General features: G+C 46.8%; 2 protein-coding genes across 4 annotated transcripts; one reads left to right on the forward strand and one right to left on the reverse strand.

The window, feature by feature from the left end:
- Nucleotides 1–11439: 11439 nt before the first annotated feature.
- On the reverse strand, nt 11440–37474 carry LOC147014656 (microfibrillar-associated protein 3-like). 2 transcript variants are annotated; one of them, XM_085852805.1, is made up of 3 exons: nt 37003–37474; nt 35488–35541; nt 11440–15762 (listed from the first exon to the last, which is right to left on the reverse strand). In XM_085852805.1, the coding sequence occupies exons 1-3, from the start codon at nt 37286–37288 to the stop codon at nt 14924–14926; spliced, it is 1179 nt and encodes a 392-aa protein (XP_085708931.1). In that variant the 5' UTR covers nt 37289–37474; the 3' UTR covers nt 11440–14923. The 2 variants fall into 2 exon arrangements, with proteins under 2 accessions (XP_085708931.1, XP_085708932.1); XM_085852806.1 differs by lacking the exon at nt 35488–35541 and having other exon boundaries at nt 37003–37472.
- Nucleotides 37475–38155: 681 nt separating this feature from the next.
- LOC147014657 (trafficking protein particle complex subunit 2B-like) lies at nt 38156–55027 on the forward strand. Of its 2 annotated transcripts, XM_085852807.1 has the most exons (5): nt 38156–38437; nt 43225–43368; nt 44035–44121; nt 54274–54384; nt 54767–55027. In XM_085852807.1, exons 1-5 carry the CDS (start codon nt 38348–38350, stop codon nt 54863–54865), a joined length of 531 nt encoding a protein of 176 aa, XP_085708933.1. In that variant the 5' UTR covers nt 38156–38347; the 3' UTR covers nt 54866–55027. The 2 variants fall into 2 exon arrangements, with proteins under 2 accessions (XP_085708933.1, XP_085708934.1); XM_085852808.1 differs by lacking the exon at nt 54274–54384 and having other exon boundaries at nt 38160–38437.
- The last annotated feature ends 16714 nt before the right edge of the window (nt 55028–71741 follow it).

Raw genomic sequence — 71741 nt, forward strand, 5'->3', positions numbered from 1 at the left:
GAGGGAGGGTGAGGGGGAGGGTGAGGGTGAGGGGAGAGGGTGAGGGGAGAGGGTGAGGGGAGAGGGTGAGGGGAGAGGGAGGAGGGTGAGGGGAGAGGGGAAGGGAGGGTGAGTGGAGAGGGGGGAGGGTGAGGGGAGAGGGGGGAGGGTGAGTGGAGAGGGGAAGGCAGCATGAGGGGAGAGCAATGTGAGGAGAGGGGAAGGGAAGGCAGCGTGAGAAGAGGTGAGGAGAGGGGAAGGGAAGGCAGCATGAGCGGAGGGGCGGGAAGGCAAACTGAGGGGAGGGGACGGGAAGGCAGCATGACGGGACGGGAAGGCAGCATGAGGGGAGGGGACGGGAAGGCAGCATGCGGGGAGAGGAGAAGGCAGCGTGAGAGGAGGGGAAGGGAAGGCAAGGCAGCATGAGGGGAGGGGGGGAGAAGGCAGTGTGAGGGGAAGGGAAGGCAGAATGCATGAGGGGAGAGGAGGGGAAGGCAGAATGCGTGAGGGAAGGGAAGGGGGAGGGAAGGCAGCGTGAGGGAAGGGAAGGGGGAGGGAAGGCAGCATGAGGGGAGGGGACGGGAAGGCAGCATGCGGGGAGAGGAGAAGGCAGCGTGAGAGGAGGGGAAGGGAAGGCAGCATGAGGGGAGGGGAGGAGAAGGCAGTGTGAGGGGAAGGGAAGGCAGAATGCATGAGGGGAGAGGAGGGGAAGGCAGAATGCGTGAGGGAAGGGAAGGGGAGGGAAGGCAGCGTGAGGGAAGGGAAGGGGAGGGAAGGCAGCATGAGGGGAGGAAAGGGGAAGGCCGCATGAGGGGAAGGGAAGGCAGAATGCGGGAGGCAAGGGGAAGGCAGCATGAGGGGAAGGAAAGGCAGAATACGGGAGAGGAGGGGAAGGCAGCGTGAGGGGAGGGGAGGAAAGGCAGTGTGAGGGGAGGGCAGGGGAAGGCAGCATGCGGGAGGGGAAGGGAAGGCAGCATGAGGGGAGGGGAAGGGAAGGCAGTATGAGGGGAGTGGAAGGGAAGGGCGATAAAACGCACCAAAACAGCAGCGTTTTCTTTTTCACCACCAGATTTGAGAAAAAACCAGTTGGGAGCATTTGAAACCCAAGCTACCGACCTGACAAAGGTGTGCCTGCATGCATGCTCACACATGCAGTGACATTTGCAGCCAACTCTCTGGTCAGCTTACTCCAAATCAGATTTGTGCATGGAACATTTTAAAACCAAAATAAAATCGTCAGCCCTGAACAGTCCACTTAACAGAGAGGGGTGGGGGAAGGTGAGTGGAGAGGGGTGGGGGAAGGTGAGTGGAGAGGGGTGGGGGAAGGTGCGTGGAGAGGGGGGAGTGAGTGGAGGGGGGAGTGAGTGGAGAGGGGTGGGGGAAGGTGCGTGGAGAGGGGGGAAGGTGCGTGGAGGGGAGGAGGGTGAGTGGGGAGGGGGGAGGATGAGTGGGGAGGGGGGAGGATGAGTGGGGAGGGGGGAGGATGAGTGGGGAGGGGGAGGATGAGTGGGGAGGGGGTGGAAGGGCGAGTGGGGAGGGGGGTGGAAGGGCGAGTGGAGAGGGGGTGGAAGGGCGAGTGGAGAGGGGGGTGGAAGGGCGAGTGGAGAGGGGGGTGGAAGGGCGAGTGGAAGGGCGGGTGGAAGGGCGAGTGGAGAGGGGGGGTGGAAGGGCGAGTGGAGAGGGGGTGGAAGGGCGAGTGGAGAGGGGGTGGAAGGGCGAGTGGAGAGGGGGTGGAAGGGCGAGTGGAGAGGGGGGGTGGAAGGGCGAGTGGAGAGGGGGGGTGGAAGGGCGAGTGGAGAGGGGGGTGGAAGGGCGAGTGGAGAGGGGGGTGGAAGGGCGAGTGGAGAGGGGGGTGGAAGGGCGAGTGGAGAGGGGGTGGAAGGGCGAGTGGAGAGGGGGGTGGAAGGGGCGAGTGGAGAGGGGGTGGAAGGGCGAGTGGAGAGGGGGGTGGAAGGGCGAGTGGAGAGGGGGTGGAAGGAGGCGAGTGGAGAGGGGGGTGGAAGGGCGAGTGGAGAGGGGGGTGGAAGGGCGAGTGGAGAGGGGGGTGGAAGGGCGAGTGGAGAGGGGGGTGGAAGGGCGAGTGGAGAGGGGGGGTGGAAGGGCGAGTGGAGAGGGGGGGTGGAAGGGCGAGTGGAGAGGGGGTGGAAGGGCGAGTGGAGAGAGAGGGGGTGGAAGGGCGAGTGGAGAGGGGGGTGGAAGGGCGAGTGGAGAGGGGGTGGAAGGGCGAGTGGAGAGGGGGGGGGGGGGGTGGAAGGGCGAGTGGAGAGGGGGTGGAAGGGCGAGTGGAGAGGGGGGTGGAAGGGCGAGTGGAGAGGGGGGTGGAAGGGCGAGTGGAGAGGGGGGTGGAAGGGCGAGTGGAGAGGGGGGGGGTGGAAGGGCGAGTGGAGAGGGGGGTGGGGAAGGGCGAGTGGAGAGGGGGGTGGAAGGGCGAGTGGAGAGGGGGTGGAAGGGCGAGTGGAGAGGGGGGTGGAAGGGCGAGTGGAGAGGGGGTGGAAGGGCGAGTGGAGAGGGGGTGGAAGGGCGAGTGGAGAGGGGGTGGAAGGGCGAGTGGAGAGGGGGGTGGAAGGGCGAGTGGAGAGGGGGGTGGAAGGGCGAGTGGAGAGGGGGTGGAAGGGCGAGTGGGGAGGGGGTGGAAGGGCGAGAGTGGAGAGGGGGGTGGAAGGGCGAGTGGAGAGGGGGGTGGAAGGGGCGAGTGGAGAGGGGGGTGGAAGGGGGCGAGTGGAGAGGGGGGTGGAAGGGCGAGTGGAGAGGGGGGTGGAAGGGCGAGTGGAGAGGGGGTGGAAGGGCGAGTGGAGAGGGGGTGGAAGGGCGAGTGGAGAGGGGGGTGGAAGGGCGAGTGGAGAGGGGGGTGGAAGGGCGAGTGGAGAGGGGGGTGGAAGGGCGAGTGGAGAGGGGGTGGAAGGGCGAGTGGAGAGGGGGGGTGGAAGGGCGAGTGGAGAGGGGGGTGGAAGGGGCGAGTGGAGAGGGGGGGTGGAAGGGCGAGTGGAGAGGGGGGTGGAAGGGGGCGAGTGGAGAGGGGGGTGGAAGGGCGAGTGGAGAGGGGGGTGGAAGGGCGAGTGGAGAGGGGGTGGAAGGGCGAGTGGAGAGGGGGTGGAAGGGCGAGTGGAGAGGGGGGTGGAAGGGCGAGTGGAGAGGGGGTGGAAGGGCGAGTGGAGAGGGGGTGGAAGGGCGAGTGGAGAGGGGGGTGGAAGGGCGAGAGTGGAGAGGGGGGTGGAAGGGCGAGTGGAGAGGGGGGTGGAAGGGCGAGTGGAGAGGGGGTGGAAGGGCGAGTGGAGAGGGGGGGGGGGGTGGAAGGGCGAGTGGAGAGGGGGTGGAAGGGCGAGTGGAGAGGGGGGTGGAAGGGCGAGTGGAGAGGGGGTGGAAGGGCGAGTGGAGAGGGGGGGTGGAAGGGCGAGTGGAGAGGGGGGTGGAAGGGCGAGTGGAGAGGGGGTGGAAGGGCGAGTGGAGAGGGGGGTGGAAGGGCGAGTGGAGAGGGGGTGGAAGGGCGAGTGGAGTGGAGAGGGGGTGGAAGGGGCGAGTGGAGAGGGGGGTGGAAGGCGCGAGTGGAGAGGGGGGTGGAAGGGCGAGTGGAGAGGGGGGTGGAAGGGCGAGTGGAGAGGGGGTGGAAGGGCGAGTGGAGAGGGGGGTGGAAGGGCGAGTGGAGGGGGGGGGTGGAAGGGCGAGTGGAGAGGGGGTGGAAGGGCGAGTGGAGAGGGGGGTGGAAGGCGGCGAGTGGAGAGGGGGGTGGAAGGGCGGGTGGAGAGGGGGGGTGGAAGGGCGGGTGGAGAGGGGGGTGGAAGGGCGGGTGGAGAGGGGGGTGGAAGGGCGGGTGGAGAGGGGGGGTGGAAGGGCGGGTGGAGAGGGGGGTGGAAGGGGCGGGTGGAGAGGGGGGTGGAAGGGCGAGTGGAGAGGGGGTGGAAGGGGCGAGTGGAGAGGGGGTGGAAGGGCGAGTGGAGAGGGGGGGGCAGGAAGGGGCGAGTGGAGAGGGGGTGGGAAGGGCGAGTGGAGAGGGGGGTGGAAGGGCGAGTGGAGAGGGGGGGGGTGGAAGGGCGAGTGGAGAGGGGGGGTGGAAGGGGGGTGGAAGGGCGAGTGGAGAGGGGGTGGAAGGGCGAGTGGAGAGGGGGGTGGAAGGGGGGGGTGGAGAGGGGGTGGAGAGGGGGGGGGGGTGGAAGGGCGGGTGGAGAGGGGGGTGGAAGGGCGGGTGGAGAGGGGGTGGAAGGGCGGGTGGAGAGGGGGGTGGAAGGGCGGGTGGAGAGGGGGGTGGAAGGGCGGGTGGAGAGGGGGGTGGAAGGGGGCGGGCGGGTGGAGAGGGGGTGGAAGGGCGGGTGGAGAGGGGGTGGAAGGGCGGGTGGAGAGGGGGGTGGAAGGGCGGGTGGAGAGGGGGTGGAAGGGCGGGTGGAGAGGGGGGTGGAAGGGCGGGTGGAGAGGGGGGGTGGAAGGGCGGGTGGAGAGGGGGGTGGAAGGGCGAGTGGAGAGGGGGGGGTGGAAGGGCGAGTGGAGAGGGGGGGGTGGAAGGGCGAGTGGAGGGGGGTGGAAGAAGGGCGAGTGGAGGGGGGGGGGGGGGGGTGGAAGGGGCGAGTGGAGGGGGTGGAAGAAGGGCGAGTGGAGGGGGGTGGAAGGGCGAGTGTAGGGGGGTGGAAGGGCGAGTGTAGAGGGGGGTGGAAGGGGCGAGTGGAGAGGGGGGTGGAAGGGCGAGTGGAGAGGGGGGGGGGTGGAAGGGCGAGTGGAGAGGGGGGTGGAAGGGGCGAGTGGAGAGGGGGGTGGAAGGGCGAGGAGTGGAGAGGGGGGTGGAAGGGCGAGTGGAGAGGGGGGTGGAAGGGCGAGTGGAGAGGGGGGTGGAAGGGCGAGTGGAGAGGGGGGTGGAAGGGCGAGTGGAGAGGGGGGTGGAAGGGCGAGTGGAGAGGGGGGGTGGAAGGGCGAGGTGGAGAGGGGGTGGAAGGGCGAGTGGAGAGGGGGGTGGAAGGGCGAGAGGGAGAGGGGGGTGGAAGGGCGAGTGGAGAGGGGGTGGAAGGGGCGAGTGGAGAGGGGGTGGAAGGGCGAGTGGAGAGGGGGGTGGAAGGGCGAGTGGAGAGGGGGTGGAAGAGGCGAGTGGAGAGGGGGGGTGGAAGGGCGAGTGGAGAGGGGGGTGGAAGGGCGAGTGGAGAGGGGGGTGGAAGGGCGAGTGGAGAGGGGGTGGAAGGGCGGAAAGTGGAGAGGGGGGTGGAAGGGCGAGTGGAGAGGGGGGTGGAAGGGCGAGTGGAGAGGGGGGGGGTGGAAGGGCGAGTGGAGAGGGGGGTGGAAGGGCGAGTGGAGAGGGGGTGGAAGGGCGAGTGGAGAGGGGGGTGGAAGGGCGAGTGGAGAGGGGGGTGGAAGGGCGAGTGGAGAGGGGGGTGGAAGGGCGAGTGGAGAGGGGGGTGGAAGGGCGAGTGGAGAGGGGGTGGAAGGGCGAGTGGAGAGGGGGTGGAAGGGCGAGTGGAGAGGGGGGTGGAAGGCGAGTGGAGAGGGGGGGTGGAAGGGCGAGTGGAGAGGGGGGTGGAAGGGCGAGTGGAGAGGGGGGTGGAAGGGGCGAGTGGAGAGGGGGGTGGAAGGGCGAGTGGAGAGGGGGGTGGAAGGGCGAGTGGAGAGGGGGGTGGAAGGGCGAGTGGAGAGGGGGGGGGGGGTGGAAGGGCGAGTGGAGAGGGGGTGGAAGGGCGAGTGGAGAGGGGGGTGGAAGGGCGGCGAGTGGAGAGGGGGGGTGGAAGGGCGAGTGGAGAGGGGGGTGGAAGGGCGAGTGGAGAGGGGGTGGAAGGGCGAGTGGAGAGGGGGGGTGGAAGGGCGAGTGGAGAGGGGGGTGGAAGGGCGAGTGGAGAGGGGGGGTGGAAGGGCGAGTGGAGAGGGGGGTGGAAGGGCGAGTGGAGAGGGGGGTGGAAGGGCGAGTGGAGAGGGGGGTGGAAGGGCGAGTGGAGAGGGGGGTGGAAGGGCGAGTGGAGAGGGGGTGGAAGGGGCGAGTGGAGAGGGGGGTGGAAGGGCGAGTGGAGAGGGGGGGGGGGTGGAAGGGGGCGAGTGGAGAGGGGGGTGGAAGGGCGAGTGGAGAGGGGGGTGGAAGGGCGAGTGGAGAGGGGGGTGGAAGGGCGAGTGGAGAGGGGGTGGAAGGGCGAGTGGAGAGGGGGTGGAAGGGCGAGTGGAGAGGGGGGTGGAAGGGCGAGTGGAGAGGGGGTGGAAGGGCGAGTGGAGAGGGGGGTGGAAGGGCGAGTGGAGAGGGGGGTGGAAGGGCGAGTGGAGAGGGGGGGTGGAAGGGCGAGTGGAGAGGGGGGGTGGAAGGGCGAGTGGAGAGGGGTGGAAGGGCGAGTGGAGAGGGGGGGTGGAAGGGCGAGTGGAGAGGGGGGTGGAAGGGCGAGTGGAGAGGGGGGGTGGAAGGGGCGAGTGGAGAGGGGGGGTGGAAGGGTGAGTGGAGAGGGGGGTGGAAGGGTGAGTGGAGAGGGAGTGGAAGGGTGAGTGGAGAGGGGGGAGTGGAAGGGTGAGTGGAGAGGGGGAGTGGAAGGGTGAGTGGAGAGGGGGAGTGGAGAGGGGGGTGGAAGGGTGAGTGGAGAGGGGGGTGGAAGGGGTGAGTGGAGAGGGGGGTGGAAGGGTGAGTGGAGAGGGGGGTGGAAGGGTGAGTGGAGAGGGGGGTGGAAGGGTGAGTGAGAGGGGGGTGGAAGGCTGAGTGGAGAGGGGGGTGGAAGGCTGAGTGGAGAGGGGGGTGGAAGGGTGAGTGGAGAGGGGGGTGGAAGGGTGAGTGGAGAGGGGGTGGAAGGGTGAGTGGAGAGGGGGGTGGAAGGGTGAGTGGAGAGGGGGGTGGAAGGGTGAGTGGAGAGGGGGGTGGAAGGGGGTGAGTGGAGAGGGGGGTGGAAGGGTGAGTGGAGAGGGGGTGGAAGGGGTGAGTGGAGAGGGGGTGGAAGGGTGAGTGGAGAGGGGGGTGGAAGGGTGAGTGGAGAGGGGGGTGGAAGGGTGAGTGGAGAGGGGGGTGGAAGGGTGAGTGGAGAGGGGGTGGAAGGGTGAGTGGAGAGGGGGGTGGAAGGGTGAGTGGAGAGGGGGGTGGAAGGGTGAGTGGAGAGGGGGGTGGAAGGGTGAGTGGAGAGGGGGGTGGAAGGGTGAGTGGAGAGGGGGGTGGAAGGGTGAGTGGAGAGGGGGTGGAAGGGTGAGTGGAGAGGGGGGTGGAAGGGTGAGTGGAGAGGGGGGTGGAAGGGTGAGTGGAGAGGGGGTGGAAGGGTGAGTGGAGAGGGGGGTGGAAGGGTGAGTGGAGAGGGGGTGGAAGGGTGAGTGGAGAGGGGGGTGGAAGGGTGAGTGGAGAGGGGGGTGGAAGGGTGAGTGGAGAGGGGGTGGAAGGGTGAGTGGAGAGGGGGGTGGAAGGGTGAGTGGAGAGGGGGTGGAAGGGTGAGTGGAGAGGGGGTGGAAGGGTGAGTGGAGAGGGGGTGGAAGGGTGAGTGGAAGGGTGAGTGGAAGGGTGAGTGGAAGGGTGAGTGGAAGGGTGAGTGGAGAGGGGGTGGAAGGGGTGAGTGGAGAGGGGGGTGGAAGGGTGAGTGGAGAGGGGGGTGGAAGGGTGAGTGGAGAGGGGGGTGGAAGGGTGAGTGGTGGAGAGGGGGGGTGGAGAGGGGGTGGAAGGGTGAGTGGAGAGGGGGGTGGAAGGGTGAGTGGAAGGGTGAGTGGAGAGGGGGTGGAAGGGTGAGTGGAGAGGGGGTGGAAGGGTGAGTGGAGAGGGGGGTGGAAGGGTGAGTGGAGAGGGGGTGGAAGGGTGAGTGGAGAGGGGGGTGGAAGGGTGAGTGGAGAGGGGGGTGGAGAGGGGGGTGGAAGGGTGAGTGGAGAGGGGGGTGGAAGGGTGAGTGGAGAGGGGGTGGAAGGGTGAGTGGAGAGGGGGGTGGAAGGGTGAGTGGAGAGGGGGTGGAAGGGGTGAGTGGAGAGGGGGTGGAAGGGTGAGTGGAGAGGGGGGTGGAAGGGGGTGAGTGGAGAGGGGGGTGGAAGGGTGAGTGGAGAGGGGGGTGGAAGGGTGAGTGGAGAGGGGGGTGGAAGGGTGAGTGGAGAGGGGGGTGGAAGGGTGAGTGGAGAGGGGGGTGGAAGGGTGAGTGGAGAGGGGGGTGGAAGAAGGGTGAGTGGAGAGGGGGTGGAAGGGTGAGTGGAGAGGGGGGTGGAAGGGTGAGTGGAGAGGGGGTGGAAGGGTGAGTGGAGAGGGGGGTGGAAGGGTGAGTGGAGAGGGGGGTGGAAGGGTGAGTGGAGAGGGGGGTGGAAGGGTGAGTGGAGAGGGGTGGAAGGGTGAGTGGAGAGGGGGGTGGAAGGGTGAGTGGAGAGGGGGGTGGAAGGGTGAGTGGAGAGGGGGGTGGAAGGGTGAGTGGAGAGGGGGTGGAAGGGTGAGTGGAGAGGGGGGTGGAAGGGTGAGTGGAGAGGGGGGTGGAAGGGTGAGTGGAGAGGGGGTGGAAGGGTGAGTGGAGAGGGGGGTGGAAGGGTGAGTGGAGAGGGGGGTGGAAGGGTGAGTGGAGAGGGGGGTGGAAGGGTGAGTGGAGAGGGGGGTGGAAGGGTGAGTGGAGAGGGGGTGGAAGGGTGAGTGGAGAGGGGGTGGAAGGGTGAGTGGAGAGGGGGTGGAAGGGTGAGTGGAGAGGGGGGTGGAAGGGTGAGTGGAGAGGGGGGTGGAAGGGTGAGTGGAGAGGGGGGTGGAAGGGTGAGTGGAGAGGGGGGTGGAAGGGTGAGTGGAGAGGGGGTGGAAGGGTGAGTGGAGAGGGGGTGGAAGGGTGAGTGGAGAGGGGGGTGGAAGGGTGAGTGGAGAGGGGGTGGAAGGGTGAGTGGAGAGGGGGGTGGAAGGGTGAGTGGAGAGGGGGTGGAAGGGTGAGTGGAGAGGGGGGTGGAAGGGTGAGTGGAGAGGGGGTGGAAGGGTGAGTGGAGAGGGGGTGGAAGGGTGAGTGGAGAGGGGGGTGGAAGGGTGAGTGGAGAGGGGGTGGAAGGGTGAGTGGAGAGGGGGTGGAAGGGTGAGTGGAGAGGGGGTGGAAGGGTGAGTGGAGAGGGGGTGGAAGGGTGAGTGGAGAGGGGGGTGGAAGGGTGAGTGGAGAGGGGGTGGAAGGGTGAGTGGAGAGGGGGGTGGAAGGGTGAGTGGAGAGGGGGGTGGAAGGGTGAGTGGAGAGGGGGGTGGAAGGGTGAGTGGAGAGGGGGTGGAAGGGTGAGTGGAGAGGGGGGTGGAAGGGTGAGTGGAGAGGGGGGTGGAAGGGTGAGTGGAGAGGGGGTGGAAGGGTGAGTGGAGAGGGGGTGGAAGGGTGAGTGGAGAGGGGGGTGGAAGGGTGAGTGGAGAGGGGGGTGGAAGGGTGAGTGGAGAGGGGGGTGGAAGGGTGAGTGGAGAGGGGGTGGAAGGGTGAGTGGAGAGGGGGTGGAAGGGTGAGTGGAGAGGGGGGTGGAAGGGTGAGTGGAGAGGGGGTGGAAGGGTGAGTGGAAGGGTGAGTGGAGAGGGGGGTGGAAGGGTGAGTGGAGAGGGGGGTGGAAGGGTGAGTGGAGAGGGGGGTGGAAGGGTGAGTGGGAGAGGGGGTGGAAGGGTGAGTGGAGAGGGGGGTGGAAGGGTGAGTGGAGAGGGGGTGGAAGGGTGAGTGGAGAGGGGGTGGAAGGGTGAGTGGAGAGGGGGGTGGAAGGGTGAGTGGAGAGGGGGTGGAAGGGTGAGTGGAGAGGGGGGTGGAAAGGTGAGTGGAGAGGGGGTGGAAGGGTGAGTGGAGAGGGGGTGGAAGGGTGAGTGGAGAGGGGGTGGAAGGGTGAGTGGAGAGGGGGGTGGAAGGGTGAGTGGAGAGGGGGTGGAAGGGTGAGTGGAGAGGGGGGTGGAAGGGTGAGTGGAGAGGGGGAGTGGAAGGGTGAGTGGAGAGGGGGGTGGAAGGGTGAGTGGAGAGGGGGGGGTTGAAGGGAGAGGAGGGGGTGGAAGAGAGAGGGGAGCCTGGTGTTGGCGTAGCGGTTATGGTCGCGGCTTGGGATCCAAAAGGTCCTCAGTTCAAGCCCCGTTGGCCGCTTGAATTAATAGACACCAGGAGGTTGACTCAGCCCGTCATCCTTCCGAGGTCGGCGAAGTGAGTACCAGTGTACTGGGCCCGGTGTATGCCCCGGTTACAATAGGTGAACCGTATCCCTGTGTCGTAAGAGGCGACCAGGGTTGTGTCAGGAAAGGCATCCGGCGTAAAACCTGTGCCAAATCATTATGTGGATCATAACGGATGATCCGCTCTGGCGACCCCTAACGGGAGCAGCCGAAAGAAGAAGAAGAAGGAAGGGAGAGAGGGGGTAGAAGGGTGAGAGGGGGTGAAAGGGAGAGAGGAGGAGATAGGGGAGGGGGAAAGGTGGGGGGGGTTCCAGCAGATGTGATGCCCAGTTTATAGGGTTACCTAAATGCAAAATTTTGTTTTTGGAAAACCATTGAGAATAATTAATCACGGTCTAATTTGAATGGAATTTTTTTTTTGAAATTCGTTTTGCCAATCACAAGATGTAGAAAAATCCTGAGTCAATTTTCGATTTGGTCAGTGATGTCACATCTGGAAGCCACCTTGATCCAAAAAACTGCAGTTTTACATTTAGAAAGTGCATGTCGTACTCAGATTAATATACCGATTCGACCCTCATCAGCAACTCTCATGGTTCTCAGAATGTTGAAAGTGATTGGTGGGATTTTGAAGAAACTAATGGAGACAAAATTAGTGATGGAATCACTTCCGGGGGAATTGTGGATTCGTATAGTTTCGAGCCTTGTGCGAGCGATTCAGAGGAAGAAGGTGGAAGTGTAATTAAAGATTAAAACGCTGGTTGGATGTTTTCTTCAGTTCGGTGGGGTTCGATTTTCCATTCTTTGTACAGTTAATAAGGGATGGATTTTGTCTTAATTAATCAATCAGTTTATATTGTGACAGTTTTGGAAATGTACTCCAGGAGGAGTGCATACATGGAGACGTAGGTGACCAGAGGATTTGCCCTCATCAATATGGCACACCGTAAAAATATCTAACCAATGATGACCACAGTCGTCGTCTAAATGTTAGTGCTAGATCTGCGCAATGCTAACGTTACAGTATAGCTGGGAAGTTCTGCTCCACGTAATTTGCTCTGATTAGCCGGTGTGTCCTCTTGGCTCTGCTCATCTGCACCTGATCCGGTGAGTAATTCGAGTATGCATCAAGTGCACGAGACCCCCCCCCCCCCCCTTGGTGTGGCTGTCCATACGTAAGGTATCACGTGAGGTAGTGTAACCCTGCAGGATTGGCAGTACCAATCAGCACTCAGCCCACCGAAGCACAAACTTATTTGTGATCGGTGGCCTCAGGACCGAGTGTTTGGGAGGAACCCGAGCATTTCCCCTCGTGGTCAAACACGAACGCTGGATCTGTAACAGTATGAAGTATGGAGGAGGACAGACTGTGAGAGCCTGGACAAATGTATGGGATTTGAACCTCGTAACCCAGGATCATGACCTGAGTGCTCAGAAGGGGACAGCAAACAAGCCAAGCCAGCATGCTTGATGTAAAAATGACAATCAAAAATGTTTAAACATTCTTTTATTTGCAAAAATAAAATCAATTATTTGGTACAATGGGAAAGAACACCAGTGAGTGGCATTACACCATTTGATAATGTGCAATGAAGAAAATAATTAACGAGTTAGCCTAGTTAGTGCAAGTTGTGAGAAATTACTCTGCTTTATTTTTTGTTTTTGCCATGAGCACAGCATTCTTGGTAAATTAACCACCCTGAATCGGTCATTTGTTTGGCATTGTTCTTGAGACTGATGAAATGAGTCACCTGGAAGCTGCTGAAATAAAACAACATTCTGATTGAACGAAATGATTTATTATGCTAAAACTAATTTCCTTTGCATAAGAGGAAGAGATTTAAACTCAATGTTGTGTCAAACCAATCCTGATCCTCCAATTGTAAAGCATCGAGACAACTTTTACAACTGATAGCCAAACAAGAACTAACCTTATAAACCAAAAGTTTCATAAAGAAATCAGAGCAAGCAGCAGTTTGATTATTTGACCTTTTTGACTGAACCCAGACTACAGTACCCCTTTTGCCGTCAGTATTGGTCGAATCAAAATCCTTATTCAAAAATCTGAAACTTCACATTTATGATCTACGACCTGATGCGAGTGAAGAATTAAATGTCATAAGTCACATGGTCTGGCGGCCATATTGGATTGGAAATAATAATGTTTTAAAAAATAATCTCCAGAACCACTTCACAAATCTATGCGAAACTTCATATGTATGATCGACGAGCCATAGGGAATGCAATTTGATTTTTTTTCTTTTCTTTCAGATCTGTCTTCGTTGATGCAATTTAGCCTTAATATGCACAAAGGTGGTCATTAAATATCCTCATAATCAATAAAATTACAGATAATAGCAATGTTTGTGACATAATAGGGTGCATGGATGATACGGGTATATGGGCCATAATAATAGCGTGTTCAGGTAATGATGGTGTTTTTGTTCAGAATGAGTGCGCGAGGCGAGACTATGCGCTCTTCCAAGTGCTGTTCCAGTTGGCTTTGTTATATGCTCTGGTAACATACATGGTCATCCAAAATAAACCAAGACAGAGAAAATTGTTTTTTAAAAAAAAGAAGAACAATTATAACACTCACATTCAATTCTCTTATTTTAGAAGTAAACTTGATTAATCAGTAACAAGATAAAATATCAAGCCTCAAAAAGGCTCATAACATTTATACTAATCTTAAATTAAAAAGTTAAATTCATGACCGATCGCATAGACGATTGTTCCGTAACTTTTGGGACACCTGTCGAAAGAATGGCTTTGTATGGTAGTTCAGAGTTAAGATAAAGGATTTCTGTTAATCTATTGTTTTGGGAGTTATGATCGGTGAGACTCGTGTTCGTCTTGGGTAAACTGAAGAACCATGGAAAAGGAGGGGAGCAATTGGAACAGGACAGTCCTAATGTAAACATAAAGGTGCACTTCCTCACACAAATCTCCCAACTTACTGCTGCGTGGGGTCTGGACTAACACGTGCTTCTTCATGGCTCCTTATTCACCAGAATGGACTTTTATTGAGGTTTGATGCAAAATATTAGAAGAATCAAATGAATTGCAAATTACAGTGGCACCTTTCAGTTTGAAATGTTTTATCATGAAATATGGAAATAGACTCAAGGTTGAGTTAACCTTTTGTTATGGCCATACTTGTTCTACGAACAGGGTGGTCCACATGGCTTGTTACCCCATTTAGCAAATAATATTCTCTGGTTTGTGATATCCACTGACAGCTATGTTCATGAGGTTCGTTTATCTTGTGAATGAAACCAGTTATACATACATTTTACAACATACTGTATGTCAATGTAATCAATTTTAAAATAATAAATACAGGGTAACAAGACATTAAGGACCCCCCAGTTGCAGATCACAAATGTATCCAAGTTGGCTGTTTTTTTTTTCATTATATAAACAATGCCAGTGAAAATATCTGTCCTCTATGTACTTTTTCATGTTCATGAGATTATTAAGTGTGTTAGTAAGAACTTATTTTAAGAGATGTGGAATGTATGATGACCAATACGTGAATCAAACTTCCACGTATCTTCACATACGGAACCCCAAAAAGTATTTTCATAAGATATTTCAGGGCAAAATACAACTGATCCCCTGATCACAGCGAAACATAGCAGTGTGGATGCTTCATAGTAACTGAGGATCCAGATTATGTATGTATGTATGTATGTATGTATGTATATATATATATATATATATATATATATATATATATATATATATATATATATACACACACACACACACACACACACACACACACACACACACACACACACACACACACACACACACACACACACACACACACACACACACACACACACACACACACACAGCTGCATTTCATCATACTCTGCAAAGCATTGGTGCTGCTGAAGCAGTCGCTTCATGAGGTCTGTGGAGTGGTTTGTCATCGCCCTCCCAGCAGTCAGGCGAGGAATTTATAATTTGTTGAGGGTGCCAGCGATAACTCGCCTACTCATTACCAAAGTTATGGTGGGATCTTTAATGTGCTGGTAGATGGGTCCTCTGGCTTAACATCCTTCCGATGGATGTTGCGCACATGGATGTCTCTCGCTACATGCGAAACATCAGCAGAAGTTTATAGCTGGGTCTAGATTTGAACCCAGGCTTGATACGCTCGGCAACAAGTGTGCGTACCTATCGACTAACCTACCAACCCTACATTTTTACAGTATTACTTGAAAGAACACATTTCCAAGAGAGAGGTTTTTAAAAAAGCCTTTTCACATGTGAGTTAATTCCCTTTTTTGCTGATTACTTTCATTCTTGGGAATAAACCTTATTTAATTTTTTTTGAACATGCAAGAGTGAAATTAGATTTTGTTTCTGAAATAAATGCACTCTATAACAAATTGATTCATAGATTTAACCTTTGTTACACGCATTATGGACATTATAATATGAGCGGCATTTTGTTCCAGTCCAAGCCGATAATCCACCACCAACCATCGATTTTCTACACAAAGAAATGAGGCCCAACAACCATCCATGGTGACTGATACACTGGCCCACCAGCAACCCTCGTCACCATACAATGTATGCAACTTTCATTCAGTTCTTGTATTCATGAAGGGCAGTTTCCATATGCCACAAGCAAAAAGTCCGTATCTATCTTTGGCCTACAGTCTCCTCCTTTATTTTATTTTTTCATACCTCCTTTCCCTTTTCTCTTCCTCTTGTTACTGCTTTTCCTTTCTCGAATATATCTTCCTTGCAAAAGCGTCACACCAAAAATTCAACTGTTTTATCACATCGCAGTCATTGCATGCACATTTCTTATCCTTCCTCCAAAACTTTAGCATACATCAAGAGGGGTTCCGGGTGAATGGCTCGACATGCCAAAATAGAGATCGACAACATTGGTTGCATCAAGGCCTCTTATCTTCATGGTTCTCCACTTTGTAATCGACTCAATTTGTTTCAAACGTGAGTCTCGTAGCAGATGCGTGGGTTATAAGTAACCTGAGAGGCAACAGCAACGGCAACGGCAACGTTGGGAGTTGAAGTCGCATATAAGCTCACGTCTTCTCCGAGACTTCCAAGGGAAATCGACTCCCGTGAACCCAACTCGGGACGATGTACGGACACTTGGATGGCAACATGATGGCGCTCAGCAGGTCGTCCCCACCCGACATCATCGGAGTCGCAGCAAGATGCGGCGGAGGACGACACCCCGGATGGGATGGTGGTCGTGGCAAGTCGGGGGGCAATTGTGAAAATGGATCGCCGAGTTTCGCCATCGACTGCAACGTTCCTGGCTGCTCCCTCGACCCAAACAGCACCGACAATTTCCTCCATGATTGTGCGGCAGTTGGTGATGAGTGGCGGGAGAGGGACACTGCGCGCAAGCTCCTCTACATAACGAGCAAATTCAAGAGTCTTGAACTGCGTCGTCTTGGCGAGTTCCAACGTCTTGGCAGAAGTGATAATTGGAATGCGCTTGGCTATTTCAAATGCTTTTTGCAACCGCTCGGCACCCTCCGTGCGCAAGAACTCATTTATCGCTTTTTCTGTCTTTTTGAGGTGGCTGCTCATCATGCAGAGACGTGTCACATTAAGGATCATAACGATGGTGAAAGCCACCAGGCAGACGGCCACATAATAAACACCCATATCTCCACCGGCAAAGATGACACGTAGTGTGATGGTTGTGTTCAGCGTACCAAACCTATTTGTGGCTATGCAGATGTACTTGCCGCGATCTTGGTAGCGGACCTTGGTGATGTTCAGCACCCCAGTTTGTGCCAACATCCGTTTCCCTGCAAGGACGAAACTCTTTAATATTCACGTAACATTTGGGCTTTTGATTTTAAATGTGAAGTGAAAAGGCTTCGGTTGTCCTTGTGAAATGCCCAATGGATCTAAATAAAACTGAAAATGACTGGATCTGAACGGAAGATTATTTCACTTTAAATCATACATATATATATATATATATATATATATATATATATATATATATATATATATATATAATGCACCAGGAAATACAACTTCAGTAAGTTTTAGGGTAAATTGTGCAGGATATACTGTGTATGTGCATATATGTATATAGTGATATAACATCACATTTTCCAACCAAGGGTGGACCAAAAAGCATCATTGTGGATGGGTCATGGCTACCTGTACATAAATTAACAGGAAATTTCTGATTGTGATGGTGTGTTGTTCTTTGAAGATGTAGAATGAAAATTTTTATAATCACATCTTATCGTCAGTTGTTAATTGTTTGTTTGTTTGTTTGTTTGTTTTTTCCCCTGTATTTCGCTTTGATGTAATACATTTAGCATTATAAAAAATGTCTTTCATTATGCTTATAGTAACTTCATTATGAGCCGGACAGCCATTCACACAAGGCATGCGAACAATCTGGGAACGTGAATTGGTTTAAAATGTCAGAGCTGAATCGAACACTAACCACACACTGGGATAGCAAGTGGTGTAACCTGGTTTCAGGAGATATCTGAGAATATCAAACCACTTGCTACCAGTTTGTAGTCAAGTCCAGCAGTCCCAAGTCAGAGTACTTGGCATTCCGAGTCCAAGTCCGAGTTAGAGTCCTGTGTTGAACATGTATTGGAAAGTGGCAAAAAACTATTTGTGTTTATATATTATGTAAATGAAATCCTGGTGTTGGCGCAGTGGTTAGGGCAGCGGCTTGGGATCCAAAAGGTCCTGAGTTCAAGCCCCGTTGGGCCACTGAATTCATACACCAGGGGGTTGACTCAGCCTGTCATCCTTCCGAGGTCGGCAAAGTGAGTACCAGTGTACTGGGCCGGTGTATACCCCGGTTAGAATAGGTGTACCATATCCCTGTGTCGTAAGAGGCGACCAGGGTTGCGTCAGGAAGGGCATCCGGCGTAAAACATGTGCCAAATCACTATGCGGATCATACGGATGATCCGCTGTAGCGACCCCTAACGGGAGCAGCCGAAAGAAGAAGAAGAAGAAGAAGAAGAAGAAGAAGAAGAAGATATTATGTAAATGAAGACAATTAAATATCAAAACCGACTAACAGTGTAACTTGTTACTTGCATGAAGATTTTGTTCCATATTATGGTCCTCTTGCTGTAGTTTGTTTATTCTTTTTCAGACTACAAAGTTTCTGATAGCATACAAATCTTGTCCAGAAAATATGGAAGTAAAAATTTGCATTTATTGTCAACTGTCAAAGTTATGAAAGTCCAGGATCACACCAACATAGCTCAAATTGTAGACACAAATCATTCAAAAAGAGTGATTTTCAGTATGCAAGATGAAAAAGAAAATTGCCTGCAAGTTCAACAATTATGCTACTTTTCAAGTTTTCATAAATATGTTTAAATATTATTTCCATATTATCAAGAGATAAACAATTTCAATGAACTAATGAAAATGAAGCTTCAGGTGACCAGTTGCAACTTGCTGCCAAGCATAGCTTCATTGCATTCTAGAAAGATCAGTTTACATAGAGTGTCTGCTCTCAGCCTTACCAATGTGGGTGCATAATAAGGCCTCCTCTTGAAAACACTCTTTCCACTGGAAATGGCATTAAGTAATGTGTGAACGGCCCCTTATAAATCATTGGCAATCACATATCATTCATTACCACTTCAAACCACAGTCTTTTACACCACCTTGTATAAAATGTTTGATTACGTTTTCATGGCTTCATAATGTTTAGTTATATTGTTACAATTGTGGGGGTAGATGTTGGAATTTGGCATTGAATAGAGTAGTTTGATCTGTGGACATGTAGGAGGCATCTCAATGTGATTTAAGTAGGGAAACTGTGAGCTTAAGTGTTACTTGTCACTACATGGGGGGTGGTGCGGTGTCAATTAGCTCGGGAGTAAGAATAAGTTCACCAGTATGTAATTGCCCTCCTGTGACTTTTCCCTTTGTCTTTATAACCAAAAGCATGACGAGATATAAGCAAACGTGCCAAGCAGGCAAAAGCCCCGACTCCAAGGGTGACGGTGGGTGAAGTCAAGCCCCGAGGCTGATGATTGATGGGAATGACGTCAGAAGTTTGCTGAGCAGGCAGAAGCCCCGCCTTTCCATGTTTTCGTGCGAGCAGGCCACGCCCCCGAGGTGGAGGATTGATAGGCGTGACGTGTCGAAGAGGAACGGTTGGTTGTGCATTTTTTGAGAGAGAAGAGAGTTCAGAGGAGGAAACGGTGGTTTCGGCGACATTAGTCAATCAGAGGCGAGAATTCAGGGTGAGCGCATGCACGAGGACGGCACAATCCTTGTATTCGTGTTGAGTCGATTTGGCTTGCATGGTGAAGCAAGACGCTGGCCTTTGGCTCTTGGTTGGGTTGGTGAAGACTATCCACGCACAAAGCCACTGCACTGGGTCTCTGAGCCTTGGTGTGGAGTGCCGCTCGTGGATTTCTTGGCATGCGTTTGTCCCGCTACGAGAGAAGCGACGAGGTGCCATTTTGTTGAGCGCGTCTGCACGTACGAATATGAGCACCTCAATTCCAAGTTCCACAAAGACCATTTCTGGGCCGAGCTAAGTACAAGAATATTCGAAAGGAAGGGTTTTCTATTTATTTTGTTTTCCCTTTGTCTGTATTTGAATCTATGTGAAGAGGTGCCTCGACTTTAGGATTCATTTTCTTCATTATTATCATTACCTTTTGTATTATTGTCGTTTGTAAATATTTGTCTATTTTCATTAAATGTGTTCCTTTTAAGAAGCTGTATCCATGTATTTGTAATAGAATTTGGGTATAAACCTCCCTTGTGCTGTGCTCCTCCACCATTGCACCCCTTCCCGTGCGTGCATTAATCTCCGAGTCTCGGCTGTAGGACTTCAAGGGAGAAACTTGTCCATCTGTCCAGCTAGGGGTTAAACCCTAGACACGACAATATAATATGTCGTAAGAGTAACAGCAATGATGGCGGTATAACATATTGTTATATTTGTGGGGTAGATGGAGGAATTTCATAGGAAAGATAGGATCGTAAAGAGTTGCTTGGCCTGTGGACGTGTAGGAGACATCGCAATGTAAACTAAGTCAGGAAACTGTGAGCCTAAGTGTTATTTGTCACCACATGGGGAGGGGGGGTGGTTGTGCGGTGTTGATTAGATAGGGATTAAGGATAATTATCCCCAGCATATAAATTGCTATCCTGTAACCTTATCCTACGTTTTTGTATTTACAAGCGAGCCATGGAAGAATTACGTTTTTATAACAACAACAACCATTACAACCGAACTGCACGACCAAGCAGGCAAGAAGCCTCGCCTCCAAGGGTGATGGCGGGTGAAAGTCACACCCCCGGAGTGGATTATTCATAGTTGGGACGTCGAAGGGAGATCGGAAGCGAACGGACGAGTGGAGTTCAGGTTGTGGGGGCAAGGATAATCCACGAAGAGGCTGCACAGCGGTTGGTGAGTCCTGGTGTTGAACACCGCCTCATGAATTACCTCACATACGTTTCCCGCCCAGAGAGCGGCTCAGCGCCATTGTGGGGCACGCCCTCCCGTGCAGTGATGAAGTGGTTTGGTGACCTTCAAGCTACTGCCACCATCTCCTCGACCCAAAGCTAAGTGCCAAAATAAAGGAGGGATTCTTCTTTGTTTTATTGTCCCGTTGTTTGTATTTGAGTCAGTGTGGAGGTGTCTCACAATTAGATTTAGGTTACCTCATGTCTTGATTCATTTCCATTATAAATGTTGATTTTTCTGTTTATTAAATCATTATTTATTTAAGTTGCTGGTGTCCATGTATCTGTTGTGGGTTCGAGAGTAAAACCCCTGTGCTGTGCTACCGTCCTGGTGAAGCGCCGAGCTGTTTCTTTCCCACGAGCGCCATAATCTCCGAGAATCTCGGCTGTAAGCCTCCAAGGGAGAACTGTTTGGCCATCTGTCCAGGTTGGGGCAAACCCACTAGACACGACAATATAACGGAAATGCTTTTAAAAACAACTTTCGACTCCGAGCCCAACCATGTACTAATGCAGACAAAAGTTAATTGTGCTGGGCAAATGCTGGTCCAAATGTCCTAGTGACTGTATTTCATTATTACATCATATAAGTTAATGCAATCACTTGTTCTCAGCAATGTCGCCTGAACACGATGGTGACATTTAAACTTGATTTTGATATCAGGAAATTTTCCCCCAATCATTCACAATGTTAAACACAAGATGAAGCAAATACTAAAATTTATAATTCTGATTTTTTTATCATGCCACGAATCGCATCTTAAGGCCCAGTCACACCTTGACGTTTTAGCCAGCTTATGCCGATTTTTGGAAAATTTGTCTAAAACGCTGGTACACGTCGAATACGTTATGGGTAAGTTTCGATAACATTGAGAGCATGCTGAAAAACACTGCCATACGTCGTTGTACGCTGGCTTTAAACGTTGTACTTTTCGGTTGTCCTCAAATTTTCCATGCTTGAAATTTTAAGACTGATGCCAGCGTATGACTCACACGTTCCGCATAACGCTGGCCAGAAGTTGTAGGCACGTCACGCGATCGTCGACACATGTTACTTGTGAGTTACTCACAAGTCGAAACACGTCGAGGTAATGTTTAGCGTACCCAAAACTTATTTCTAACCTATGAGTAACGTGTTGTACTCACGTTACGCGATCGGTGACACACATCGACACACGTTACTTGTAAGGTGCTCATAAGTCGAAACACATCAAGGTAATGGTTAGCGTCAGTGTTCCAGACTCCCTGGTTTTTTTTTTTTCTTCCTTCCTTCGGTATGATGGTGATTTTGACACTTCGATTTCTAGTGCGGTTATAATATAATATAATTAATAGGCTGCCGCTCAACGATTTAAATCATAACCGCACTGCACACTGAACACCGTCATACTGAAGAAAAAAAAAAAACAGGAATCTGGATCACTGACGCTAACCATTACCTTGACGTGTTTCAACTTATGAGTACCTTTCAAGTAACGTGTGTCGATGTGTGTCAACGATCGCATATCGTGCGTACAACTTATTCCCATCGCATGCGGAGCGTGTGTCATACGGCAAGTACGTCGTAAAATTTTCAACATGTTTAAAATTACAAGACGTACTCCACTTACTACGACGTATGATAGCGTACTTTAGCGTTCTATTCACGTATACCAAACTTACCCATACCGTATTTGACGTGCGCCAACGTTTTAGACGCATTTTTCAGAGGTCGGCATACGCTGGCAAGATCGCCAAGGTGTGACTGCGATGTTGACACTTCCATTTCTGCGGCGGTTATGATTTGAATCGTTGTGCGGCAGCCTTTTCATAACCTACGCCACGTCATCGTCAGCGATGCGTGCAGCGCGCTATGCCTAAGTTAGACTATCGTTGGGCATAGGTTGTGAAGGCCGACAACAGGTTCAGCATTCGTTGGTATAAGTTATCTATAACACAACGAAACGTTCTGTGTCCGTTACTAATACGTTATGCATAAGACCAAGTCATTATGAATACGTCCGAATCTTTAAAAAAAACCATCAAAAGTTCAACGTAAGCCAGCGTTTTACATACATTTTAATACGTTGCCATTGCTGGCTAAAACGTCAAGGTGTGACTGGGCCTTTAACATTAACATCAGTCTCTACTTTGTCGTTTCCCTTTAAATAATGTAACTAAAGGATAAACTGATATATTAACATATTTAAAAACATTACTGACAAGGACAAGCCTTGTGAGGCCTTGTCGGGCCTTGTAATTGAAAACGGTTTATATAGGAATAAAAAATATAGGAATTGAGCACATTTGTCAACTTCGATGAACTACGAATCGCATAAACTCATACATACATATATGGACAAGTACAATTCAACATTAGATATTAAAGTTTAATGCGTGTTTAAAAGAGAAATGACTTTGCATTTTATTCAAAGAGTACACATCTTACAAAAGTGTTTTATCGTCAACAAAAGTAACATTTTAGGTAATATGACTGATGTCATACTTACGCATTAACCATAAGTACCATAACAATAACAAATAATGGTTTTCTTAGGATTTAAAAGAAAAACTTAAACAAGTGCTCCATGACTACACACTGCTTTAATAAACCACACAAATTACATACTTATTGCAAATATATTCAAAATAAAGACTAATTACTGCACCATAGTCCCAAGAAGAAAGCCAGACGTAACAAAACTCACACACACAAACACACAGACACACACACATTATGTACTGGTAAGTACTTACAAAAGCTATTATATTTGAAGTTACAACCATAACTTATAAGCAATTTACTGATATCCCAACTGTCCAGATCATCAGCAAGGCACCGTTTACCAACGAGGTTTCAATCCTTCCAGCCCAGAACCTCTCCAAACGGTGGATCCACAACAGTAGATTAGTCAACATCAATGGACACACAACCTCAAAGTTGTGTCCAGTCAGTCAGTCAACACAGTAATGCTATATCCTTATTCAAACTTATTCATGATTACTTTTATTTAAAGTATTACCAGGGGTGCAAATTAACGGCCGCCCGGTCGTCAATGGCACCTAACTTTTGTGCTGGGCAGGTACACAATACTGCCTTACCTGCCCGGCTGGCGAATTACCAGTGATTCCTGTTATTTTGTACAATTTGTACTAGCTTCTCTACTAGTTTTCTCAACTAGACCTACTGTTTTGTCCGTCGAAATCACCGGTAGTTCTGCAGTGGCCATTTTGTCTGTTTTCATCTCGTTCCAAACCATGCGTGATTGCGCGAGATTTGACGGTTTGGCGCGGTTTGGACGCATTTTCTCATGCCCAGGTTGGTTAAATGAGTGAATTTTGGTGAATGAGTGAGTTTCATGGGTGAGGTTAGGTGAATGAGTGAGTTTAATGAGCGAGTTAGATGAGTGAGGTTAGATGAATGTGTGAGGTTGATGGGTGAGGTTGAGTGAATGAGTGAGTTTGATGGGTGAGGTTGGGTGAATGAGTGAGTTTCATGGGTGAGGTTAGGTGGATGAGTGAGTTTATATGTGATGTTGGGTTGACGAGTAGTACCCCCACCATTGTCCATCACCCACAACCCCCCCAATCGTCCATCAGCCACAACCACCCCCACAACTACAAAAATGCCCTCCCAGCACAACTCACAACCCCCCTGACCCCCATCACCCACACAAAAAAGGTCCCCCCCCCCATCACCCCGAACTTCCTCCTCTCTGCATCATCTCCCCACCCCACTCATCAAACTCACTCATCCATCCATCCAACTCACTCATCCACCCAACCTCCTCCATCAAACTCACTCATTTTGCAAACCTCCTCCATTAAACTCACTCATCCAACCAACCTCACTCATCAAACTCACTCATGTGAGTATATTAAGTGTTTGATATCAAATTTGTGACTTTTGTCTTTATTTTATCGGGCCGGTAGAAATTCTGCTGGGCCGGTAACTTTTTCTAGTCACTGGCCCTGCTGGCCGGTGGATAAAAATGTTAATTTGCACCCCTGATTACTACATATGATTAACTTAAATCATACACTACTTTATATGATAATATATTATGCAATAAACACTTTACCTTGCAGACATGTCCATGACACAGCACCTCCATCTAACCATAGACTCAAACTGTCATTCAAATATTCAAACTGTCATCAATGACCGATCTTAACATGCTGCACTGGGTATCCCAGCAACCGCCAACAAATTAACTTTTTGCTTATTACCTCTGCCACCGAGGGTGAAGGAGGTTATGTTTTCACCCCTCTCTGTCTTTGTGCAGGATATCTCAAAGTTGTGGACAGGTTTGGTGTGTGACAAGGACGAACTGATTAGATTTTGGTGAAGATCTGGATCCGTTTCTGATTACTAGAATTTTAAAGTGATTCTTCACCAATGAGAGACGGGGCTAAAAAATGATATATATATATATATATATATATATATATATATATATATATATATATATATATATATATATATATATATATATATATATATATATATATATATATATATATAGCACGATTTCTCAAAAAGTTGTGGACGGATTCGGACGAAATTTGGTGGACACTTTGGGTGTGTGGCAAGGACGAATTGATTCGATTTTGGTGAGGATCCGAATCCAGATCTGGACACGAGTTATTTAATTTTTAAAGTGATTCTTTACCATTGACATATAGGGCCAAAAACGATATAGTACGTCCTGTATAGCATGATATTTCAAAAATGTATTGGGCCCGATATGTTCTTGTGGATCAGGAATTACCTGGGAGAGGTATGTGGTCCACCGAGTGCCCTTCTAGTTTTATCCTGAAATCGTGTTGGGAACTGAGCTTATCTGCTCCTTATTTTCGCTTCAATTTATTCATTTATTTTTTTTTGTCAGATTTAAAATTCTGAGCAGTTTCTGTAATCACAACAATCCTCTGCACACTGCGGTATGATTTGTTAAAAAAAAACCACAAAGAACAACAAAAAACTCATAATCCTAACCCATATTTTTGCTCTAATTCCTTCAGGTTTGGTCAGATTTGACATTCCGAATACTTTCTGTACTCAAAGCAATCCCTTCAGACTGTGATATGAACAGCTTGGAAACTGCTGTAGTTTCGATTCCCAACATGCTATGACACTCAGATTTTAATGCATCCTCAGGGTAGCATTTGCAGTTAAGCATACCAAATTTTGAGGTTTTACTTCAAATAATAACGGATATATGCAAGGCATTATCTTAGCCAATCAGGAGTGAGATATAATTGCTTATTTTTAATTGGTTTTTCAAAACATGTAAATTAACCCCTAATTTGGTGATATCTTGTTGACCTGATGAATGTGATATTTCTTGTCTTTTTATTTTCGATTATTTCAAATAATCGTCTTTTTTCGTGTTTACAAGTACAACTGGAAGGGCACTCGGTCGAGTGCATATAATACCTCCGCCACGTAACGCCTGATCCGCACCAACATTTCTGGCCCAAACAATACATTTTTGAAATATCATGCTATGTATAATTTTTGCCCCAATCTCTCAATGGTGGGACATTCCATGTCAAGTGTACACATTTTTCAGCGAAATTTTGACACCGTCTCAGATTTCACTCTTTTTGTGCAAGTGTTTGTATCCACGGTAAAACATTATGTATCAATTTTCAGACCTGGGGGCCCATCGGGGCACATTTTATGCCCCCCCCCCCAAATTTGGGTGCCCCCAGTTGACCCACAATCTTCCAGTGGCCATATCACAGGTTCTTGTGGTCCGATTTGGATGATCTTGGTATCAAAATGCTCGTAAAAGCACGATCTTTCCAATCGCATAAAGTAAAATTACTCCGAAACAGTAATTTAAAAAGTTATAGTTTGGGGCATCCTTTGACCTTAGGCCCCCGCCCCCCAGCCAAACCGATGATCCCGATTTTTTTCGTGTGAGAATACCCCTTCATATACTCCAACACCTCAGCATAAATTAAAATGGGATCTCAATGGGTTCAAGTGTGATGATGGTTTTATTGTTCGGGGTCCACATATCACTAATTCTTGATTCGACATTGGGCGACGTTTGCCGTCATTGTTCCAATGACGTCACCTGCTGGCAGGTGACTTTATGTCTGAAAATGACAATCATCATCTCTGGACTATTATATATATTGCATCATTTGTGAAAAATTATTCTGCCGATTGTGTCTATTGATTTTTAAGTGTGCATTTTTTTGTATAACCATCATCGAATTAAGTTATAAATGGGCTAATCTCAGTTTTTGCATATTTTGCAGTTAGCATGGCGACTGAAGATCGAAAGGAGTTCCGAAAATACTGTTGCGATCTGTTCAGCTGCCATAAAACGAAACAACGAAAAGATCTTTGCAATGTGTAAAATGATATGTTCATTAAATTTTCTTCAAAGGTGAAAAAAGATGACAGACTTTGTACTTCGTGCAGAAAAAAAAAAACTCGGTTGTCACCAGAGCGTATTGAAGAATCATCTTCGACCAGTTCGAAATTACCATCAGAAGGTACTATCGAAGGCATTGCAGAATCTATTTCGACAGATGAGGACGAGGAGGTTTTTAAGCGAGAAGCAGAAGTTGACCTATTAAACCAGTCGTTATCGATGATAGGTGAAAGCCCATTCGACAAACAAAAGGCAGAAAGGAACCCAGGGTACGTTCTTGAAAAGCGAAGTAAAGTGGAAGATTCTGTGCGAAAGAAATTGGAACTAGTTGCTGGACCAAGCACTGCGGAGAAAACACAAAATACAGCGTCAAAATGTGATGAAAACTGCATGCCAGAGGTGATCAAAGGCCTGAAAGAAAAATACGTTGTTTCGAGCCGTTCAGAGCAAATACGTATACTGACAATATTTGCTGGGAATATGAGCATCAGAGGGATGATGAGTGAATTCAGTTGCTCCCAAAGAATGGCTGTGCAAGCCAAAAATTTAGAGAAAGAAAATGGTATGCTATCGTCTCCAAATCCCAAACAGGGTAAAATATTGCCTGACGAAGTGAAATCCGCCGTAACCGAATTTTACCGAAGTGATGAAGTCAGCCGAATAATGCTGGGGAAAAAAGGACTGTGTAGTGGTCAGGAATGAACATGGAAAAGACGAAATTCAAAAGCGCCTGGTACTAAACAATCTCAAGGAACTGTTTCAGAAATTCAAAGAGAAGAACCCTGGCTTGAAAGTTGGATTCGCGAAGTTCGCCATGCTACGTCCCTCGGAGTGTGTCCTGGCCGGTTCAGGCGGTACATACAGTGTATGTGTATGTACGATACATGTGAAACTCATGATGTTTAGTTCCAAAATGCCACAGATAGCCAAACTTCTTAACTATCATCATGTGATAGCACACATAGTTTGTAACCCAGCACAACCAGCATGTTATTTCAGAACTTGTGAAAGTTGCCCATCAATTGAAGACTTCAAAACCGAGCTACTGAGTGCTTATGAACTAGAGGATATTGATGAAATTAAGTTTAAACGGTGGACATCCACCGACAGATCTGAACTGAGCTCCATGGTCCTGCCTTTGGAAGAATTCATTAATCAATTCTGTGAACGCTCGGTGAAGTTAGTGAGACACGACTTCATTGCCAAGGCCCAATCTCAGTTTCTGTAAAATAAGAAAGACGAAATCGGTGAAGGAGAATTTGTCATTATTGGAGACTTCTCAGAGAACTATTTGTTTGTCGTACAGGATGCGGCCCAAGGATTCCATTGGAACTGCTCTCAAGCGACAATTCACCCCTGGGTTTACTATTTCAAATCGGACGATGGCAAATTAAACCACGATTCGTTCACGATTATATCAGAATGCAATACTCATGACGTTGTCTCAGTCCACCTCTTCCAAAGAATGGTCATTGAACACTTGAAAGCTAGCTTTGGAAATGTAAAGAAACTTTACTATTTCTCAGACGGTTGCGCTGGCCAATATAAGAATTGCAAAGCCTTCATAAACCTGTCGTCACAAATCCGAGTATGGTATTAACGCAGAATGGCATTTTTTTGCCACAAGTCATGGCAAGGGCCCTTCAGATGGTGTGGGAGGTACAGTCAAACGAGAAGCAACATGTGAGAGCCTGCGTAGACCTTGCGACAGTCAAATTATTTCTCCAAAATATCTTTTTGCCTTTGCTGAAAATGGTTTGAATGAAATGAAGTTTGGTTACGGGACCCAAGAGGCGTATGACGAGGAAGAACGAAATCTGGAAGAAAGGTTAAAAATGGCCAAAACCATAGCTGGAACTCAAAAACTTCATGCTTTCATCCCGATTTCTGAAACTACTCTTCAAGTCCGCGAATTCAGCCTTGGCGAGGAACACCGCATCGAGTCAGCTATTTCAAAATCGACACCAACTTTTTAACGGGAAACTCTCAGGTTATGTCACAGTGCACTATGATGGAACATGGTGGCTTGCCTGCATCGTGGAAGCCTTTCAGGACACTCATGAAGTGAAAGTGAATTCTCTTCATCCAAACGGGCCCGCAAATAGTTTCTTTTTTGCTGACATTGAATATCACTGCATTTTAGACATTTCTGATATACTTCTTTCCGTAGAACCAAAAACTGCGACAGGTAGAACCTACACAATCAGTAAAAAAGAAACACAGTTGTCAAATAAAACATTGGTTGGTAAAAAAAAACTTGACTATAATCTGCTAGGAAAAACTCTTACTCATACTAGCATCGCTTCCAGTTCCTGCATGTGCATGTGGAAAATTTATGTACAATATACTGATATAGTGTATTGGAAATATTGTGTTCAAATATTGTGCTATGTATTGTGGCGTATTGTGTGTCCAGCACCCGAGTCCCCGAACAATAAAACCATCATCACACTTGAACCCATTGAGATCCCATTTTCATTTATTCTGAGGTGTTGGAGTATATGAAGGGGTATTCTCACACAAAAAAAATCGGGACCATCGGATTGGCTGGGGAGCGGGGGCCAAAGGTCAAAGGGCGCCCCAAACTATAACTTTTTAACCTCTGCCATCGAAGATCGGAGGTTACTGTTTTCACCCCTTTCTGTTTGTTTGTTTGTTTGTTTGCTTGTGAACAGTATTACGGAAAAACTCCTCGACGGATTTTACATGAAACATGGTGGGGGGATTAGGTATGGTCCAAGGATCATGCCATTAGATTTTGGACTTGGTCCAAAATCCAATATTGCCGCTATGGCGGCTATTTTGAAAAAATATTTGAATTTTTTTTTTTGGCATTTCTACATGTTTTAAGTGATTTCCAACCCCCCCCCCCCCCAAAAAAAAAAATTTGCAACTTTTTTTTCAACAAAATTTCGATTTTTTTATTTGCATTTCTTCATGTTATAAGTGATTTCCAACAAAAAACATGCCAAAATTATAATTGCGGCTGATTTTGGAACTTCAGGTGGATATACCCATGTAAAATGAATTTCTGTCTCAAGGAATCTAGTTATGACGAATGAATTGAGTATGTAAAAGTTAAAAGTAAAAGGGAAAGTTGCAAACTATAACTCTGTGAGCACTGTTGACGTCAAATTGAATGAATAGGATATCAGGTTCACTTGAGTGACCGAGCAGTATTAGCGGCGGAGGTTTTGCACTCTACCGAGTGCTCCCCCTCTAGTTGAATTACTGTTTTGGAGTGATTTTACTTTACGAGATTCGAAAGACCTCGCTTTTATGAGCATTTCGATACCAAGATCAGCGAAATGGGACCACTACAACCTGTGATATGACCTCTGGAAAATTGTGGGGCAGCTGGGGGCGCCCAAATTTGGGGGGCCCCGATGGGCCCACAGGTCTAAAAGTTGGTATTTTGAGTTTTTTCATCCAAGTGAATAAATGACCAAAATATGGGGAGAAAATGAGATATTAGTGTCGGGAGGGTGTGTTCACTTGACATGGAATGCCCCTGGTGAAGAATAACTTTAGAAATTAAATAATTCTCACATCGAGATCTGGATTCAGATCTTCACCAAAATCGAATTAATTTGTCCTTGCCATACACCCAACCTGTCCATCAAGTTTCGGCCGAATCTGCCCACAACTTTTTGAGATATCGTGTTACATATCATTTTTGACCATATCTCTCCATGGTGAAGAATCACTTAAATAATTCTCGTAGTCGGATCCGGACTCGGATCTTCACCAAAATCTAATCATTTCGTCCTTGCCACACACCCAACTTGTCCACAAAATTTCATCCAGGTCCGTCAACAACTTTTTGAGATATCCTGTACAGAGACAAACAGACAGAAAGGGGTGAAAACATAACCTCCTTCGCCTTTGGTGGTGGAGGTAACAATGCAAAGTATGTTAATATGTTAATTAAACATATTTTTTCAACATAGTTTACTTTTAGAAAGATCGCTTAAGGCAGTGTATCAACAGATGACTCATTCCCAGTTTATTTTTTACACTCCAAAACCTCATTGTTGTTACTATACAGAAAATGTACCTTATTTTTGTGCAGCATTTAGAACTAAAGTATTGATAGCATTTAAAGTTAAGCCATTTAGTGCTTAGGTTTAAAGTGATTCAGCAAATCATTAAAAGTGCTCTTTGAAAGAATAGAATGCGTTTTGGATGGTGCACCATTACACGAAAGTACGACGTTGAGGTTTTATATCTCCGAAAATCTGGAACATCGGTCAGAGTTATTTTAATTTTCCTCTCTGCAGGATTGTTTAATTCTGTCTGTTAATCCTTTATAATCACCTTCTTCACAGTTTCATGGTATGAGCGTCTTCACGGGAAACCAATTAAGCCTGCTTACTGTACATGTGGGTTCTTGCTGCTACACACTGAAAGTTTTACTGTGCACTTTATATTTCTACTGTGCACCAAATTTTGCTGGAATCGGGTCGAGTCCGAGTTCTTGGCATTCAGAGTCTGAGTCCAAATCCTGAAGAGTCGAGTCCGAGTCCCCCAAAAAGTGGACTCGAGTCAGAGTCCAGACTGCTTGCTACCTGAAGTATAGGTAAAAAAATTGGCATTGGTTCAGATTGCTGACGATAACTCACATACTGTTCATGAATGACACTGCAATCTTTAACATCCATCATTGACCAATGCTAGCAGACAGGTCCTCCGGTTTAGTCCCTCCGACAGACGACTCACACATTGACGACTCACTGGCCTGCAAAACAATGGTGCTGGTTTATAGATTGGTCGGGATTATAACCCAGGTTATACTATCGGTGTCACCTGTGGAGTTTATTGCAAGATACACATGTTGATGGATGATTATCACCACGATTGCCCACAGCTGTCACCCACGTCATCAAAACAAGAAAGGCCATCTCATAAATCATGAATAAACGTTTCACTTAATATGTAATTGGGGATAAATATTTGAACGGTTATTAATTTCTTAAAACTGTAAAACCACCACCATCAAATAACATGTCAAGTGAATAAAAACATTTCCTTTTGTCAGGTTCAAGATGATGGGTTCCACGGCAAGGCCACCCACAAAAAATGGAACGATGGTTAAGCATCTAGTCCATATTATTCAATACTAGAAAATACAACCCGTCACTTCGATGATGGGAATATTATTGTGGGGGGGGGGGGAGAAAGGGAGAGAGGGAGAGTAAGGATAGAAAAGGGATGGGGGGAGAAAGGGAGAGAGGGAGAGTAAGGACAAGCCGGTAGGCGGACATGGGTAGTCGATCAAGTCGAATTTAGTCAAATTTAGTCGTTTTTCAGCCGTTACTAGCCAACAAAAGTGTCCATAGCAACGGTTCTTTCTCACACATAACTAGGACATACCATGAACCTACCATACCAGTTTCATGTATATCTGACTCATAGTCTCTGAGATATAACGAACTTCTTTTTTTTATTGTTTTCGACCAGGGTTCATTCAAACTCTATCTTCTCCGACAGTTTTCATGGGAGTGAGCTGAATTATTTTGTCAAGGAGGCTGAATGTGTTGCCCACAAACGATCATAGTTTGATTTTCGATATATTAATTTTTTTAGAAAATTTCAAAGGCCCGTTGCTAGGCAACCGAGGGGACCATAGCAACGGTTCTCAAGCGTGCACAACTTGGTCATGGTATGAACCTACCACCAGAGTTTCATCAAAATCGGCCTACGATTAACGGAGTACTGGCCTAGACAGACAAACAGACAGACAGACAGACAGACAGACAGACATAACGACGGAAAACCTGACAATAAGGGTAGATAGATCGACTACCCAATAGAAAAGGGATGGAGGTGAGGGAGGAGGGAGAGGGAAGGTGGAGAAAGGGATAGGGGTGGGAAAGAGAGAGGGATGGGGTAGGAGAGGCAGAGGGGTGGGAAAGGGTGAAAGAGGGAGTGGGGAGTGAGGGGGAGAGGAGGAGGGGGGCATTCTGGCAGATGTGACACCCAGCTGAACGTCCATCCGAGAGACAGCACACCCATTGATTAATCACCCTGCCTCTGAAACACCGGGATGACAGTTTATAGCCGAGTCAGGATATGAATGGGAAAGCAGTTTGAGGGAAGGGAATGAGAAGTCAGTGTGAAGGAAAGGGAAGGCAGCATGAGGGAATGGCATAGGAAAGCAGTTTGAGGGGATGGACAGTTTGAGGAGAGGGAATGGGAAGGCGGCGTACTAGGGCATTACCAGGGCGATAAAACGCACCCAAACAGCAGCGTTTTCTTTCTAACCACCATGTTCTATATAAAACCGGGTGGTAGCATTTAAGAATCAAAACTAATGTTATCTGGTAAAGGCCTACCTGCATGCAGTGTCTCCCCCTCCCTCACCACCTGACATATTCCTCCAACCTGCTCAGCGTCCATGCTAAATGTGCACATGCACCGGCGATACACTCAACCTTTCACTCGCGCACATGTACAGATTTCTCCACACCTACACTGCATGGTGGCACGTCCTGCGTGGCTTTGATGCCGCAGCACGTCCATTCCCCACGAGGCTTTGGCGCCTCAGAAGTACGTGGTTCGTGAGATGGCCGCATAACCTCAACCACAGAGCCACGCACCACGAGCCTAAGTTCGAGTTCAGATCGTGTACCCATGAAACCCATGCACCGCACACACGTATAAACCAAGAACAGGCACGCGCACACCCCACGGAGAGTCATTTGTTCCCATTTCTAACACATCCATGTGTGCTGTCTACATACCTCTTTGCTTGCAAAAACTACCGACGATTCATATATTGCAGTAACTATTAGTATATTTATATTAATACTAGAAAGATACCCGTCTACGACGGGTATGGGGGACAGGACGGATCACAATACTCGGTTACAGTAGTTTCTTTGGATGTTTTGTGCCGCATTTAACAGCTCAATTCATATTGGTGGCGTGTCTGGGTGCCCATGGTAGTGTTTGAGACCGGTCGCTTTAGATTGTTGGCCTTGACACAGTGCCGGATGAGAAACACCAACGATTTGACATATTCATTGTTTCTATATTACCTCCATCAACAGATTAACAACATGGCAGGATAAAAGTTGTAAATGCTGAGTTGAACAAACGTCCTGAACTCGTGGACTTAGTTAAGTAAAGCACGTTATCTGGGGCCCAGCTGTCGATTTGCCACCAAACGCTGCCGATTGTGATGTCATCGATTCCCTCTTTGAAAATTCTATATATATATATTCGATTTTTTTGAATCCGCTATCACCTGCGTAAATACATGGAACACATAATGTGAAGATTTCGGAAGTATGAACAGAATATGTTCGGAGAAAAGTGTGTTCGAAGTTTCAGGCTTACGCCCATTACATTAAGATGATTTTGTCATGAAAGCACGCACAAAACCGTGTAAAGCAAAAAATAAAAATAAAAACCTCTTCATTTGCAGAAACTACCGACTATTAATATATTGGCAGAACTATAATAGTATGTTTATATTAATATTTTGTAATGTAAGCAAATCGCCCAGAACGGAAACAGCAAAAACCGTGCATGACTGCCGAAAAAAGGACCCCTGTGGACTGTGCCGTCATGGATTGCAAAAGCAGGTTATGAAGCATGGCGTTTCACTCACTGAATTTACACTTTCTGCACATTCCATAATCTTTTCTTCACCCAATATAATCGTCTGAACAGAATAAAAAGTTAAGGTTTAATGCTTTGCTTGAAATAAATACACGAAGTTATAAAAATCGATAATTTGTTAAAATTTTCGGATTTCACTCCAGATTTAGATACTTATTTTGTCCACCTGGTCCGATTCTCAAATCCGACATAATACTTTGATTATATACTCTAATTAGTCCATTGTAGTAGATCGTGTTTCCAAATCGAAAGCTGTTTGAATGAGCAGAACAAAATTGCTAATTTAGACCCCAATCGAGTGAGAGTGAGGTGTCCGAGGATGCGCCTGATGAAGGATTTCTTAAATAAGGTCATTGATTATCTTCAAAATGGGTGTTTTGATTAACCCAACCAGCCAATTTTCACTCTTTCACTTCCTTGGAGTTTTCTTAGTGTGCATGCAAAGTTTCAGGTTACAAGGTTTCATGGTTTTGGAGATATAGAGGAGACACACTGACACGCACTGACATTTATTAGTGCAAGATGAGAACTATGGAGACATTGTCAAATTGAAAACTGCAAGAGTTGTTCTATTTTGTTGCCGATGGAAATCAAACACAGCAGCATCAGGGCATCACCCAGGTGGCTGTTTGCTAGAGAATGCAATATGTGTGTAGCTTTTGTTTACAAACTTGGTAATTAAACCAGGTTAACTACTTGATTAAAGCCTCAAGATAATAAGCAAAACCAGAGAATGTCTGAGGAAAATGGCACCATTACATTGGTGGCTCAACTCATTTGGTGATATCTGAGCATGGTGCTCCCAGTACGAGACCCTCGGTTCAAACCCCATCTGACATGCTTGTTTGTTTAAAGTTTGCCAATGTTCTTGTAATCCATATTAAGAAAGATCCGAATTTCTCTCTCTGGAAGGCTTAATTCTAAAGAATTTCTGCTCTGTACAATAACATAAATGGTACCGTTGGAAAGCTAATAACCCATTGACTTGTATGGAAAGCTAATAATTGATTTACTTGAAACAAAAATTCGTTCCTTTAATCACAAACTTGCCAGTTTTGAAAGCACGTGTTTCCAAGATTGAGGAAGAAGAGGAAGAAGGGGGACCTTGAACTTTAATGTAGCGGTTCCAAAAGTAAAATTTAATGTTTTATGATGGCCCTTTACACAAGAGGAGAACACAAAAGGAAATATAGTGATACTTAACAAAGCAATAGAAACACGAAAGTGAAGTCGATGGCACACCGTCACAAGTCACCACTTTTCCCAGCCTGGTGTTGGTTTCGTGGTTATCATGGTGGCTTGGGATCCTAAGGTCCTGAGTTTGAGCACTGTTGGACACTGAATTAACACCAGGAGGTTGACTCAACCTGTCATCCTTCCGAGATTGGTGAAATGAGCACCAGTATACTGGTAATAGGGACACTGCATCAGTGGCGTAGCTGCGCCCCGAACCAATGGTGCAACCAGCAGCCAAAAAGGCAGCACACGATGGGAACCACTCTTCCCACCAAACACAAAGTTGAAGGATGGCAAGAAGTTCCACCGAAAATGACCCAATATCAAAATGTTAGTTAAAATTTTATTTTTCCCGTTGTGACCCTCGTGACCCCAAACCCTCACCCCCTTGGACACGAACCAGAGGTCAAATCCAAAAAATCGTGACAAATTTCATGCGTCCCCCAATGTTCATTGTGTACACAAACTGTGATTAAAAAAAATGTTGACAAACGTGCCCGTAACTACATGTTTTGACCACACTGCAGCGGGCGGAACCAAAAATGACACTGCTCCTGACCCTTGGTGCCATGTGGCCATGCGGTGTTCATAACTCGCAAGTTTGGTGAATGCATGCCCAACCGTTTAGGAGGAGATATTGTGACGGACGGACGGCCATTTCAATATCCTCCAGTTATTTTCAAAAAGTCAAAAAGTGGGTATAATAAAAAACACACACAAAAGAAGCACACGAACAACAACGACGACGTGTTATAGAAGATCTTTTTTGCATGTTTCACTTAATTTTACATCCTCCTCATTGATACTCACAGATGGACATGCTGTCTTGATTAAACCAGTCAGCAAAGGTAGTCATGGCTCGGCCTGGTTAAGGTAAAAGTGCATCGACTTCTCAAAATAAAAAAAATACATATACAGTATATATAATAGTTTGAGCTACTAACTGTAGTAAAATAATGTAAAAGGTGTATTCGTTAACTTGCGATCTCGTGACTTGGGTCCTCACGTCATGTGTGTGTAAAAATGTCCCATTTGGTGCAACTTCTGCTTTGTACGTGTGTGTCTGTTTTCAAACAGGATTGCCTCGGTGGACGAGAAGATTGCACGATTACAATAATTGGATAACAGTGAGGATTATGCCAAATTAGACTTGTATTTGGAGCTTGGCTTCTCAATTCCGTGAGCAGCAGCACTTACTGCACCATTGTCCGAGAATGCAAGTTGTGAAGGTCAATGATCTGGGACCTCCAACACCAATCCAACAAAACTAAGAGTGGACCAGTTATTGATAAGCAGTGAATGAGGGCCACGATTGATATGTCGGTTGATGGTTTGGTCAAAATAACTAGTTGTACACCTAAGCTTGATCAAGCAGGTCATTAATTCCCCATTAAAGGCAGGGTTTTTTATATATATATATAGATATATATATATATATATATAGATATATATATATATATATATATATATATATATATATATATATATATATATATATATATATATACAGGGGGCTGCAAAAGTAGGTATACAGTAAGGATTATACCGTTATTACCAGTGTTATAATAGTGGTGCTCGGATTCATTTTATACTATAATTCATTAAAATCATTAGAACATTTGAGGGATTAATGTTTATTATTGATATGTTTATTATTGATATGTTTATTATTGCTATGTTATTGATATGTTATTATTGATATGTTTATTATTGGTGTTTATTATTGATATGTTTATTATTGGTATGTTATTGATATGTTTATTATGTTATTATTGATATGTTTATTATTGAAATGTTGTTATTATTGATATGTTTATTATGTTATTATTATGTTATTATTGGAATGTTATTATTGATATGTTATTATTGATGTTTATTATTGATATGTTTTAATGTTTATTATTGGTATGTAATTATTGATATGTTTATCATTGGTATGTTATTGTTATGTTTATTATTGGTATGTTATGTTTATTATGTATATTATTGGTATGTTATTGTTTATTATTGGTATGTTGTTATTATGCTTATTATTTATGTTTATTATTGGTATGTCATTATTGATATGTTTATTATTGGCATGTTATTAGTTTATTATTGGTATGTTATTATTGATATGTTTATTGTTGGTATGTTATTATTGATATGTTTATTATTGGTATGTTATTATGTTCTTGGTATGTTATTATTGATATGCTTTTATAATCAATAAAATACGTTTTGTTTTTCATTACTGTATACCGACTTTATGGTCAATATTCCTGTCATGTATTCAAGGAGAGCATGGAGCTTGTGGGAGGGAGGGAGGGGGGGGTGTGCTCTCACCGCTGCGTATCACGTTCACCCCGTACGAATCCAACCACACGATGGCCGGCTCAGGTTCTCCACTCACATTACACTCGATCAGGGCACTCTCGCCCTCTCGAGCGACCACGAAGTCGGCCTGCCAGAGCGGGTAGGGCCGGGACCTGGCGGCACCGAACGGACCACTAGGTTCGCTGATTGGCTGAGCCGCGGTCACACACTCCTCGGGCTCGGTGCTGGGCCTTTCAGGAAAGGCTGAAGCGCCACACAGGCCGAGACAGGCGATAAGCAACAAGCGTGAGAACATGTCGATACTTGCACTGGCCGAGTCTATGGAAGGAATAAAACAGGGAGTTTTTACACTCTCCAATGTCTCATTATTGCGATCCGTTGTCGGCCACTGCTTGCTGAACGATAAACATACTGACAGGACCCCGGAGGATCGCTGGGTGAGTAAGACTCAGCGTCGCATCAAAGTGATTTCATGTGGGCGGGGTTTCAGACAACTGAGCTAAGTAGGCGGAGCTATAGGGGTATACGTGTTGACGTCATACAAAAACGTGCTTCGTGGGGAGGGGGCTCAAGGAAGTTGCGTGTTTGAGGCGGTGTATTGTAATACAAAACTTAAATATTTCTTCGTTCGGTGATGCACAATGAATTCTTATTTTGAATCAATGAATTGTTTTACAGTTATCCTTGTCATAATGGCACTTAATGTATGTGTTCCCTGTGTGACAAAAAGCTTAGCATTCATTATTAATGACATAAAAATGGAGGTTTTTGACTTCCACCTGAGGTGTCTCTTTGAAAAGGGAAATTATAATTACTGTATGTAATGAAAATATTTAAAATTATACCATGAATGTTGAAAATGTGACAAAATCACTTACATTGCGATTAATATAAATTATTAGTAGGTATTTGTCCTTACTAAAGCATAATTGATGTCCGAATAATATTGTTGAGGAAACAGGGAGAGATAAACACATTCAACAATTTATTCGTCAGGTACTTCCAAATGAGGTATATACCTTCTGTTTCTCTCAGCTCAACTGTTATTTACCTTTATAGATAATTTATTTTTTGATTTGTTCTGCAATTAGTGAATTATATAGCAATGATTAGATGAGAGATGTAAAAACAATAAATCATAACTGCAACCTTCATTACAAGGCAAACAGTGGGTCAGATCAAACGGCAAGGAAGTGCGAAGTATCGTTCACACGGTGTTGTGAGTTGCCGATGCGGAAATGCTGATCGGTCTGTGATTGGTCTTTCTGGTTTACACAACGCGACCATCTGAGAGCAAGAGCTTCATTGCCGCGAGTATTTTGTCGCATTAAAAGCGATTTGTTCCGCCTGGGAAATGGGAACTTTTTACTTTGCGATTGTTGGACATCATGATAATCCCGTGTTCGAGATGGAATTCGCTTCACAGAACAAAACCGATACCAAGGTAAGCACCACCCGTTTCACTGTGCGGAGCGCACCCCCTCCCGCTGCGCGGAGCGCACCCCCTCCCGCTGCGCTGAGCGCACCCCCTCCCGCTGCGCGGAGCGCACCCCCTCCCGCTGCGCGGAGCGCACCCCCTCCCGCTGCGCGGAGCACACCCCCTCCCGCTGCGCGGAGCACACCCCCTCCCGCTGCGCGGAGCGCACACGGGTCATTCCGTGCCAACTCACCTAAGGGTCCCCAGGTCACCTCAGATTTTGCTGGAAAAATTCTTAAATGTAGATCTATATGGCTCTACCAACCATGCAAACGACTAGCTTTCAATTCCTCATAGTTTATAAAAAATATCTATCTCTAGAGACCTTTGAAATTTGGCCCTAAAAATGCCAAATGTGAAAAACGATTTTTTTTTTCCCAAATTCAGTGGCTTATAATTTTATAATGGACTCCTCTAGAAAGCTAATATTGCAAATACAGGTATTTACTAATTGGCGTCCAAATTTTTCAATTATGGCATCAGATAGCTTCTGGGATGCATATTTCTCACTCTATAGGAAGCTAAAAATTGCTTTTGGGCCAAAACGAGCTCAAATAAGGTGAAACTATAGGAGCCCTCCTGAAAATATGGAACAACTTAGAATTTTTTCCTCATAAAACATTGATTATAGGGTCGTTATCTATCCATAGATACATTTTTGCTGGGATAATACAGTTAGGTGATGAATTGTAAAAGTTTTAACATAAGCCCTTGCCTCCGAGGGCTCTAAAATGGACCAATTTTGTCCCCTGGTTTGACCATGTGGCTCGGGGTTTAGGATCTTAATTTTTTTCCAAAGATTGCCTCATATAAGATGTGTCTACTGACCGAATAATTTTATCTCTCGCCCACGGCTTCATAGTGAAATAAATTTTTATTTACATGCACTTTTTTATAATTAATCACTTTTTTCATATTCAGAAGTTTATAAATCTTAAATGGAACTATCCAGGAAAGAGTTACTGCAGAATTTTATAAACTGGTATACAAAATTTCAGATTGTGGCATCAGAATGACTCAAGAAAGCACATACTCCTAGTTCTCGGAAGCCAAATATGGCAATTTGGTCCACTTGGTACAAAACAAGGTGAACTTGCAGGGATGTGCATGAGGCTAAATTATGCTTCTTATTAGACATTAGTGATATAAAGGATGTTATTTATTCATAAATGCATGCCAATGATTACTTTCGTAAGTGATTGCAAACTATAAATTAGAACAAATTTGGTTGAGTAGCAGCCTTTTTATTTACAGATATACAGAGACAATGAATATTAGTAATTTTAAAACCTTAGAAAACTCTTTAATGACCTTTCATCTTTTATGACATTCATTATCGTGGTTATCTCGCACTCAGAGGCACAGAATTTTACATCTTAGAAAACAGCTCTTGAACATGCTTAAAGTCATGCTGTGACAGTTGGTACTGACGTCCACCAGATTTTATGTCAGGGGCCTCAACCACACAAAGAATGTTGAGTAATGGCACCCAGCATTGATCTTTCTTTTTTCTGGAGGCCATGAGAATGTGTTACCCCTTCCTTGCTTCATGAAATTCACAAACACATCATTTTCATCATCATTTCTTGTGACAATGTTCCCAATGTACCATTTTCTGTCATAAACACAAGCAATGTATTTCCCAGCCTGGTATACATCCCGTTCAGTTAGGGTTGGGACTAATAACTGGGACAGATGAGCTTGTGTGGTTTCTGGTCCTGTGCATACTGTTGATGATACAGCATCAGAAGAAACCCTTCTAATCTCCAGACGTGTTGAGGAGATTGGCAGGAAACCATGGTGTGACCGTGTACCAGCAATGGTTGTTGCTGCTCTGAAGCGCTTCTCAAGGACATACTCCATTGCATTTTGTTGGGTTTCTTGTGATGTCACAAAGAAGAATTTGATCATGATGTAGGCAAATACTGTCTTCTGAACTGAAAGTAATTCCTGATCTCCATGAAATCAATTCTTGTGACTTCTTCTCCAAAGCAGCAACTTGTTTTAGCCCAACCTTCCTTGTATAATAGGTCTTGTGACACTCCTGGTCTAATTTGGTTCCAACAGTGCGCATCTACTTGTCAAACTTGTGCCACTGGGCCCAGGTTTTTCTTCATCCATTTCCTTTGTTTCCTCCTCTCCTTTGTTCTCCAAACAGACAAACAGACAAACAGACAGACAGGTTGACTGTGCTGCCCCAAGTGTTGTGACAGACCATTACTCCATCGAGTGGTGTATGTCATAACTTATGACTTCAAATAGAGAACTGTAGGACATGTTTTTTTAATTAAAACCCAAGCATATGTTTGGATTATCACTACAAGAATTTATTTTTGAATAAAAAATGTACTTATAATTTTTAATTTATGAGAAGAATAATCTAAGTTGTTACATAACCTCAGTTAATTCCCCCTGCATATTCACCATTTTTGGTCAAAGTGGCATTTTCAACTTCCTACAGATATAAACATGCATTTATCAGGCATTCTGATAACAGATCCTTAAATTGCATATGCCAGTTTATTAATATCTGCAGTATCACTTTGCTAGAGTGTTCAGTTTCAGATTTATAAGCTCATTAATATGAAAAAGTAAATAATTTATAAAAAAAACGTGCATGTAAATAAAAATTTATTTTAATATGAAGCCATGGGCGTTAGATAAAATTGTTCGGTCAGTAGACACATCTTATATGAGGCAATCTTTAGAAAAAAAAAATTAAGATCCTAAACCCCTAGCCACATGGTCAAACCAGGGGACAAAATTGGTCCATTTTAGAGCCCTCGGAGGCAAGGGCTTATAGTAAAACTTTTATAATTCATCACCTAACTGTATTATCCCGACAAAATATATCTATGGATAGATAATGACCCTATAATCACTGTGTTATGAGGAAAAAATTCTAAGTTGTTCCATATTTGTTAGGAGGGCTCCGAGAGTTTCACCTTATTTTAGCTCGTTTTGGCCCAAAAGCCATTTTTAGCTTCCTATAGAGTGAGAAATATGCATCCCAGAGGTTATCTGATGCCATAATTGAAAAATGTGGATGCCAATTAGTAAATATTTGCAATATTAACTTTCTAGAGGAGTCCATTATAAAATTATAAGCCCCTGAAGTTGAAAAAAAAAAGTTTTTCACATTTGGCATTTTTAGGGCCAAATTTCAAAGGTCTTCAGAGATAGATATTTTTTAAACGATGAGGAATTGAAAGCTAATCTTTTGCATGGTGGGTAGAGCCTTATAGATCTGCATTTAATAATTGTTCCAGCAAAATGTGAGAAGGTGACCTGGGGAGGTTTTTGAAACTTCGTTGAGTTGGCACAGAATGACCCACCTCCTTCCACGGCACGGAATGACCCACCCCCTTCCACTGCGCGGAGCGCACCCCCTTCCGCTGCGCGGAGCGCACCCCTTCCGCTGCGCGGAGCGCACCCCCTTCCGCTGCGCGGAGCGCACCCCCTTCCGCTGCGCGGAGCGCACCCCCTTCCGCTGCGCGGAGCGCACCCCCTTCCGCTGCGCGGAGCGCACCCCTTCCGCTGCGCGGAGCGCACCCCCTTCCGCTGCGCGGAGCGCACCCCCTTCCGCTGCGCGGAGCGCACCCCCTTCCGCTGCGCGGAGCGCACCCCCTTCCGCTGCGCGGAGCGCACCCCCTTCCGCTGCGCGGAGCGCACCCCCTTCCGCTGCGCGGAGCGCACCCCCTTCCGCTGCGCGGAGCGCACCCCCTTCCGCTGCGCGGAGCGCACCCCCTTCCGCTGCGCGGAGCGCACCCCCTTCCGCTGCGCGGAGCGCACCCCCTTCCGCTTCGCGGCGCGCACCCCGCTCCACTGTGCGGCGCGCACCCCGCTCCACTGTGCGGCGCGCACCCCGCTCCACTGTGCGGCGCGCACCCCGCTCCACTGTGCGGCGCGCACCCCGCTCCACTGTGCGGCGCGCACCCCGCTCCACTGTGCGGCGCGCACCCCGCTCCACTGTGCGGCGCGCACCCCGCTCCACTGTGCGGCGCGCACCCCGCTCCACTGTGCGGCGCGCACCCCGTTCCACTGTACGGCGCACACCCCGTTCCACTGTGCGGCGCGCACCCGGTTTCCGGTTTCCTGCGCGCCGTGCACCCAGCTTCTCATGCCATGCGCACTGTGCACACAGTTTCCAGTGCCGCGCGCACTGTGCACACAGTTTCCGGAGCCACGCACACAGTGCACCCAGTGTCCGGTGCCGCGCGAACTATGCACACACTGCACCCAGTTTCCGGTGCCATGCAAACTGTGCACACAGTGCACACAGTTTCTGGTGCCGCATGCAATATGCACAAAGTGCACCCAGTTTCCGGTGCCGTGCGCACTGTGCACAGTTTCCGGTGCCACGCGCACCGTGCACACATTTTCCAGTTTCCGGTGCCGTGCGCACCGTGCACACATTTTCCGGTTTCCGGTGCCGCACGCACCGTACACACATTTTCCGGTTTCCGGTGCTGCACGCACTGTGCACACCATGCACCCAGTTCCCGGTTCCGTGTGCACTGTGCACACAGTGCACCCAGTTTCCGGTTTGCTGCGCAGGACGCACCCGGTACAATACAAAGGGGACTTTATTTATTGTTCGATAGCATCCTTGCTTACTTCACAGTATGCCGTTTTTAAACTGTAGGATTATATTACACTCCATTTTTGTTTATATCTACAGTACAACCTTCTGCCATACACTGCATGTACCATTTGATGAATGTTGTTGAGTGTGCCTCGCTTTTGTTTTGCAGGAAGATTACCGACACCTGAACCAGTTCATAGCACATGCAGCCTTGGACCTGGTAGACGAACAGATGTGGACGACGAACAACATGTACCTGAAAATGGTGGACAAATTCAACGAGTGGTTTGTGTCCGCCTTCGTAACCGCCAGCCATATCCTTTGTACGATCAACGCGAAATGAGTATTTGTGAAAGGATGCAATTCTACAGAACCACAACTCGTAGCCGAGTCGATCAGAAAGATGAGCCATGATCCGAGTGCATCACATATGGAGACCCTTTATCGCTGTGTATCACGTTCACCCCTCACAAATCTAGCCTCATAATGGCGAGCTCATATTCACCACTCTCTTTACACTCTAACGAGATGACACCCTCTTGAGTTACCACAAAGTCTGCCAGTCAGAGCGGGTACAGCCAGAACCTTGCGGTATCAAATAAGATGGAGAACAGAGTATCAGCTAGGACATCCCTTATCAAAGGGACAAGGCCAATCTTAGAGACCTGCAGATCGGAGACAACCCTTTCCTGCTTCCATTATGTTTGTGCCGACCAAATCATTTGAACAGCGTTGGTTGAGGATGGAGATAAAGCATGTAAACAGTGTAGTGTGATTCTTCTGCAATTCCCCACCCATCACACCCCTCATGTACCACATCAATCGTTCAAGCTTTTATTTTAAAATGGATATCCATCTTCATGAACATCTTGTTTTAAATCTTTGACTTGTTGTGCAAGTAGTGTTACATCATGGTACTTTGTTTATTGTATAGCAATGTACAAGCTGTATGGAAGCTCTTTCTTATCTTCATGCCACACACATGCGATTTGTCATGCTACATGACGTCAGACATGAAGATGGCATCAAGAACTTTTTCAACGATGTGTATGAGCTATACATTAAGGTGAGCCTTGTATTACTTGTGAGTTACCAGGTTGGACTTTTATCGGTTTGGGATACTCGACGATGGATTTTTATATACAAGTCTACACCTCCTTTCAAATTGTTCACTTCTGTTGCCATATAGCCTGGAATTAAATTGCATTAAATCAGACTTTTTTTCACCTTTTATTTACATATCATAACCCACAACTTCCAAGTGAAAAACAAATTTGACAAATGTCAGAAAAATAAAAATACAAAACTACAATATCTTGGTTGGATAAGTGTCCACCCTCCTGAGTTAATACTTGGTGGAAGCACCTTTGACAGCAATTACAGCTGTGAGTTTGTTGGGTTAGATCTCTACCAACATTGCACACTTTGGGCAATAATTTCCCATTCTTCTACAAAACTGTTCAAGCTCAGTCAAGTTGCATGGGGAGTGTTGAGGGACAGCAATCTACAAGTCATGCCACAGATTTTTCATTTGAGTTTAGGTTGGGGCTCTGACTGGTCCACTCAAGCACATTTATCTCTTTGTTCCTGAGCCACTCCAGTGTAGCTTTGGCTGTGTGCCTAGGTGAACTTCCATCTCAATTTCAACTTTCTTGCAGAGGGCAGCATGTTTTCCTCTCGGATTTTTCTGCACTTTGCTCAATCCATTTTCCCTTCTGTCCTGACAAGTGCCCCAGTCCCTGCTGATGAGAAACATCCCCATAACATGATGCTGCCACCACCATGATTCACAGTAGGGATGGTGTTCTTTGGGTGATGTGCTGTGTTGTGTTTGTGCCAAACGTAACGTTTTGCATTTAGGCCAAAAAGGTCCATCTTGGTTTCATCAGACCACAAAACTTTTTTCCACATGGGTTCAGAATCTCCGGAGTGTTTTTTTGCATAGCTCAAACAGGATTCATGGTGGGCTTTTTTGAGTAATGGCTTCCTTCTTGCCACCCTGTCGTGCAGACTAGACTTGTGGAGTGCTTTGGATATTGTTGTCACATGCACACAGTGACCAGTCTTTGCTTTAAAAGCATGTAGCTCTTTCAAAGTTACTATTGGCCTCATGGTCACCTCTCATCAGTTTCTTCCTTACTTGGTCATCTAGTTTGGAGGGACAGCCTGATTTAGGCAGGGTCTTGGTGGTACCATACACCTTCCACTTCTTAACTATTGTTTTGACTGTGCTCCAAGCGATATTCAAGGCCTTTGAAATATTTTTATACCCGTCGCCTGATCTGTGCCTTTCCACAACTTTATCCCGGAGGTCTTTTAAAAGCTCCTTGGTGCTCATAGTTCAGTCTTTTACTGTGAAATGCACAACGCAGCAGAGGAAACTTACAGGAACAGCTGATTTTTATTCTGAAATAATCAGAATCACTACAATTTAACACAGGTAGAGGCCAATAAACTTGGTTTGTGATTATGAAGGTGACTTGAACCCCACGACAAATACACGGACACGTCAACTTAAAATAAATGCAGGAATTTAATGACAATATAAATATTTACAAGGGACTAATGCAAAATGTAATTATAAACGTGAGATAAATTAAACCTCGAGGCAAGGCGCCTCTACACATAGACTTGAATACAGACAAGGGGACAACAAAAGAAAATAAATCCTTCCTTTATTCTGGCATCTAGCTTGGTCCAGAGATGGTCTTTGTGGAACTTGGAACCGATGCGCTTCATCCTGCACATGTAGACATGCCCCAAAAAGGTGCTGAGCTGCTCTCACAGCGGGAAAATGTACGCCAGGCGATTCGTGTGCGGTATTCAACACCAAGGCTCAGAGACCCCATGCAGCTTCTTTGTGCGTCTGTCCTCACCGACCCGCTGCTTCTCAGAATGATGCTGTCCCCTTTGGTGACATACACAAGGCGTCGGGGCCCGTCTCTCACGACCCAACTAAGAGCCAGTGTCTTGCTCAGTATGCGAGCCAATTCGCCTCAGCACGAATACGAGAATCGGTGCCGTCTTCTTCATGTGTCGAAGGAAAGCCAGCCATAAAGCCCTGTTCTTACAGGCCATCTACTCACCCCCATTCTCTCTCGACCGCGTGCATCCCTCACTCCGAACTGAACCAACCAAGCCAACCACCTCCTCGCTTCTCTATCTCTCCTGACGTCACACCAAACAACCGTTCCACCTGCAGGGCGTGGCTTGCTCGCACGAAACCCAGGAAGGCGGGGCCTCTGCCTGCTCAGCACGCCTTGCTTGCTTGTAAATGCAAAAACGTAGGAATAGGTCACAGGAGGGCAATCGCATATTGGGGGAACTTATCCTTAATCCCTATCAAATTAACACCGCACCACCCCCCGTGTGGTGACACATAACACTTAAGCTCACAGTCTCCCTACTTACATTGAGAAGTCTCCTGCATGCCCACGGACCAAACAACTCAATTCAATCCTAACTTTCCGATGAAATTCCTCCATATTCCCCCACAATCGTAACAATATTCTAGTTTTGTATTTATAATTAATTTCCTGAAATTTGTAGAATTTGCTTTTCACTTGAAAGTTGTGGGTTACGATGTGGAAAAAGTCTGATTTAATGCAATTTAATTACAGGCTAAAGGCAACAAAAGGTGAAAATTTTGAAAGGGGGTGTCGACTTTGAGGTACTGTATATGAATGTATGTATGTATGTATGTATATATATATATATATAATTTTTTTTTTTAATTGTTGTATTTTTAACTGGCAAGGTACCCCTGATGTGCATGGGAGGGGCTGGACAGCCAGATCGTGAAGGACTTGGGCAAAAAAATGGCAACTACAAATGACGAATCCACAAATGTCACGTGTGAAACCCCTCATAATTTCCTCATTCTGCTTTAAACTCAATCTATATTTTCATTTCAATCACAAATTAATACGATATCATTAATATAACAAAATACAATGTTACAAACACTCATGAGGTAAATTAAGAGAAACGCCGCCATTATGATGTGACATCTGGATCAGCAGCAGCTTCGTTCAGATCAAAACTCAAAATCATAATGGTATTGAGGTATTTATGAAATCTCCCACCCACTTGAGGACACTGGCTGGAACCCCAAAACGTTCCACAGAAGGTTTTGTGGGGCTAGCCCCAAAACTGAGGGAGTAGTTTGGGGATTGATAGACAGACAGACATTTCTGTTTTATAATATTGTTATGGTTTTGGAAAACTTACCCCATGGGGAGAGCATACATGGATACATAGGTGACCCGAGGATCAGTTATTTCATTCGTCTTTGTATAGATAGTCCTTGGTCCCTTGTCAAAGGGCTGTTTGGGGGGGCATGCGTTGGCTGGACTGTATTTATCCCGTGTAATGTCTTTTTTCCCACCCCCTCTACTAATTTCAATCTTTCCTCCTTCACACCATCGTTCTGTTCAATCCTTCTGTTGCTATCAATCATGCCTCCATTACCCCATCGGCCCATTTCAATGGTCCACCAATAAATAATCTTCCCTCCATCAAACATCCTTTCAAAAATCCCTACTTCACCCCATCGGTCTTACCTTCATTCCAGTGGCTGTTTAGTCATCCCTCGGTTGTGCGGGGTTCCTTTCCGTGTTTCCTCCATCCACGCATTGCTTGGTAACCCAACGGGTGTTCCCGCATGCATGTTCGTGTTGCGCCTTGCATGCATGTTGGTGGTGCTTGGTGTTCATTGTGGCCTGCGAGACACGGCGCTTCTTGCGGATGTGGTGTAGCGCAAAACAGTGTCACTGTTTTCCGCACGAAGAAGGGGGCTGGGGGCTCTCATTGTGACGTTGGGCACCTAGAGGGCGGGGCGGGGGCTTTGTTGAAACTTCCCTCAGAATGGCATGGCAATTTCCACAAGTGACGTCATGCACCGCCCCCATCGGCTGCGGACCAATGGGAAGGGGAGAAGGTTTGTGGGAAGAGGAGAAGAAAGCTGATGTGAAGAAGCAGAAAGGCGAAAGAAAGCAAATGGTACAGGCTCGTGCGAGCAGGGACAAAGAGTGCTCTTGAGCAGACGGCTCAGAAAGCAAAAAGGGGAAAAGCAAAAGGCAGAAAGCAGAAAGCAGATGGAGAAGGCTGAGGGAGGCAGAAATGAGAAACTAACGGGATAAGCTCGCATGAGCAGAAGACTGACAGACAGAGAAGGCCTTTGAGGGAAGGAACAAAAACATGCGAGGGTAAAGAAAGGAAGATTTCATGAGCAGTTGGTGTCGAACTTCTGTGTAAAAAGAACACTCCTTCAATGAACGTCATGCTGCCATCTCGATCCTGTCAGCCACGAAGGATGAAGGGGGTGAATTGCGGCACCTCAGACGGGTTGCTGAGGAGGAAGAATCTGAGGCAGAGGACGGCGAGTCGCACATCTTGCTCGCATATCTGGGATGCCGGAGAGGACTCGCCTACTGGGTCTGGGCACCTCAGGGACGTGGCTGCGTGTCCCCATCGTTTCACATCACCACCTCCCATCTTCACCCTCCATTTTCCTCCGCATTCTCCTGTATATTTGTGTGACGTGAGGGAGAGCAGGAAAAACTGCTTTCCTTTTCTTCATCCATTACTATTATTTTATTTTCAAGTCCTTGTTTTATTCTTCACCCCTGAGTGAATGATGCCCAAGTCTTTTGTTTGAGTAAGATTGAAGGAGAATCCGTGTTATGGTTAAATCTGCTCTGATGTGCCTTTTTGCTTTCTTGCTTATAAATACTTGCTTTTCAATGATTGCTTACTTGTGTGTTTGTAATAAGTTATTGTTTGTTGTAATTTCCAATTTGTCTCAGCTGTCTTTTCCTTTCTTGATCCGATGAAGTGCACAAGCAAGGTTAGACGGGACATTCTACCCCAATCATTGACTTTGTCAGCCAGTCATTGTAATGCTCGGCAGTAATCCGAGTGTGCGCTGAAGGCATTGACCCCGATGAGCCGGCCGTCCACAAGAAAGCGATCACAAGAAGTCGTGTAACCCTGCCCGGATTGGCTGTGCCAATCAGCATTTGTGGTTGCTTGGCAACCTGCTAGTGCGCAGACTTATCTGTGCCTGGCGGCCTCAGGACTGGGCGTTCCGTAGGGACCCAAGTGCTTCCCCTCATGGCAAGCCTCGAACCCCGGATCCGCGATGATTATATACCAGTGGGGCACCCGTGGGAAACCCACTGGCATAGAAATTGATGAAATTTGGATATCTTGAGTTAGATGCTGCACGTAGGATCTTCCAAAAAGTACTGGCAATTCATCAGATCCAGAATTGATGTAATGTACACAATTTATTACTTCACAAAACATGAATACATGTCCATGCACATATGAAATAGTTTGTTTGTTTATAAATCCCAGATATATGAAATGGCTGTGTTTGGAGCAAAGCCAAATTGCAACTTCAGATATTGTCTCAGAAGTTACAATATTTTCCATCATTACCTTGATAAAGTTGTTGCAGTCAAGCAGGTACGGCAAATAGTGGAGGTAATTGGACGTCCCTCTTGGAGCAACAAAGCGTAAATCCATCCCCTTTCCTGTTGATTCATTTGTGAGATGTTTTGCAGAACAGCACATGCATGGTGAGGTCATAGGACCCCAATTATGCTCATGGACATGGACAATATTATCAGATACTTCATCCAATTCATAATGGGTGCTGTTGAAGATGTTCGCTCACGCATTACCCTCCAAAGTCTTTGTTGTTCAACAACCTGTGCGAGTCCGTGTTGAAGTTCATCAGGCGTCTCGTTCTCTTGCCTCGTTCTTTTTCTTTCTGCATCCTGTGAAAGACTATGATGATGATGAGCTGTTTCATTCTGTTCCCTAATCCTTTTATTCATTTTGGAAATGGCAGTTCCAAATGCAACGCGTCACATCCTCCGGTTTAATGTCCCTCCAATTGATGCCTCGCCCTGCATGCCAAATGCCAGGATGGTAGTTTATAGCTGGGTTGGGATTCCAACCCTGGCAAGGTAGCTCAAAGCCGAATATGCAATCCTTTTATGAGTCGAATGCTCTAAGCTATCCTGGCAGCCCATAAAACAACAAATGCAATACGATTGATTATTTGAAATAATACTTTACTTTTACTATGCTTATGATGTGTGACGTCATCATGTCGATGTCATCCTGCTTCACACAGTAGCTTTATACTTGCGTGACTGTGGGATCAGAGAGTACCTAAGACTTGCAACTTTTTATTGTGACTACATCTAAACAATGAAACATTTTATTTTGACGACTGTCGAAAGAATACAGCTCAAATGGAATCGTCACTTTTTGACGTGACCCCCTTGACATTCGACCCCTGACCGCTAAGAAGGGTGTTGGTGTGACACCATATGGTTGGATGCCGTATTAGAAGATGCACATTTTGGATTTGGTTTGAAGTCGATACGACCATTTTAGCGGACGTTATTGCGAAAATAAGAATTTCGGTTTTTCGGTGACCTTGACCTTGACCTTGACCTTTGACCTCGATTCACCAAAAACGACAAGTGTCTAAGTTGGACCATGGCCGACGTCTATACCCAGTTTGGTCATGATCGCTGAAACTGTGTGGCTGCTGCAGGGTAAACAAACACACAAACAGATAGGCAGACACACAGAATGACACGCACAACCGACCAACATAATTGCCGAAATCCGAAGGATTCCGGCAATTAATAACTCTCTGGAATTTTTCTTATGTGTATTTATTTCGCTTGGTACATGTGAATGACATGTCCATGGACATGTGAAATACAGTTCGTTCATAAATCCTGTACTTGCACACAATTCAGCCTTGAAAAGTCGTGCAAAAACGAAAAGTTATTAATTTATTTATTAAAGACTTCATGATTTTCGTTCTTCTGCATTATGAAAACGTACCTTCTTTGTGCAGTGTATAATAGACCACTGCTGCATCGCCGACATGCACGACTTCATTTTCTTTGCACGAGTTGGAATCAAAATATACCTTTGTTTCTTCAAAAAGTAACTATGATAAAAAAGGTAACTTAATGCTAACTCCCCCTCTCCACATCGCGTCTGACCAGATACGTTGAAAATGGCGATGAGAATGCATTTTTTTTTTTTTTGCGATAAACACCGACGTTCCTCCTATTTTTCTCACCTTTTTGGTGAAACTCAAACTTGAACCATCTTAACGAATACAAAAAAAATGAAATCGGATGGTGAATTGGAAATAAGATGTCGCCGTGAGGGAGTCTGAATGGATTTTATATTGCATTTAGAGGCCTTGATTTCACTTAAAAATGCATTGTTGTCGAAAAATGCTGACTACCTCCGCCACCGAAGGTGAAGGAGGTTATGTTTTCACCCCTGTCTGTCTGCCTGTTTGTTAATTGCCGGAATCCTTCGGATTTCGGCAATTATTTTGGTCAGTTGTGTGTGCCATTCTGTCTGTCTGTCTGTCTGTCTGTTTGTTTGTGTGTTTATTTACCCTGTAGCAGCCACACTGTTTCAGCGATCATGACAAAACTGGGTACAGATGTCGGCCATGGTCCGACTTAGACACTTGTCGTTTTTGGTGAATCTCGGTCAAAGATCAAGGTCAAGGTCACCGAAAAACCGAAATTCTTATTTTCGCAATAACGTCCGCTAAAATGGTCGTGTCGACTTCAAACCAAATCCAAAATGTGCATCTTCCAATTCTGCATCCAACCATATGTCACATTGGGGTGTCACACGAACACCCTTCTTAGCGGTCGGGGGTCGAATGTCAGGGGGGTCGGGTCAAAACTTTCAAATTGCGATAAAAATGCCATTTCAAGTCCGATTGACTTCCAAGTTATGATCATGACCAAACTAAGTGCTATTGTTACGAATCTGGCAGCCATGAGCACACAACAGTCAGGTCCCCGTAGCTCAATGAGTTATTTCATTAAGTATATGTGTATATTTAGAATCCATCCCCTGTGTCTAATGGGTGATTAAATGTTCGTGCGCTGCAGAGTTATTTTGATAGTCAGGGTTTTCTTTTAAATCTTCGCTTTCACATTTTTAACAAGACCTTCTTCACCTTCGCTCCATCCTGACGCCATAACGCTCGCGGTGGGCAGAGTTCAAGAAGGACTTGGCATCTCTCTCAACCAATCAGAGAGATGTGAGTGAGTTTGCCGTCATTCGGCGAATAAGAGCCAACGCAGGACAATATTACTCCTCTTCCTGTTTGAGGGGCGGTCTGCCGTGACACTCACCACGCCCCCCCCCCACCCCGGTCCAATCAGCGGACTTGGCGCCCATTTTGGCCAATCACAGGGGCAACGAGTGCATTTTGCGTGCCAAAACTATCCAGTAAGGGAGAGTGAGTCGGAGGAGGCGGCTCCTCCCCTCTGGAGAAGGAGTGGATAATTGTTCGGGCGATCAGACTGGAAGCAGTTGGAGTTGGGGTTTTCTCTGCTGGATCGTCCCGGATCGCCTAGCCTTGCCTGCTGGCGCTCGCTGCCTTGTCTGCCCTCGCGCTGGTTGGCGTCCGTCCTTCATCCTCTGTCCCTGGTACTTGGAGTGGCATCGTGGTTGTGGGTTCGAGTCCTGCTGATCCAGGATGTCGAAGACCACACAAGGTGGACAGATCCAAGATAGCTCTGGTCCCCAGCTCAACCTTTCCTCAAGCTGGAGGCCTTCAATAAAGACCCGACAGGGTCCATTTCTGGGTAGGTGTGTGTGTGTGTGTGTGTGTGTGTGTGTGTGTGTGTGTGTGTGTGTGTGTGTGTGTGTGTGTGTGTGTGTGTGTGTGTGTGTGTGTGTGTGTGTGTGTGTGTGTGTGTATATATGTGTCTGTGGGCCCCGTCTATAAGTAGAACTGTTAAGTGCTTTTTGTTGTACATTATTTGCCTTGCTTCATCGTGATAACTCTGCTCTGTGTTCCCCTCCCGATTATTCTTCCCCTCGTCCCCCGATTATTGTAAATAAATTCCCCTCTTGTTGAATGTACCAGCTCGTCCTTGTCCTTTCTTTCATTGGTTTGCCGCGCTGCGAACGGGAATTAGGGGGCTTCATTGTTGCCATAATCGTGCAATTGGCCCAGCAGGAATCTGGTACTCTCCGCTCGGGGTACAACTCGGATCCGGCTCGGTAACGACCCGGATCGCGCAGATCCTGCCGAGGGTGAATTTCCCTGGTAGTTTGGACGACGTGGGTATTTAGGTATATTGAAATTGGCAATTGACCCTATCCCACGTGGTTGACCTATTGGCGATCTTCGGTCCGATTCAGGACCCGTGACCTTTCGGATTTACCTGAAAGGTACGATCTAGATTCCAGGTGTTCGGTGGAGCCGACTCTACTGCTCCACCTAGCGGTCATGCTCACCACCAAAACTCGGCCCCACAACACTATAACTCATTAAACAGTGACTTGTAAGAACCAAATTGATTTCCAGGTTTTTGTTTTTTCAGAGATCATGGAAATATGACAGTTATTCCGGCAATTCCTTGCTCAACGAGCAATTTCATTTATTTCTCTGTTTGTCTGTTTGTGTACAGGATATCTCAAAAAGTTGTGGACGGATCCGGATGAAATTTGGTGGGCAGGTTCAGTGTGTGACAAGGACGAACTGATTAGATTTTTGTGAAGATCCAAATCCAAGCTGTTTGGGTTCGTTTTTCTTCCGCTTCTTCCATCAGAAACTTACACCATCTGAGCGAGGACAAAAAATAAATCGGATATCGAATTAGGGTTAAGATAAAGCTGTGAGAGTGGAAGAAAGTGCGAGCCTTACAAAAGAGGCGAAACGGAGCAAACAAAATGGCGATGATTTGATTTTGAAGCCCCTCCCTGAATGTGGGAAGTGGCACCCTGAACTGAGAAGCCCCTCCCCAAACACAGACACAGACTTGTATAGACAGACTATATACAAGATTAAAAAAAAAAAAAAACATTGTAATGGTACTGTAGATCGACAACCTCAAGGATTCGCACAGCTTCCACCAGCCTTCATAATGTGATGGTTACTGATGTACAAAAAAAACACATGGATCAACCGTCTAATTGTTTGTTTATTTATTTATTTACTTTAACTTGATTGTAAATCAGTAAGTGATGTTGGGTCACTCTTAAAGTCACCACCCGCCACCTCCCCCCTCTTCCCCCCCCATCCCCTTTCCGATGTTTTTCGGTAAACCCCAACCATTGATCACATCTCCATTCCTCCTCTTGGCAAAATGGTTTTGCCATTTCAAACAGTGTTTCACGTGTTTCTTTCTCCAAGTATTCATCCAATGATGTGGTACAAGAAACTGTACGAGTCGATGTGAAACCGAATGGCAGAACCCAGCACGATCGCATCAGTGTCTGTGTCGATGCTTCCTGCGCACGGCCGGTTTGTGCCGTTTCTATTTTCGTTGGGGAAGGGTTGGTTTCAGAGTAAGGGGGAGGGGGCAGGGGAGGTGGTGATTTTGTTGGCAAGGCGAGCACTCTACCAGGCCAGCACGTGAGCCGCGGAACCCCGTGTGTGCCATTTTGACGTTGCCTCTACAGCAGCCCTGAGTTTGGGCCAATTCCGTTACATTCCCATTGGTGTACTGCGTCTGCAGAACGTCACGCACTCTTTTCACACCTTGCTTGTTCTGTTATGAGTAAAAACTAAATGCACGTGTTTTTGATTCTGGTGTTGGTGTACCGTAAAATGTGACCTGTGTTTGTCCTTTAGCGCTGTCTTGCAATTCCATTTGATGATGTTTTTATTTCTACTTTTTTTGCAGTTTGCTATGAATCCATTCTACGAACCCGACACGCTGATCAGATCCACGGCTTTCGAAAGGAAAGCTCAGTTTCTTGGTCGAAAGCATTTGACGGCGTGAACTACTCATTCACCCTATTTCGGATGTGCGATCCGTTTTGCAATCAATCGTCGCACGTCCACTCGTGATTGCTGAGGTTTTATGGCGAGCTATATGCCTCGCCACATCAGGATCCGCCGTGTGTGTGGCAATTCAATGTGGAAATAAAACGTTTGTACCGTCTCATGGGTGTGCACAGCTTGTTGGTTTGATTTTTCGAGGTCATGCAAATGTACGCATGTCATTTATGCTGTCTGCCTTTAATCCTTGTACATACAATATGGCATAGACAAATGTAGTGTTAAGTTTGAACATGTGCACGCGAATGTGCTCGACCCTTGGTTTTTATGGAGAGCTGCTGCAGATTTGGGAGAAGCTTTTTTTTGGGGGGAGTGTTACTATGTTGTGCAATCCCCCTCACTAAACGACCCCCTCCCCCTCCTTTGCTTGATCGCAGAGGCCTGCAAACAGTAAGACTTCAAGTATCAAAGCCAGCTAGTGGCCACTTGGCCTGTCTAACCATCGTGGCTGTCTTGTGTCTTAACTGCTTTGTTTCAGGAAAACATTTGCGGTCCATTTTGGTTGTTTATGGCCATAATCATGCGGTATGTATTGGTATTAACTCCGTAGATAAAGTCGACTGATCATGACCAGAAATCTACTGTGTACGGTAATTGTCAACAAACATTGTTTTCTTAAAGATACTCGTGCGTTCTCTGTTTTCTGTAACGATGCTTTTTCCCATGCTCGTCAAATTTACAGAAAGGATGTATTTTGTTTGCTTGTTCTATAATTATCATTATTATTATTCCTAGCAAAATAGGCCATCAAAAATGCGGGGCGACCTTTTTATATTTTTGTACTATTTAGCCTTGAAAAGTCGGGCTAAACCAAATTTGAGCATTAAAACTTCAATTTATTTCACAAATTGCTCATCCCTTTATTTGGGTGGTGTATAGGCCACAGACCACTTTATTTAGTTATTTATTTACTTTTATATACAATGTCGAGGCTCGTATAACAGGTAACACAACGTATAACAAGGGGAGCAGGAGACAAGAGGGATGGGAGTGGGAAGCACAAAACAGTGAGGAACAGACACATTAGGAGATCTGTGGAAGGGAGAGGGATGGGGTGGGGTATATGGGGTAAACAAGATGGATAGTACAGTGTAGGGACTTTCAGGAAGGAAAGCAGGGAATTTGAGGAGGTGGGTTTGGAGTGGATTAACGGGGGTGGAAAAGATTGTGGTTTTGGATCGGGAAAGATAAGAGATTGTGGTGAACAGCTGCTTTGAAGACTTGGAGGGAACAGTGGGATTTTGCTCCAAAGGTGGGGAAAAAGAGGAATGAAACAATAAAGGTGAGCAGTGATTCTTGATTTTGGGAGTTTTAGCAGAAGGGGGTTGCTGGCAGACCTTGACTGCCCTGCAGAAATAAGGGCAGGACAGATAGCAGACAGAGCGGTGGGTGGGGGGGGGGGGGTGAGGCCGGAGAGGAGACTAAAAGACAGAAAGACCACCAACCTGCCTGTGGTGAGAGTGAGGGACCCAAATACTCAACGTCATTGTGGGAGATACCAATGATCCTAAATGCCTTGGTTTCCACAGCGTGAAGCCGAAAAAGGTGAGAGGCGGGAGCACTAGCCCGGAGGGGAGAGCAGTACTCCATCAGGCTGTGGATGAAAGATTTGTATGTGGTCAGGAGATCAGGTGGGCCAAGGAAGAACTTGATGGAGGCATGATGGAGGATTCCCATTTGGTGACTGGCTTTGGAGGCCAGCTTGGAGATGTGACTTTCCCAGGAAAGATCATGGCAGATAGTGAGGCCCAAAAGTTTGAATGAAAGGACTTTTTAAAGAGGATTGTTGAGAAAGTAGATGGGTGGGGGGGGGGGGTGGGTTCCAGACGGTCCTTTCAGAGAGACATAGTGAGAGTGTGAGATTTGTCAGGATTGAAAGACATGTTCCACGTGTTGGACCAGCTTGTGATTTTATCAAGATCTGCAGAGAGTGAAGAGGCTGCTGCTCGCCAATCTGAGGGATGATGGATGGCACGGCAGAGGGTGGCGTCATCAGCTAAGAGATAAAGAGGATTTTCCAGAGTGGGAGAGATGAATCCCAGACTGTTGTCACAATCGCTCCTGAAAATAAAAAAAAATAACCTGGGTTACGTGTATGAAGTAAAAATATGCCAACTGCTTATGTGCATATATAATACATTGTGTTTATATAGCTCGGATAATTCCAATTGCATTCGGTCATAGGCTGACACTAAAGACCTGAGACTGAACACGTTCACAAAATGGCGTACGTCCATTTCTTTTTTTATTATTATTATTTTATTTTTCCCAGTTTCATGCTGTAGTGGGTGGAGTCGGGCCAGCTCTCCAACCAATGGGTACAGAATGGATATGCATACCCACATATGCTATAGCTCCATTATAGAATGATTATGCCTGGCGTTGGCTAAAATGGTAAGGGTGGTGGGCTTGGGATCCAAGGATCCTGAGTTCAAATCCCACTCGGCTGTTAAATTAATACCAGGTGGGGTTGACTCTGCCTGTCATCCTTCCGAGGTCGGCAAAATGAGTGCCAGCATACTGGTATACTGTATCTGAGTGGTGACCCATCCAGGATCATGCCCAATAGCCAAGGAGACTGCTTAGGCAGCACCAACGCTCTGCACAGTGTATAGTCCCAATGGATGGATGGATAGTATGATTACTAATTGTTCTCATTAAATGAGGCATAATTTGGTTTTTCCAAATACAAACGCATCATTCCTGTCTTAGACAAATACATTCCACATTTGCTGCGACAGATGCATTAATTCTCACTTTTGGTATGTATTAAAGACTCAGTCAAGTCAACTGTTTTGTTGTACTTTTTGTTTCCTCTCTTTTTGAGAATTTACATTTAGTTGCATTCATTTATAAAATTTCCTGCATTGATTACCGTTGCAGGACGAATGGAGTTGTTACCTTAGCTTCAGGACTGTGTTGCGATGTTCGGAGATAAGTGTTTAATGAAAATGCTATAGGCGAGGACGTTTCTGAACGACAGCTCGATATGGTGTGTGGGATTTGCAACTAGTCAATGCAGCACAAGTGAAGTGCTCAGATGGGAGCACCATCACACACCACATTTTGGGATCTTACAAGTGGAAGGCTTTACTGTTTATTCATTTTTTTAATATTCTTCGACTCATCCCTTAGCCGTGGACTCCACTCCAGTGAGGAATTTAATGGTTTCATAAAGCCAAGTACTTAAATTGGGTTGTCACTCAGCGTTACGACAGGAATTTGTGCCTAACGCTGGCTATAACTCACCTACTCTTCACCAAAAGAAACTGTGACCCTTAACATCCACCATTTTTTTCTACCAGACAAGACAGCCGGCCATGCGAGGTACGGCGGACTTTGTGATGCAAAATCCCACCTGAGAAGCACCGATCAGACCGTTTATAGTTACTTCGGGACTCAAACCCAGACTAAAGGCTCATAGGTAAGTGTGCTAACTTCACACCAACCTGTCAAATGAAATTAAAAAGGTAATGTTATCTTTTTGAGGCCAAATAAAAGATTGTCCACCGTGGTAGTTTTTATCATGTTGTACGCAATTGGTCATGTAATAACAAGCTCGATCACTTTTATGATATACACCACATGTATGGACTATGATTTGTAACCGTTTTCTACCTTTTGTGTGTCCGCACAAATTGCAATGGCTCATCGATTCACTGGAGTTTGGTAAGAGATATGGAGAATGCCATAAGATCCAGCTGTAAAGTTTGCTTTCATACATGATGTGGTGAGGCAAAGGTTTGGGTTTATAACATATATTGATGTTTACATTTCAGCCTCGACATGTTATTTACAATTATGATGAACAGCATAGGAGTTTATGTTGGAGATGTGCCATAAATTACAAACCAAAATTATCATTGCATAAAGAAAGCTTCTTGCGGTTTCCATAAGTTTGCGTGCCCTGTGTTCAATTAAATTGGATGGTACCATTATCAATGAGTGAAGAATTTCAATGGACTATACACACACACACACACACACACACACACACACACACACACACACACACACACACACACACACACACACACACACACACACTGTTTTTCAAGATCAGCCACTATGCATCTATAGGGTCTGCATTCGGCAGTGCTTCACCTTTCTAAGGTGTGCTGTTTTATATTTATATATATATATATATATATATATATATATATATATATATATATATATATATATATATATATATATATATATAATACCAAGCTTGCACACTAAAAACTCGGCTCGCCGTCACACAATCCCTGTGAAATTGCTGTAGCACTTAGCGGACATCCCGACAATGTTTGGAAAGTCTTGGCGTTCCATAGTACCACTTGCATTTTGCACAATGCGTATTTTTGTCATTCCCCGTGTACGGTCTGTCGTCTGCTACCAGCTATGTTGTACTGCTATCCCGTGCATGTGCACAGGTATCGCTAGTATATATAGATGTATATATAGATATATATAGATATATATATATATATATATATATATATATATATATATATATATATATATATATATATATATCTATATATTGTTGCGGATCCGGGGTGGAGGATTCTCACCCGAGTCTTGGGGCCAAACGTTACATTCGGCGCCACCCTCACCACCGCCGTCTCCGGGGTTTATAACGCCGGCTGGCTCGGCACAGGCCTCGGGTCACGCGTCTTCAATCGCGATACCAACATACCCCTGGACCTTACCAGTCAGGGAAATAGACCCCATTTATAGACTGGTTTTGTCAGATGCCGAGCGTTTTCTGCCAGTCTGTAACCATTTTCGTTTTATATACCAATCGAACCGATTGTTCCTCGATCACGAATTAATCCAAAGCGGCAACTTCATACGAATCAGCCAGATTTATTGGGGAACATTGGGGAATACAACACAAGCGAAACATTCACGACAATGTTTTAATTAATCTATAACCCGTTCTTAACTCGAGAAATGCGGATTACGGGTTTCTAAGGGGTCCCTGCCAAGATAAGCCTTAAACGACATGCAGACAAGACAGACAGCACGCAGACAAGACAGAGTACTTTGTGATGTTTCATGGACGAGAGGAAAGTGTCAAAAGCACGAATGTGTCTCGTGACAAGCTGATGTCCACGGATTCGAGCCCCAAGCTCGAGCACGCCGCGTGGCAAAATGACGCTCTCCCTTCTTCTCCCGGCACCGCTTGCGCACACAGCCTCAGCGCGTTCTGACCCCGCGTAAGGTCTACTGCACAAGACCGTCAGGTCGATGATGGGTTTCAGCTGGTTTCTCACAAGGTCCAGCACACAAGTCCAGGCCTGGCCTGTTCACCAGACAAGGCCAAATTGAGGTGCCGGACTACAGCAGGCTGGGTCCATTGGATTGCAAGACGTCGTCGAGCCGTGAGGTGAGTAGGGACAGTCAGAGGCTCCGTCGTTTCTCTCTTGCCTTCCTGGCGCACGCTCGCCTCGAAGCCCGACTGCTCATCCAGCAGATCGCGCCTCGACATCCGTTGTTTCTCTCTTGCCTTCCCGGCGCACGCTCGCCTCGAAGCCCGACTGCTCAACCAGCAGATCGCGCCTCGACACCCGTTGTTTCTCTCTTGCCTTCCCGGCGCACACTCGCCTCGAAACCCGACTGCTCAACTCCGTCCTCTGTTTCTTACCACCTTTTCTTTTTTTAGGCACGCCCCTTTTCGAAGCCGACAAACTCCTCCCATTAGTTTCACTTCCTTCTTTAGGCCACTCCCTCTCAGCCGACTGGGCGGGCCCTCGTCCGGAGAGAGGAAGGAAGAAGAGGAAGCTCTCGGTACACCACCACCGCACGAACAATAAACAGCCTCTTACACCTCTCGACACACATGTAATGTCCATTTTACCGAACAGCCTGGCTAAACATGCATTTTATGGGGGATCTGAGCTAATCCTATATTTAGTAGCATACTAAGGGCCATTTCCGTAACAATATATTGTTGCGAATTCGCGCCCGCCGGCATGCGATCGGCCGCTCGACTCGAATGGCGGCCGCCTCGCCCACCGGAACGGACAATTCTGTCGTGATCCTCTCGGAACAACGCCGGGAGCTAGTCACGGGTGGGGGTTTAACCCCACCACGACCGTGCCAATTGCCCACCCGCGTAGGATAGGGTTGCTCGCCAAATTCGATCTACCTAAGTACCTGCGCGTATGGTCGACCGGGCGATCGCACCACGCCGCAGGCCGACTCCGGACACGAACCGCTTAAGCGGTCCGTTCCGTGCTATCGGGATAACCGAGCGGTGTTATTGTCGGCCTCGACGGTTCCGATTAATTATCGGGCGTATTAAGCCCACCACGAACCCTTTACGTGAAGCAGGATGGAGGGTCAATAAAGAAAAGACGAAGCGAAACGGGAAAACAGTTCACACAATGCACATTTATTACGCGACACACGGAAAGCACACATATACAGCCAAACAGTCAAAATGCACATGTAGCAGTTACAACAAGAGAAACAATGACGCAGAGTTACTACCGACTACGCGCACACACAGCAACACTTGTACAGTTATACTTTACAGACGGCGCCAACACACATTTATTCAAAAGCAAAGGAAAGAGGCCACCCTCATGGACAAGGGGGCAGACGGGCCTGTAGGCCAATATGCGCGCGTGACCTGAAGGAGCGGCCAGGTCTGCGAGACCGGGTGGGTCCTACCCGCGTCCTCGTGATGCGTTGGCGGACGAGCCGCAGATGTGGCCGCGTGGCTGTGCCCCGACTCCGTGCTCCTTCCTGGGTTTCGTTGGCACGACGTTTGGAGTGGGGTGGGAATGGGGCCCCCTTTGTTGCACTATCTCAGCATGGGGGAAAAGGGGGAATTGTTGATGCCCTGGTGGAGGGAGAATGGCTGGCAGGCTTGGGTCCCGCGACGAGCGATCTCCCACCGCGACCTCGTCGCCGACCGCCGTCCTTCTCGCCTTGGACCCGAGCTCCTTGGCCGCTTCCCCCAACTCTCCTCAGCCGACTGCAGAACCCAACTCGATGCCTTCGCCACCCGACTCCACTCTCTGCCACATTCTGCCGCTGCCACACTCTGCCGCTGCCACACTCTGCTCTCCAACCAAAAACTGACTCTTCCCACTATTCGCCTTGCGCTCGCCGTTTTATAGGCCGGCAGGAGAAACAATATGCAAATTTCCGGATCAGAATGACCTCGGGGGCGGAGCCACACTCGCCAATTGGACGGAGGAAAAGTGGGCGTGAACCTCCCCTGATCCTAGAATTTGCATATATGGATCTCACACAGACGCGCCTGGAGGCGGGGCCAAGCCGCTCCGTGCTTGATAATTGGACGGATCAGAAGTGGGCGTGTAGCGTTCTTGATCCGAATTCTCCCTCGGAAAGGCCGCTATTTGCACTCGCGGCTCGGTGCGTATCTTGAACGAGCCCAAGACAGCCCAACGCTCAGTGTTCACAGGTGGTGCGGGAATGGCCGTAGAAGGAGAGAGGTGAGGGTGGTGGAGGGTTTATCGGTTGTGGTTTGATGGTTATGGCGGTTGAGACGTGGTTGGTTCAAAATAAAGATAGAACAGAAAAACGGCTATCTCAAAGCGTCGCAGCCCGAATGAATCGCATAAATTCCCTCTAAACAACGGGTTTGGGGCTAACTACACATGTACTTAGAGTTATCTCACCTACGGGCCCTGAATGGTGGTTTGCGAATTTCCACAGCCATAACACTATATATATATATATATATATATATATATATATATATATATATATATATATATATATATATATATATATATATATATATATATATATATATATACAGTAATCCCCCGTTTCTCGCGGGGGTTAAGTTCCAAACCTCCCTGCGCTAAGTGAAAATCCGCGATGAATGGACGCCTCCCCAAAAAATCGACTCGTCTGGTCTGGTCGGTTTGGCAGTGATTGGGTTTGAGGTGCCGGAGATCGACTCGTCTGGTCTGGTCGGTTTGGCAGTGATTGGGTTTGAGGTGCCGGAGATCGACTGGTCTGGTCTGGTCGGTTTGGCAGTGATTGGGTTTGAGGTGCCAGAGATCGACTCGTCTGGTGTGGTAGGTTTTGAGGTGCTGGGTACGAGCAGTGCTCGTCCAACGGCGGCAAACCTTTTTCCTTCCTGAAGCATATATCAAGCACCTTAACCTTCTCCAGGAGCGTCCAAGGACCTTCCTCTGGCGCTTCGGTTCCTTGCCAGAAGCCTTAGAAGGTGCAGGGCATTTGGGTGGCATTGTGGGGCTTGGAGAAAAAACGTAGAAAATATTCGAAGTTCACAAGCGAAACTGTCTCGTGTGTTGTGTGACTGGTCGAGCACCACGCGTTATAATTTATTGCTTAAATAATTTATATTTTATATATTATTACCGCGATGTACCGGGGGAATCCGCAGAAAAAATTAGTTACGTTCCAAGGGAAAACCCGCGATGAACCGGGGGCGCGATCGGTGAACCCCGATGAAGCGGGGGTTGACTATATATTGAAAAGTAATCCCTCCTATTCTTTTTCTCCAAAACAGGTAAATAAATATATGTGAATGAAACAGACATACTAACATCAATCTTTATTCTACCATGGTGTATATTTATTTCTCAACATAATCACCACGACAATCAAGTATTTTTGTGATTCCGTCATAATACAACTGTGCATTCTGCTGATTTAACCAGCACTTTACAGCGGCCTTGACATCACTGTCGGAAGAAAAAATGTTCTCCACGAAGGTGTTTCTTAAGTTTGGGGAAGAGATGAAAATCTGATAAAGACAAGTCAGGGCTGGTGATCCTTTGTGGCGGTACTCCATTGACCCGCTCTTACTCTCAGGATTGTGATGGTGCACCCAAGTCTCCTCATCTCCAGTGAGGCGGTACTCCATTGACCCGCTCTTCCTCTCAGGATCGTGATGGTGCACCCAACTCTCATCTCCAGTCAGTTCATCACTTCACAGCACTGACAGCCTGCTGCCCCCTGCCATCTGGACTGACATATCTATTGTCACAATTGCAAAACTTTGCATGCAGTGGTGGGAAGACCGAATGTGTGGACTGCACTTTGTTTAATTTGCATATCTTTACCTGTTTTAGAGAAGAGGAATAGGAGGCATTACTTTTCAACACATCCTGGTGTATATAGTCTAGACTCTAGAGGTATGCATACTCACCTCTAGTCTATTCAGCATGGGTTTGAATCCCGACCCAGCTATTAACTGCCATACTGGTGTTTCACAGGTTGGGTGATTCACTAATGTGAGCCGTCGCTCGGATAGACTTTAAACTAGGCGCTCCATCTGCTGGCATTAGTTGATGGACGTTTAAAGATCCTACGGTGTCCTTTGAGAAGAGTCCGTGAGCTATCTCCGGTACCCTGAATAAATAAAAAAATCCTTTCCTAACTACTGCTGGGAAGGCAACAGCAAACCACCCAGTATAACCCTTGCCAATAAATTGCTTCGGCAGCTCCGACATAATAGAGTACCCGCATAACCCACGCTCTGCGCGACATGTTGGGGTGGGTGTGTTTGAGAAAGGAACTGATGCAGAGTATCAGCAGTAATTTTACTTTAATGCAGTAAGTGGAATACGATTTCACTGTTTCAGAACCATTTTATTTACTTTTTTTTTGTGCCATGCACCTCATATGGTCTTTAATATAATGTAAGCCGAATATCACGTTATTCGAGCGCAGAACAAAGTCGAAGATAGCGCGACACGAAACCACAAACTCGGAAATAATATACAAGATGGTACATTAGAATATAAATACACACTCAGTGTGCGTCTCACACACAGGAAGAAACCATCACGGATAATGGTATATGAGGGCCGAAAGGTGATTTTAAAAGGAACAACGTTTGGGATTAAAAATCCATTAGGAGGGTAATTTTTGTATAGGGGGAGCGTGTTGGGCACATTGCTGCCAGACGCTTAACACAGCATCACACTGCAAGCGCGATCATGGCTTGCATTAACGGCTGCCCTAGTCCATCGATCTCGGTTGACAGAGGAAGGCAGAAGAAATGCTCACAGGGCACCGCGCTCCGTTTGATGGATCTCATTATTTGAGCCGCTTCGGCATGCTGAAAGCGTTTAGAGTGTTACAAACGTTCACACTCACACGGGCCGAACACACGAGCTTTGCATTCTGCCGGGGCTCTGGGTCGTTCACACTCGCTTTGATACCTTTGCGAGGGTCTTCGGCGTACACCTGGAGTTGCACCGAGGCTCGTCGTCGTCGTCCTTTCCATTTTATTCGTATCTAAAGTTGTTTGCCTTCATATTTGTGCATTTCGGACTGAAATAAATAGTGGTTGCAATTATTGTAATTGTCCATTTATGTGTGGTTTTGTCGTTGCTGACAGTTTCCAAATGGGTTTGGATAAAAGGATAATTGTTCACCTTGGAATGTGTAGATAAATTGACGAAGTATAAATTAGTGTGTGCGGTAATGCTCGGAACGCGTGATTTCTTTATCTTCAGATATGCCTGGATATGTACATGGGGCAGCGGGTTTGGGGTCTGGGGTGGTGCCGATTAAAACCGTTAATTGTTGCAGTTGCGACTTGCTGAGTGCTGTGGTGCCGGTTCAAACTGTGCGCGCTGCCCCGGTTCCAAAGGTGCATGCCTGGCTGTGCCAGTTCAAACGTTGTGTGATATGCCTGTTCACCACACGTACTGCTCAAACTAATAACTAGAGTTCAGGGAACAGCCCATGGCATGCGATTTTGAGAGAGAAAAAAAAGGACATAGAGCGAGTGGCAAATTTGATCAGTTAAAATGTCGGAACGTTTTGTCCAAGTACTGATAAACGGAAGGTTTATGGAAGTGGCAAGAAGGCGATTTGTGTTCTTCAGTGTTCAAGTTTATAATTCAATTGAAATAAAATCAAGATTTTGCAGGTTGTATTAAAAAAAAAAAAAAAAAAAAACCTTTTTCAGAAGTTTACTGCTGTTGATGCAGCATCTTCTACCCCACCTTTTATTTAACACGTTACATTAATTATTCGTGCCTGTTGTTTGTGTCCTTTATGACGTCATTAAAAACAATAAGTTTCCTGTTTGGAATGATTTTCAATTTTATTTGACTGCCAGGCAGGCAGACTGAGGAAAACATCTACCTTAGTCCTTTGTTCGCATGTGCACTCAGAATGAGATTCCGTACAATTTGCCAAATTCAGAGCCAACGTAGTCCACTGCTAAACTGCAGGTTCGTGTTGGGATTCGATTAAGTTAAGTCTAGTGTTGGGATTCGATTAAATTAAGTCGAGTTCCTCGATCATGGACAGACAGACAGACAGTGAACCAATTTATTAACCCAACTTTTTGCTTTGCGCGTGTGAGGTTATAACAACACATTCAGGGTGTGAGGCTGTGATGTCATTTTCACATCTCGACCTACAATTGTCGAAGTAGAGGAAATTATTTTGATTCCAATACAAGACCCGTCGCTTCGCTGGCGGAAATACCAATTTTTGCTGTGACGGATAATCAATCAATAGGGCAAGAAGAAAAAGCATTCCTGGGAGTGTGGGGGATAACCAGCGTCACAAGTTATCATTTGCTGTTTCCCCATGTGTGTCCATGTTCCCATGAAAAACATTAATTTATTAATTTTTATTTTTTTAAATCGTCACAAGCCTTCCTGGGAGTGCCCTGAATCCGCCGTAGTTCGATTTTTTGAAATCCGTTAATCCGTTTTCAAGTTATAACACGATAAACAAACAGACAGACAGATAGATAGACAAATGTAGACTTTGTGACGTCATCCCAACGTTATCAATAATATACCCGTGGTATGGTTTCGGCCCATTTAATTGATCAATTGATTTTCTTTGCGTACAAGGTCCGACGCGCTCCGAGCAGCTTTAACGTCACGTTGGACGAACGTGCAAGTCGAAACGAGCGCTCACGGGTGGCTTTGAGCGTGTCCACTTGTAGAACGTGCCGTGAGCGGTGCTGTGCCCGTGAGATTCGGGGTGACAGTCGGCACGATTTGATGATGGAAACGTTGCCCAGAGGAGCGATGTGAGTGCCTGGTATTGTTATGGTACCAAATGATTATTATTCGGCGGTATTATTATCGTTTCGAAACAAACAAGCAGGACAGACAGACGCTGCAGCCGTTAATCCTAAATCCAATCCTATAAACACGAATACTCACTCAGTCGGTAACGAAGGATGAAAAACACACAAAATGCCCTCCGACCTGTCGAACGTCATCGAGTACATTTCCCTGAAAATTTTCGAGTTTCCTTCCAATTGCCGAACACGTGACCGGTTTATTTTTCACCTGTAACAATCAGCGTGACATTATATAACGAGCCTACCTGTACGAGTAGGTACCTGTACGAGCCTCGGACACCGTATGAAGATACAGCACGCTGACTCACCTGCATTAAACGAACAAGACTATCGACACCGCCGAACACGTTTACCTTTAAACACACAGACACACCTTAATCGTGTCCCTCGGGTAAGGTAGACCGTGTCCCTCGGGTAAGGTAGACCGTGTCCCTCGGGTAAGGTAGACAGTGTCGGTAAAGTCCCTCACGATCTCTGAAAACCATGGAGAAGTCCAACGGATCCTCCAGCCGCAGGAGGTTCTCGGTCCCGATAAGACCGACGATGTCCGCTCTGCGCTCGCAATGAAAAATCCCAGTTTGAAACGTGTAACCGAACTCGAACTCGAACTCGAACCCGAACCCGAACCCGAACCCACGACTCGCCGTCGCCGTCGCCGTCTCGACCTCCCTTGAAGCACGTGCCGTTGGCTCCGGTCGATCCGTCCATGGCAGGCGACGCACGGCTACCGTGCCGGGGCAAGGAGCAGCGGGGGTCGTGTTTTGGCCACGACCGGGGCTCGGGTTATCAGAGCGAGCCATCACAAGCGGCCGCTGGACTCGCCGTCTCCCTTCGACGCCATTCTGACATCGTTAATGAATGGGTCCCATTAGCGCGGCGAGGTTCTGCACAGCGTCACGGTCATAGTCGGGGAGTCTCCGAGGTACACAGAGAACGATCCTCTAGGTGTGTGTGTGTGTGTGTGTGTGTGTGTGTGTGTGTGTGTGTGTGTGTGTGTGTGTGTGTGTGTGTGTGTGTGTGTGTGTGTTTTTACGTGTATGTATGTGTATGCGTATTTGTTTGTACGTGTGTACGTCTGTGTTTGTACGTGTGTGCGCGTGTGTGTGTGCGTGTGTGTCTGCGTGTGTGTGTCTGTGTGTGCTGTTTGTTTGTACGTGTACGTGTGTGTGTTTGCTCATGTGAGTGTGTGTGTGTGTGTGTGTGTGTGTGTGTGTGTGTGTGTGTGTGTGTGTGTTTGTGTACGTGTGTGTGTGTTTGTACGTGTGCGTGTGTGTGTTTGTGTGTGTTGTTTGTTTGTACGTGTACGTGTGTGTGTTTGCTCATGTGAGTGTGTGTGTGTGTGTGTGTGTGTGTGTGTGTGTGTGTGTGTGTGTGTGTGTTTGTGTACATGTGTGTGTGTGTTTGTACGTGTATGCGTGTTTGTTTGTACGTGTGTGTGTGTGTTTGTACGTGTATGCGTGTTTGTTTGTACGTGTGTGTGTGTTTGTAGGTGTATGCGTGTTTGTTTGTACGTGTTTGTACGTGTGTGTGCGTGTGCGTGTGCGTGTGCGTGTGCGTGTGTGTGTGTGTGTGTGTGTGTGTGTGTGTGTGTGTGTGTGTGTGTGTGTGTGTGTGTGGAGAGCTTTGACGTTACATTTTCACTTTCCTTCGGAAGACCTGATAATGTCCGCTCCATATACCGCACTGTCGTGTACTTTGCATCATTAATAACTTTGTGTTCTTTCATGGAGATGTTAAGACGGTCTATATATTACGTACACATTCATATATTACGTACACATTTATTGAAATGCAGAAACCAAGATCAATTTGCAAAACTGAGGATTTTCAATTTCTTCCGTGTGTTGTAAACAGTGAATGATGCTCAAAATGTTCTCAGAACGAGATACTCACAATACTCCAGGAATCACCACGATTATAATAATAATAATTAAAATACAAGTACATATCATTTAACTTGATTGATTGATATATGTGCTTGCATGATAACCGAGAGGTATACACACTTGTATCTGAGTTGTCTAGCCTGGCTTTGAATCTCTTCCCAGCTATTAACTGGCACTTTGATGTTTCGCATGCAGGTCGAGGCATTAATGTGTGCCCCATCCATCACAAGGATGTCAGGCCAGACGACCCGTCTGCCAGTACTGATTGTTGGTGGACGTTAAAGATCCCAAGGTGTCTTTCACAAATTCCGGCTCAAGTCAAACGTCGGGCCAGGCCAGGGCAGTCGGTTCGTGAAAGACTTTGGGCCAAAAACTTTCCCCGGCCGACTCCACCAGGTGAGAATAATTGGGCCATCGAAGTGCTATGAGTCGTGGTAGTCACCATAGTAGTAGTGGAATGAACTGTCCATATTCTTCCATAAAAAATGTCCTCTCAATGAAATCTGTTCAGAGAGCGGGTCGTAATCCTCAAAAGAACACGTGCACTTGATAGATCGGTAACAAAAATCAAAATTGATCTTTCCTTGTGCAATTATCAGAAGTGCAGCAAAAGTTATAAGATTGTTACCTGCGCCACCAGAGGTGAAGGAGGTTATGTTTTCAACCCTGTCTGCCAGTCTGTCTGTCTGTCTGTCTGTCTGTCTGTGTACAGGATATGTCAAAAAGTTGTGGACGGAACCGGATGAAATTTTGTGGACAGGTTCGGTTTGTGACAAGGACAAATTGATTCGATGTTGGTGAAGATCCGAATCCGGAACTGGATACGAGAATTATTTAATTTTTAAAGTGATTCTTCACCATTGAGAGATCATGCCAAAAACTATATAGCACCGCATAGCATGATATTTCAAAAATGTATTGGGCCCGATATGTTCTCGTGGATCAGGCATTGCGTGGCGGAGGTATGCGCTCCACCGAGTGCCCTTCTAGTTTTTTGAATGAAATCATGTTGGCTCCTAACTTGAGCAACATGAATGCGCATTGCAATATAATGTTTCATCATGTGTTAAAGTTTTAACTGCAGAGCAAACTTCTTGCCTCGCATTGTACGAATGGATTCCAAAAATTATTCTTGGTAATTAAATGTTTATATGAATCATGAAAATTTTTTTTTATTTATCTGCAATATTCTCAGGGTGAAGCTCAGAGAGTAAAGTAAGGGAAGTGTGTGCACGTGCGCTCTCGCTCATCGGTCCTTTCGTTTTGTGGGCTGAATATGTACTTCGGGTCGAGCTGGGCATCTTGCCACACTCTTCTGTACATGTATCACACCAAGTGTAAGGACATTAGGAGACATTGGTGGACTGTGCTTTTACATGAATTACAAGGACATTATTATGCAATGGACGACTCGGCAATTCAAACCTGCAGCATCATGAACCAAGTGCTGAGATGGGATTGTAAAAATCGGTCAACACTCGATAACCAGTAACGTGGTGACTCTAAGGATGTTGTTGTTATTTTACTATCATGGGCAATCAACCACAATATGTCTATGATGGCTGGCCAAATGGCCTCGGCCCAAAAGGTAAGCACACTCACCCCGAAGCCGTCAAGCCTGGGTTTAAATATTGGCCCAGCTATAAACTGTCATCCTGTTGTTTCACTGGCAGGGTTATTCATCTGTGCGTGCGTGCGTACGTGTGTGCGTGCGTGCACGGTCCCTCGGATGAACGTTAACCGAGAGCACCATCTGCCGATATCAGTTGCTGGACGTTAAAGATCCCACGCTTTCCTTCACAAAGAGTATGCAAGCTATCCGCAGCACGCAGAAGAAATTATAATATTCCTGCACTAACCAGCAGAGGGCATTGCAGCAGCGGCACAGCCGTGCCATCAGCCAATGAAGCTACCCCACAGCCTTGTGCTGCATTCAGAAGAAGAAGGGACAGGCGCCATCGTTTTATCCCTCCATTGATGTTGATATTGTGGTGATTTCCTGATGTAAATGAAGATTATTTCTTGACGTACAATATAATTACAACGTAAGTGGCGATGAAATGCTTTTGGAATCAGTTTGGATCCCATGTGTCTGTTCGTCAGTGAAGGAGTTTCTTCATTCCAATCTGTTCTGGGCTACATGAGTTATGCTTGTTAATGTCTTATGAGTATCTGGTTATTTTCATGATTCATTAATTCGATTCGGAATGAAAGGCAGAATTACGAAAGAATCCAAAGATGTTTTCTAAAGTATTTTTTCTTTTATGATGGCAGGAATTTGTTGGTGTCCATTCCGCATTCTCTACCAAGTCCGCTATACTTGGCTTAAATGTTTGTGCACTGTTTACTCTTTGGCGTTTCCTAAGCCTCAATCGGCTCAAAATATTTGCCAGAATCGATTGTGGATTAATCTCTGCATTGGGGTCTTCTCGTGCTGCTCAATATGAGCATAGCTTACAGCAGGACCTTTTACCACTCACCTGGGGAATCAGTTCTTTTGCATTGCTTTGAGTTGCCGCAGAGAGTACGCAACAGGTAACACACGATGCTGCAGCATCGCTCTGCTGCCTTGATAATTATTGGTCAGCGAGAGGGTCGTGGCTTTAATAAAACCTCAAAAGTGTAAAAACCCTTTGCAGATGTCGCTGCGTCGTTCCTCGAAACGATACAGTGTTAGCACGACAAGAAAATGCTGCAGGTATCTCTACCTGCATCTGCTGTACGTCTCATCCATCTCTGTCTCGAACTAATGATCCGGTTGACCATTGAAAAAGGGCACTTGATCAGCTGAAGGAATTATTAAGTTATCTCTCTTCTTGATTGGATGACCTTCAGACACTTGGTGGACCTGCGGTTTGGAGGAG

Source organism: Eptatretus burgeri, chromosome 13, assembly GCF_056783735.1.
Source record: "Eptatretus burgeri isolate ZD-2024b chromosome 13, Ebu_testis_v1, whole genome shotgun sequence".
Taxonomy (NCBI): Eukaryota; Metazoa; Chordata; class Myxini; order Myxiniformes; family Myxinidae; genus Eptatretus; species Eptatretus burgeri.

Coding starts and splice junctions, on each gene's coding strand:
- LOC147014657 (XM_085852807.1), top strand. CDS start 38,348: ATGGGAACTTTTTACTTTGCGATTGTTGGACATCATGATAATCCCGTG. Junction 44,122..54,273: donor TGTATGAGCTATACATTAAG/GTGAGCCTTGTA, acceptor TCTTTCTCCAAG/TATTCATCCAATGATGTGGT. Junction 54,385..54,766: donor ATGCTTCCTGCGCACGGCCG/GTTTGTGCCGTT, acceptor CTTTTTTTGCAG/TTTGCTATGAATCCATTCTA.
- LOC147014656 (XM_085852805.1), bottom strand. CDS start 37,288: ATGTTCTCACGCTTGTTGCTTATCGCCTGTCTCGGCCTGTGTGGCGCT. Junction 35,542..37,002: donor GGTGAACGTGATACGCAGCG/GTGAGAGCACAC, acceptor TACCTTAACCAG/GCCGAGCCATGACTACCTTT. Junction 15,763..35,487: donor TCAAGACAGCATGTCCATCT/GTGAGTATCAAT, acceptor TCGTCCTTGCAG/GGAAACGGATGTTGGCACAA.